General features: G+C 40.3%; 1 protein-coding gene across 6 annotated transcripts; it reads left to right on the plus strand.

Moving 5' to 3' along the window:
- Positions 1 to 11,098: 11,098 nt before the first annotated feature.
- LOC109638391 (polypyrimidine tract-binding protein 2-like) lies at positions 11,099 to 54,062 on the plus strand. Of its 6 annotated transcripts, none has more exons than XM_069512853.1 (14): positions 11,099 to 11,191; positions 37,530 to 37,557; positions 40,558 to 40,618; positions 44,078 to 44,250; positions 45,718 to 45,858; positions 46,452 to 46,607; positions 46,695 to 46,805; positions 46,900 to 47,098; positions 47,491 to 47,606; positions 49,603 to 49,636; positions 50,208 to 50,300; positions 50,826 to 51,042; positions 52,110 to 52,187; positions 52,354 to 54,062. In XM_069512853.1, exons 1-14 carry the CDS (start codon positions 11,115 to 11,117, stop codon positions 52,481 to 52,483), a joined length of 1,614 nt encoding a protein of 537 aa, XP_069368954.1. In that variant the 5' UTR covers positions 11,099 to 11,114; the 3' UTR covers positions 52,484 to 54,062. The 6 variants fall into 6 exon arrangements, with proteins under 6 accessions (XP_069368954.1, XP_069368952.1, XP_069368955.1 ...); XM_069512851.1 differs by having other exon boundaries at positions 11,100 to 11,191; positions 46,900 to 47,110; XM_069512854.1 differs by having other exon boundaries at positions 11,100 to 11,191; positions 40,558 to 40,576; positions 46,900 to 47,110.
- Positions 54,063 to 72,089: the final 18,027 nt, after the last annotated feature.

Here is a 72,089-nt window from a genome sequence, read left to right on the forward strand (position 1 = left end):
CAATCTGGGTGGAAAAGCCTATGTTTAGGAAAGGCTAAAGGCTAACATGTGCACACCATTGCTCCCTAGTCTGTTCCTGAGCGACTTGGTATTGTCTCAGCCGGGATGTTCCATTCAACTGCAAGAGGAAGGGGAAGTATGGATTTCCCATAAATGATGCAGTCCTTGTTTCATAGAGAGCTGTGGTGTCGCAGTGTTTTCTTGCTGTGAGTCCTGAACTCAGGACAACTTTTTTTTCCTACTTTCAAAACAAGTGCACATAATGTCTAGTTCTTAAACGTCCATTGTAGGGTTATTTTAAGTTTCAGTTTCAGAGTAAGTACTCTCACTGCACAGTGGGAAGTTTGCGTGACAGAAGTCTTTGATTGGTTGAACACATGCACCAATGCATCACGTCAACTAGGAACAATTGTCAACAAAGAAAAATTGTCAACAAAACCGTCAATTTGAGTGAATTTGCACATCTCTGTTTCAATATGTGAAAAAAAAAAAACACTGACTATAAAATCAGTACAAAAAACCCTGACTCTAGTTAATCATGGACACACAATGGCTTCACTGAAGCCAAGACCAACCATCTTTACATTCATGAAACCAGGTAGGATGAACATAAAGTTTCCTGACTTCACTCTAGTCTAGCATGCAAATATTTAAGGTGTTACAGTTTCCTGTAAAAAATCTTAAGTAGGCTAGCTGTGTCAAATGATTCTCATAATAAATTAGGCTGGAGTATATCAAAGAGGCAGTCTTTCTAAAAATTAAAAGACATTTTTACTTATTATTTCCATTCTCTCTCCATTCATTCTCCCATCCTCCATTCAAACAGTGAGCACAAACTCAGGTTTAAAAACTCAGTTACACCCCCAACTTTGATCACAAACTACATGGTGGATGTGCAAGCAAGGAGGCTAAAGTGTCTGTAGCATTTTAGGGAGAACCCTCTGATTATCGATACATCTGCATCTCAATGTGTATCTTATGACAGCTAGTATTGCAAATTGGAAACAAGAGCCAGATTATGTCACAGCGATTACAGACCTGGCTTTTATTGAAATCTAGATACTCGCTCGCATGTGTAGCCTTATACTATGGTCTGGCCTAGCATTCTTCCTGTATGTACTTAGTTTTCAAACTTGCTGCTAAAGACAAAACATTCTGAAACATCAGGATTGTTATGATGCGTGACAGATCCTGTGTGAGATGTCTATTACATGACATTTAACACACGTTACAAAGGGAAGTTGTGCATCACACTGTTGTTTTCCCCCTGTAGCCTCAGTGCTAGTGCATGTTTTAGTCAGCTTTTAAGTGGAGTTGCTTCAGCTTGTCTTGGCCCTTAAGTGGATCAAACAGAGCAGCGCATGGGCAGAAGCAAAAAGCTGCACAATAAACATTTTTCAGCGAAATCAATTGTCTGTGATGAAACAATAAAGGTTGAAAATACCTATAATTATTCTTCAAATGCTTCTCTGTCAACTGCCTTTCCTTTCAGACTTAAATTAAACAGTGTACTGACTGCCACTAGGGAAGTGGCACAATTGGTGACTAAAGCATGTGAAAATGAGTTGAAACCCAGAGGAGCCTCCGTGAGAGCGACAGCAGAGTTATCAGACCACCTCTGAGTGCGCTGAATAACAGGAGGCATTTGGGGCTGAAATTAAAACCGTGGTTGAGGAGGAGAATCACTGACATGATCATCCGACTGGATTCAAATTAGGAAATAGTAATTACAAATAATTAATCTTCAGTAATCCCCTCTGAGCTTTGGTTTACTTTAACCAACCTCACTGTGAGTGTTACACCACAAAGCTCCAGCTTAACATTTTGTCTCCCAGTGAATCCGAAAAAATCTTTTACAAAAGGTGATTTATATGAGCCAATAACAAACAAAACCATGTTATAAAATGCCCCTGAAAAGATAAAAGTATTTAACTGCGATTACATTTTGTCTCCTGCACTGGCAGTGACCTCAAACCCACCAGCCACTCATAAGAACCAAATATTAACAAGCCTTGTACTCGTTTCCTGACACATGACACGTATGGGACACATGATTCAAGCCTTAAATACACAATTCAAAAAAGAGGAGAGCTGTCTGATCAATACAAGCTGCACTCATCTCCAGGCCACTTACATGTGAAGAGGCGAGCCACAAAACAGGATGAGGAGTGTGAAAATAGTCGAAGCAATTCATCCATTAGTTTATGAAGTTCCTGTCCCTGAAGGTGTGAGGAATAGATCGTAGGTCTGACATTGATTTGTGTGTGTGTATCTCTGCGTGGTTTAAAACTGTTTTCACTCGTGTTTGTTACTTTGCTGACAACAAGCATAGTTCTATCAACTCAGTGGAAGAAATTCATAGGTTTTCAAATTCTGTTTTCACATTTGATATTTGATAGTAAGTATTTTCAATTAATAACGTAAAGTAAAATCTATGTTCATGAATTTCTGAATAGCCCAAATCTCTCTCTGTGTATCTGGCTGTGTACTGTAACCCACAGGAACAGGTATTTTTGTTTTCTGTGATGTGACATAAGATTAGATAACCTACAGGAAAGTTATACCTCCGGCATATTCCAAAAACCTTTTGTCTGTCTGAAGAACCATTAATCTTGTCAACGTCACACTTGGCTAGTGTATTGTTTAGGGCCAAAGGAAGTTCAGAGTCGAATTTGGTGCAATTTGGACACGTGACATGTTCAATAAATATATACTTAGAATAAACAGACAACCAGCGCTCTTGTAAGCAACGACAACTAATTCTCCAGTTCGGGGTTCTCGAGTTTTGCCTTATTTTAATAAAATCCCTCTTTGTGGAGCAGCGGTTGTGCAGCTGCGTGGTTCTGATGACCAACAGCAGGTTATTATTTGCCATGGCTCAATAACTGTGGGTTACTTTAAATATCAGCATCACCACAGGCCAAGCAAACAGCCCATCCCAAACAGGCATGTTCATAACAAGCACTGCTCAAGTCCACACAATGATTCAAACCCAAAGGTGCAGCATGTCCCAACAGAATGAACTGGTAGCCTACTTCTCCTCCGTCAGGGTGTAGTCCATTTGGTGCAAGTGTTGAACCCCAGAGAACCCAGAACACCTTTAGATTTGACAACTGCTTCAGTGTTGGTTTGATAGACTGCAGTGTTATTGTCTCTCCTGTTCAGATCGCAAATTTGGATTCATCAGACAAATTTGACTTTTTTTCCACCTATGCATATATATTTATATTTTTGCTAGTCTAGCATTCTTAATGTAGCAAAGTCTGTGTCTGTGATGCAGTTTCTTTTATATCTTTAAGTGAACTAAGCTTGATTTATTGATCCTCTGCTGGTGTGGTCACGTTCGGTCTGCCCGATCGTGCTTTGGATACAACTGATCCCGATTCTGCAGTTGTAGAGTTTCATGCACTGTCCCTTACAAACATTAAGACTAACCACGATTTGATGTGAGTTCGTCTTTACTTAGAATAACAATTGTTTTTTGAGACTTTCACTTGATGCATGTCACTCACAATCACATTGCTACTTAGCGAGCACTGGTCTGTTAGAAGCCTTATTTATAACAGGTGAACACTGGCTGCAAGTTGAGTTCCTCAAACGAGCCTCAGGAGCCCTATAGAACTCCACTGAGCTCCGAAAATGATTAAAAACACATCAATGAGCCACACTGTTGCACCGGGTGACATGTTCCTTCATTACCATGAACACACAAACTGTTTATTTTGACACAATTCCACGTACATGCTGCCAGAAAAACTCACTCAACCACTAAAAGTGTTTTACACATCGTCGTCCAACAAATACACAATTCCCTCCAGTTTGAATAACATTTATCAAGCTTGTGTCTGATTTACAATGATCGGCAGTGTTAAGAAATTGCATAGTCCTTTTAAAAAACAATGAAACAATGCACAGATTCATAGTCAAATTGACTTTTTATATGCTTTTATCAGAACAACCATCTGCAGACAAAGATGTGAATTGGGCAGCATTAATGCTCACCTTTGCCAGCACATCAACACCTCTGTGTGTTTTACCCGCATCACCCAGCAGCAGGATAATGGTTTTACTCCATGGCCACATCATTTAAGAGAGCTCTATTCCTTAATGCACTGCAGTCTGAATCACAGGCTCCTTACACCTGGTGTCAACATGTGGTGTTTCATTTCTGTTGATGAAGACCAAGTTATGTTGTTTTTACCCAGTCTGAGTACACAAGTGTGTCCAACGTCATTGTGTGTGTGTGTGTGAGTGAGGCAGAGAGATGAGTCAGGAGAGTCTGAGTGAATCTCATGCAGTGAAGAAAGATTTGACCAATTGAAGGAGCGCATTGACAGATTTGGTGAATCATGATTCACAGAATGAACCATGATTCTGGACTTTGAAATGCAGATTTAAAGTTTTAAAAACGTGAAAGTAAAGTTGTTAACTATCACTACCTGTGTTACATGAGCAACAAAATGAGCTGAGCTTAGCATGAAGACTGGAAGCAGGAGGGAACAGTTAGCCTGCCCAGAGTTCCCAAATACACCTACACCTCTAACGCTGATGAACCTCTACTCACTGACTGACACACTGTCTTTTTTGAAATCTGTGCAAAAGCAGAAATGTAACCTCCACAAGTTGAAGCTCTACAAGGAGTTTGATAAAACAATTTTTTGGGGGACCAGTGGTCAGAAACATGAAGGCTGATGCTAGGCAACAAGTACAGACTTGTTGCCTAGCATCCACATCCTTATGGTGACTACAAAGACACTTTCTGACATGCATCCCTTCACATTCATCCAGTGGCAATTTAACCTGCACCCTGGTCCCCTTTGCACAGATGTCACAAAAACAAGCTTGCTGTCAGAGCTGTACCTTTCCATTATTACTTTAAACACAATTAAATGTTGTCAGATCAATGCATAGACTGCAGCACCAGGTGCAACATGCACACATATATACTTATATACTTGTTTTACTGGGCAAAAACTCTATAAAAAGAATTTCAGTCTGACCAACTGGTGCTGCATGGACATTTACAGGAAGATTCAATCAACTCTTCATATACAGTGAGGAATGTGCTCGAATGTGCTGTCAGTTAATATAAAATGAAAAAACTGAGATGAGCTCGCACTGATGAGGGTCATTAATTAACACATAAACACATTAAACAGCAAAATAAGTTTGAAACTTGAACTTTTCAATCAGTGATGCTGCCTGAGAGAGAACACAAAACTGTACTCATCCCATCCATGACAAGTTCTATCATAGCGTTTTATGGTATTTGAACTAACAAATACCGTATTTATACTAACAGTATTGTGGCGCAGGACTTAAAGTAAGTTGTCCCCTACTCAGAGGGTGGTTCGATCCCTGTTTCCTTCTCTGTGTCACTTTGGCACCTAACAGCTGTTCTGAGATAGAAAAGCACAGCGTAAAGAAGCGCTGTTTAAATGGATGAGACTTGTAGTAAAAAGTATTGAACTGTATGTATTGCAATCTGGATGAACTGACTCTGATACTTTTTCCAGTTATATCAGTTCTCATCACCGCCGTTCCTGTCGTCTTAGTTCACAAATTCTGTACGTGCACATTCTGTGGCAATAAAGTGTGCTGCATCCTCATCTACCATTCCATTTTTTCCTTTCTTTCACTTCCCCTCCGCATGTGTGTGTTTCCTGAACATATGCGTCACTCTGATTCCTCTGCTGTAGCTGCTGTAGTGAAGAATTGCAGAATAAAGCAAGGCAGGTTTACTGTTGCCGGAGGCTGTGTGTCTCGTGGTGTGCCTCGGTGTGTTTAGGTAGGGGTGAATGTGCATGGGTGAATGATTCTGTTTGTGTGTGTGTGTGTGTGTGTTCATTTCCAAGAGATAACAGCTGTTTTGGCAGGAGAGAGATTGAGAGGGAGACAGAGAGAGGAGAACAGCAAGAGGGAGAGGGGGTAGATGTAGACAAGAGAGAGATGGGGTGGAGGAGGGCGAGGGTGGGGGACTCCCAGCGGTGCCTCTGGGTGCCTAATAGTCTGAGAGATTCTGCCACAAAATATTGCATCCACTGTTCTACAGGGGAGCTTTAGGGAAAATGAGAAAGCAACTGGCATCGTGCTGCCACGCCATGCGCTTGTAACTTGTACAGGAAAAGATGATGGAGACAGAACATTTCTATTGCATGTATTGAGTTTGAGGAAGGTTACAGTCTCGTCATTGTTCTGCACAGACCTGGTAGCTTCATCTTCAGTGACATTAGGTTATGTGCTTCATGCACATCATGATTTATTTATTTATTTTCTTTCCACTGGACTTTGCTTTTATCAGTATAACAACTTTTCCACTTTCTTTTAAAGGTCCAGTGTGTAAGATTTAGGTGAAAGGGATCTATTGGCAGAAATTTAATGTAGAATAATCCTCATGATGTTTTCACTAGTTAATTTCATCTAAATTGTATGAATTGTAGTTTTCTTTACCCCAGAAAAGGCCCTTTATATTCAAATACTTTATATTTACATGGAGGGGACCCTCTCTACGGAGGCCTCCATGTTTTTTACATTAGTCCAGACTGGACAAACTAAACACCTTTTGAGTTTATGACAACTGAAGCTACCACAGGTTCTTTTTTATGTTTAGAAGGGGAGGGTGAGGTGAGGGTTGTTTAGCTGCAGCATGCAACTTCAACACTAGATATCACAAAATTCGACACACTGTACCTTTAAAGCACCAACATGTTGACTGAGGAAGCCACAATGCAAAACATGGTTTATCCACAGTGACCAACTTTTTTACCTTAGCCAGGAGAAGAAGCTTTTGAGCCACAGGAGGAATTATATTAACACCTACAGGCAATTTATAATCTCCAATTAACCTAACCTGCACGACTTTGAATGTGGGAGGAAGACGGAGTACCAACAGATAACCCACGCAGACACAGGAAGAACAAACTCCACACAGATAGGCCCTGGTCTTCTGTCAGGTTTGAACTCAGAAGCACCTTCTTGCTATTCTTTCCACTGAACCACCGTGCCACACAGTTATTGCTGTGTTTTTTTCTATAAATAATTGTAGAAAAACAATCGAGAAATAATATTTTCAATCCCTTCTTATAATGTGGCTCGCTGCATATGAGTCAACCCCCTGTCTTGTACCTTGCATGGAGGATCCTTCTACACTGTGCTGAGATGGAGCATGTGTGTAGATAATGAAAAGCTCGACTGCTGCTGGCTTCCACCTGCATGCACACCTCCTTTTTCCTCTCTCAGTATTTCCCCCTCTCCCTCCCTCCAGCCCACAGACGGATCAATGAGTGAAAATGAGATGGACAAGAGCAATTTCCTTCCATCTAGCCGGGATAACATGTATCAATCACCCAGCAGGCAGCTCACCTCATATCTCGTCACACTGCATCCACAACGCGGCCCACTGATGCCCGTTAAGCTGCAGTGATCAGAATCAGTATCTACCCTCTAATGGAGACTGCAGCAGCTCTATGTTCAATGCTGTAAAATATTTATCAGCTGAATTACCCTCTAAACATAAAACATTAAATTAGCCATGTGGCTGAAGCTGGAAATGTCCCACAGCTCTTTGGCTTAAAAGTGGTTGCATTTAGAACATTAGAAATGATCCGAAAGTAAAGCTTAGTTTGGCCTTGTGAGTTTAAACTGCTTTTTTGTTTGTTTTCAGATTAATGTGATTTAATGAGCTATTAAGTTAAATACAAATAAATGGATTATTACTATCTGTTTGTCCCAGCTTTATACTTAAAACAATTTTGACATTTCTAATGAATAATCTGCAATAATTGTATTTTCATAAACTGAATCGTAACCAATAACTGTATTAATATATAGTTACTGAGCTGAGATAACTTTTCGAGTTTCCAGATTGTGAAACCCTCAGGCTGGTGTTTATCCACCTCCATAGTGGCATTTACTCTGTCTTTTAATATAGCCGTGCAGTTCATCAGAGAGCCAGCTCCTGGTTATTAGCTGCAGTGTATTTGGTATAAAAACTTTTTTCAGACATATTAAATAGTTGTAGACTTGTTGGTTACTGTTAGAAGAAAACCCTTAGTAATAACTGCTTTAACGTGCTTGCTCATGTGGGAACTGTTGGGCTTCTTTCTAATTTTTAAGCTCTTGACCTTTTATGTAAAATGCCTTGAGATAATGTATATTATGATTTTGCGCTATACAAATAAAATTGAATTAATTTTGGATGAGGGTGGAGGGGGGTAGAGCGGTGATCCTGGTCTTCACCATTCCGCAAGCGTCCTTAGGCAAGATACTGATCCCCAAAACTGCCCCTTCCCATAGAGAAAGTGCTGCACATAGAAGCACTCTTTGAATATGTGTGTAAATGTAAAACTGTAAATCAAGAATAGTAAAGCACTATATAAATACAGAACATTTACCGATGAATTAGTGCAAAGCAATTTTTGCACTGCAATATATACCATGTTTACATTTTAAAATACTGCATAAAGTTGAGTTATTAATATTCCTCATTCATCTGTCTTCTCTCAATATGGCACTTGAATATAACTGCAGTATTATTGAACAGAAAGGACAAACCTCAGCAAATGAACTTATAACAACTAATATGTTCTAAGAAAAATGACCAAATCTGTCATTTCAGCAAGTGTCCATGTCTCCAATGAGGTTTTGTAGATGGGTCAACAAAATGTCAGATTTGAGCATCTGTTCATTTATTGACTCCAAAGCACAAATCTGTATGAAGGAGATCGTTACCCTTACTGAAACCGTGTCTTTATTACTGTAACCATTCACCCTAGTGATGATCTTTCAGGTGACTCCCTCATGGCAACCAAAGCTAGTTGATTTGTGCCAGGCTTATGGAAAAATGATGCTCCTGTGAAAGGAAACAGTCCACACAGCCACAAGAGGTCACTTGTTAGCAAACTATAAACAGTGATGTTACTTTTGGGGTTAATCAGGTCTCTACCAGTTATCTCACTTTGTCTCAATATTTTTCATTAATTCAGAGGATTTATTGCAGCAAACCTGAAGAGGCATTTCTCCTAGTCTAGGAAACATTTTTAGCAGTTATCATACTAGACAAAAGCAGAAAAGACTGTAATGACTCGGAGCGATACTATCCCCCAAGCAGTCCTGCAGCTTTGTTAAAGTCACATCTGAACCTTCCTCTCTGTGCCTGCAGGGGATGTTAACAGTTGCCAGGATGAATGCATAGCGAATAGCAGCACAGAGCTGTGAGAGCAGTGGGAAATACTTTCTTATTCAACTCGAGCAAATGTTATTTCAAGGGTTTGAGTCAAAGGTGTGTTCAGATAGAACACAATGTAAAGTTTTCTTCTTTTTTTTTTTTTTTTTTAACTCCACGGATGGAGGGTTTTTACAGACAGATTTTATAACTTATCAGGAACCTCAGCTCAGTTTTTCTTTTCCCTCTCCTCTTTGAAGAGGAAGGGAAGAAAGACAGAGATGGAGAAAGGCACGCATGAAAAGTCCCTGAATAAATCTCCGTGCAAGTGAGCTACGTCTACATTTGACATTATTTTACACATTCATTCACTGGTAATGGTGATAATGGTAGAATGAAGCCTTTGTGTTACTATGTGGTAAATGGTCTTTATTAATAAAGCACTTCTCTAGTCTTGATGACCACTTAGAGCAATTTACAGTACAGTTCTACATTCACCCATTCACTTCATGTAGTGCATCGATGTGCAGCACTTTTCTCTATGGAAAGGGACATTTTTGGGCTTCAGTGTCTTGCCCACGGACACTTCGGCATGCAGAATTGGTAAGACCAGGATGGAGCTGCCAGCCTTCTGGTTAGAGGACGACCGCTCTACCCCTTGTGACACAGCCACTGCCACTATTTAAGGCTGGAGTTATTCATGTCTATATGAGAAGGCTGCTCTGACATGAAGCTTCAATGAACAAACAATGTGCTTTAAAAACAAGCTGACTGGTTTGTGTCAGCGCAAAATCATTCCACATTTCATTCAGAAAGGCAAAGGCTGAAAAGTTTCCCACAAACACACACAGTACTCCGAGAATATTGCTTAAAAAACAGTTTATGATGGCACACGTCCCAGATCTGGCTCCCGACCAAATGCGAATAAACTGATCTTCGAGAACTCTGCGATGTCCGCCACATATTAACCAAATGTTCGTAACTTTTTGATACATCTTGCTAATAAACACGCAGAAATACAGACAGATGGACAAACATATGAGCGAAAACACAAGCTCCTTCCAGCCTCACTGCTGAATTGAATAAATCTTTTGTAAGACTGCAGAGAAGTCATTGTTTCAGAGGGAGAGAAAACGCTGGCCTGGATGTGAGTTTTAATAAAACGCTAATATTGTTTTAGTATATCTTCAAACCACTGTATCTGTGTAACACTACATGACACTGGCTGTTCTTTCCTCCACCCCCCTGCAAACAGCTTTCAGTGGCAGAGTGGGTAGAGAGCAGTCTGTATGTATGTATGTATGAAAGATCACAGGCATTGGCTAAATAGGAAACAGAAGGCTCCATTTGGGGTTCACCCAAAGGTCTGCCGCTTCCCTCTGCCACAGACATGCATTTATTCTAAAATGGCTGCCGGTTATTTGTGCATTACAGGCCCACTTTGAGTGATACCATTCTCGGTTTAATGTGGAAAAGGCGGCAGGCGGCGAACCATTCGTCATAACCTCCTAAAAGTCACAGAGTGAGAAATGACAGAGTGCTCCCAGTACATTGTTCAAACCCCCCAAAAAGGCCAACCCCTCCATTACTGCTCTATAAAAAAAAAAAAGCGAGGCTGGTAACCCGTCTGTCTTTCTCTGCCTCTCTCTTTGTGACAGGAATTAGATGGTTAGATAAACAGCGCGCAGAAGAGAGCTGACATTTCAGAAAACGGGAAAAATATAAAAAAAGAAGGGCACTGAGTTCCCTGTAAAAGGCCACGCAGTTAAACTCAGCATTTGTTTATTTGCCGGTATGGAACCCTATTTGTATTCCCATCACAGTGAAATGGATGGAGGTCAGCATGTGCCACATCAACATGGTTCTCTTTACCACCCCTACAAGGTATTAATATCTTCAAGGCCCCAACAGCTCTGGTAGACTTAAAGTGAGAAGAAGCTCTCTGGACACCATGTATCGCTGCTCCACACCACGGATGGAGGCCGGCAGTGACTCAGGAGGCAGAGCAGGCCGTCCACTTAAACGAAGGTCAGTGGTTCGATCCCTTGCTTCTCCAGTCTACATGTCAGAATGGGCTTGGGAAAGACGCATGTCCCTGAAGGCTGCCAGTGTGTGAGGGGAAGAGTGTGAAGCAGACTGAGAAAACCTCCGTGTAAATGTTGTTTACTGTGTACCATATCTGTTAATGATATATTTTGAGATTATCAAGACAACAGGGAAGGTCCTCTCTTCAATTAAACCTTGAATGAAAAAATACAAATATGATAAATTGCTTTAGAGCCGGTTTAAAGCGGTTTCTGCTTGATGAAACACTGATAACCTGATCATGTCCCCATTCATTGTGAAGTAGTAAAACGACTACACTAGGAAGAAAGAAAACCAAACTCCTCTAACTTCAGTTTCCAGTGAATAAATCTTATTTTTAGGGACATTTAGATGAAACACTTGTTTTAAAGAACGTATGATATGTAAGGAGAAAGGACCTCCAGATGTATGCAGGCTAATGTTTTATCTGTGTGGATACACACCTGTCTCTGTAAACCTCACAGATTTAAATATCGTGCCGTTTGTGAGCTAACAACTATAAACATTATGTAAACAGATCTTCTCACACATGAAGTGAAGCTCTGCAGATGTCTGCCACTGTTGTGCTTCCCTGGGTCGTAATCAGTGGTATGGACAGCTTACCTACCCTGTGTGTGTGTGTGTGTGTGTGTGTGTGTGTGTGTGTGTGTGTAAACCACTAAGCTACAGGAAAACCAATCCAGTTTACTCAAGTGAACATAGTTTTATACCTCTTTTATGCAAAGCAAATATATCTCTCTCATTAGATGAGTTGATTTAACTGGAGGGCCAGGACAATACAATGAAGGCTAAACATGCAGCACACGAGTAAAAACTGAATGAATGCTCAAATCAATGTGGAGAGCACTGACCACTGTCATAGACTGACTCATTTTATAAATTACAGCACACTTGAAAGTCTAAGATACTTTTTAAAGCACAAACACAGTTACACAGTGATGAAAAAAATATATTTATACATATAGAATTCTTTGAGTTATCGAGATGCATTGATATAATCATATCATAGCCCTCTGAATCGAATTGTGAGGTGGCTCGAGATTCCCATCCTTAAATGGTTTGCATGGAAATTCTACAGTCATCAAATAAGTACTGTTCATACTTGACTTGTGTTATTATAGACACTTGTTTCATTTTTTCAATAAACATTTACCACTACTCTCATTGTATCACAACTTTCATAAATTACGATAATGTGTTACAGTGTGCAGAAAAGGTAGTTCCTTTATTCGTCCACTGTTTACATTACATCACAGACAACACACATTTCTCTCACTTTTCATTCAGAGCTTTTTGTTGTGAGACAGGAACCTGTTTAAGTACATGTGCTGAGTAGACTTCTCTGACAGCAAATGAAATTTTAAAAAAGGAGTGTGACAGTAAATTTCCTTTTAGTCTCACCAAAGAGATGCTGCAATCTGCTGTAATGTTTTGAACAGCTGAACAGGTGATGTCCCCCGTCTCACCGGCAGTCAGAGAGAGAGAGTGCGAGAAAAAGGGAGGAAGAGCCCCGATTGAAGAGCAATCACAGAGGAGAAATGTCATATTTGCATATCTCAAAAATACATCACAGGACAGCCATGAAGGCGCCTGTGAACACAGGTTTGCATATTGAGAGAAATTTCCACTGCTTCTCAGAGAGCACTGTTTATGTGCAATTTTAAGAGGGAGATAAAGGTTTTATTGGAAGGGAGGTAACATATCACTTCCACTTGTTTTTTTTTTCTTATTTTTTAATAAAACTCACTGCATGACAGTCACACACACAATCACACAGTGCCTGATGGGGCCTATCTGCTGTCTGTCTGGGGTGAGGCTGTCCTGTGTTGGACTCCATACAGACTGGTGTATTTTTGGAGCTGCCAAGTCATTTTCACTGGATGAACCCAAAATATGAAATATGCTGGACTGGAAATCTTCCTGTGTTGCCAGCGGAACCAGCAGAGTTGGATTAGAGTATATTAGTAGCCTCTGGTTAGCACTGCCACTCAGGCCTAACTTCCCCTGTTAGTGGAAATGTGTTAATGAAGAAGTCAGTCTGCCCGCTCTGTTTGGCACCAGTCATCTCTTACTTCTTTCAACCCATCTGGTTCAGTCAGACGCTGCCAATATCTCAATTAGAGCTTTCCAAGACAGGTCTCACACTGAAGCCCTGTAATTTCTCCCATCACCAGCAGACTCATTCCTCTCCAAACAATAGGACCTTGTTTTGATTTGATTAAAATAGATTAATTAATTACCGCACGCCAAAGCTGTTGTTTGTGATTAATGAGGCAGCAACACCTAATCAACTGGCAGAAGAAGGCGCCTGATTGGCTGTCCTCCCTGTCTCACCTCCCTCTTTATTGCTCAAGTCAACTAAACCTCATTGGACGATGCCAAGAAGCTGTTAACTGACTCCAGATACCGAGGATACCGAGGGCAGCTCGGCACGCTCTCGTACTTATGGCTGCCGAGAAAATAGTGATAGTTGCTGACCCAACAAAGCCAACTCTTCAAATTACAGTGACAAGTGTCCAAAGCAATTACATAGAGGAAACACAAGCTACACCGTTTTTACTTTCAAAGTTTTAATGCCAGGGAATGTTTTTTTTTATTAACTTTTTGTTAATAATACAAAAAAAGTGTTGTGCTGCATTTGTCCAACAAATACAGATAGCGATCTGTTACAGCAGATGACTGACAATCGACCTTTGTGTTGAGCATTTTCTTTGAGGTGCTAAAAACTTCATTCTTGCATCTCAAAGAAAATGGAAGACATGTATAAGTGAGTGATTTCATGACCCCTTCACTTGTTGCACTCTTTAGTGTTATAGATGTATGGTCAATGGTTGAAATTCAATCAATCTGCATCTAATGACAAAGTCAAAACATGTTCTAAATACATTTGCAAATTTCGATTTAGAATGTACCAAAGAAATTAAAAAGGTTAGATTTAGGACAAGATGACCTTTGTTCTGATTGCTGACTTGATTTTCCAATCACAAATCAATGTTTGTGGTAGAGGCAATATTTCATGGGTGGCAGTCGCATAGGGGGTAGTGCAGTTGTTCTCTAACCAGAAGATCAGCGGCTCAAATCCCAGCCCTAGGGCAAATACTGAGCCCCAAAAATGGCCCCTCATAGATGTTAATGGCACTAATTGTAAGTTGCTTTGGATAGACGCGTCAGCTAAATAACATGTCATTTCTTTAAAGAATTCTTTTTTTGAATTGATTTTATTTCACTCATGTTTATTTATTGTATTTGAGAAGATCATTTTCAAACAACTGCATTTATACTGTACAGCATTAAGTAAGTTTTTGTTATCAAATCAAACCAGTGCTTTAAAAGTAAGAAAGTGTTGTGCAGTCAAACATTGTTACCATTGAACTTTAATACAATAAATCTCCTAGTAAAAGCCATATTATGAATTTGCATTTATTCTTGGGGCCTAAAGATTGTTGTTTCACGGATATACATTTTACTGTCAGTGAAAAGAGCAGTGTACAAGAGTAGCACACTGACCACAGACAACTGACTTCAGTCTCCAGCCTTTGTCTTCAGCTCTCTTGCAGCCTTAATAAAGAGCAACATCTGGATGGCTGCTTGGCAGAGACAGAGAGGGAAGCAGAATGAGAAAATGAACAGATACATATAAGTTAGACACCAGGATGAAAGATTGGGAGAAGTGGAAAAACACTAGCCAAACAGCAGCGGCTGCACGGCTGTGTTCCGGCTCAGCTTCCTTCCTTCCGCTCTCTCACACACATAAATCACAGGCAGGACTGTCCTTGCATGATAGAGCCAAATTATTATGGCTAAACACACAAGAATACAGGATGATTAAAGTGTCTGGGGCCTTCTAAGAAGAGATGGAGACATGATTTATTACCCCCCACACAGCTGCAGACTGAAATGTAAAAAGACTGAATACTGAATATAGAGTATTTGCCTGGTGGCTTCCTCAGTGTTTCAGTGAAAACTGGTACAGTAGGTGGACAGTCAGATGAATAGATGCTGACTGTTTGTGAACACTGGTGGGATTTTAATACTATTCATATCATCCTTCCAATCTCCAGTTTTGTACAGGGGTGAAGTAAAAATACTATTACTTTTTTTCTCATTCTGTAAATGCTACAAGAAATAGTATTACGCTTTTACTTATTCGGAAATAGTTCAAGTCATCATAATCAAATAAACGTATTTCTCAAAATGTCAAATTATTCCTAAATGTGTTCTGACAAAATTCCTGTGGGTGCCCTGATAGCTGAATGACAGTGCAGCTGAAAATAGTAATTCTGCACAAAAATGTCCAACATAATAATTTTCATTTGAATAAATCAGAGAGAATGTTCATGTTCATGTTATATTTATCATGTTTTACCTTCCCTCTTTATCAAAATCCCCATAGAAATGACTCTCACAGATAAAGTGGAGCATCTTCAAGTATCAGCTGCCTTTACTTCAACCTGTCTACCACAACCTTGGTGATAGTCTGATAATATTCACGCATTCATACTGTACATCTCACAGATCAGACCAGTTTTCACAACTGGAAAATGATGTGGTCTGTTAAGCCTGTGCAGAGAACACTGTAAAACCGCAGCAAACAGCAAAACAATGAATCCCCCCTTCGTTCCATATAAATCTGTGTTCCCTGTCTGATACAGAGCTCTCAGTTCCTGATCACGTGGCCACTGAGCATTTTTCTTCTATCTATCCCACCTGTCTACTTGCACTAAGGCCATAAATTGTGTTTAGTCCTTGCACTGCTAATCTGAGCACAATGCTTCTTGCACATAAATGATCAATAAGTGAAATGTCACAGGACAATGAAGGAAATGGTGTCTGGTTATTGGATAAACACTCCCCGAGGGGTGAATCTGTGCATCGCTGCAGCCTGAGAAGATTTATTAAACATTACAACTGCATCACAGTGTCCTACATCATCTGCCTTTATATGCATTGTTTAAGTAAGGATAGTAGATAAAGGACAATAGACAAACACATGACTGGACAAAAAACTAAATAAAGATGGCCAGCATAATGTTACTGAAAAAGAAATATTTTAAAGCCTCTAAATTCAAAACTGGTAAAAAAAAAAAAGGGTTTCAGCAGATTTGCTCTGAGAAATAAATAAATGTGGTCAACAGCCTGTTTACAGAGAAACACTGAAGCTTTATCTACACAGGATCAGTATAAATAAAATTGCAAAGGTAACCTGTGTTCTTACGAAGCCACGTCAATTTCTGCTATGCCAGTTATTTGTAAAGATTCTACTTAAAGTTGTAACGGATAAGTACAAGAACTACTAGCACGACTCTGAGACAATGTCCAGTTTCCAAAACTAGTGGTCGTTTATTCCAGTCAGGGTTGGATACACAGAAGGCAAAAGACAAGGCAGAGGTATCCAAAAGAAGTGAGGCAAAGGCTAGGTCACTAAACACAAAAACATGGTCAGAAACACAAGACAGGACGTGGGCATAAGGCTGGAACTCTACATACAAGACAAGACAAACTGGCACAGGACAGGGGGAGACGCAGACCATTTATACTAAACTGAAATCAGGTTAACTACACACAGGTGAAACATATTAGGGGGGATGGTAATCCGTGAGACACATGAGGACAGGAGTTAAGTTACCTAAACCACACAGATTAACATGAGTATCAAAGTAAAACAGGAAGTGGCATAAAACATGAAACAGGAAACACTGAGTGTGTGTTTAACGTGACAAAGGTCCTTCTATGTGTCTGTACGTTTTTACATACACTTCAGTTTTTTCATTATTTTGCTTGCCAATCTATACTCAACAACTGATGGCAGTCAAAGCAGAACCTTTGTCAGCAATCGGATTTACTTGGATTCACATGGATTTAGACAGTTTATCTATTTTTCCCAGACAGATCCTTTTCCAGCCTTGTCACGCGAAGAAGCATCTGAACTGTTTCTTTCAGGTGCCGCTCAACACGTTCCCTATAAGGTTTAAAAGGATAGTTAACAGAAAAATCTACATTTGACTCACTCTACTCACCACAGTGCCGATGGAGGGGTGGTGAAGTGTTTGAGTCCACAAAACACTTCTGGAGTTTCAGGGGTAAATCCAATCCAATTGAAATAAATGGTGACCTCTTCTTCAGATGTAAGGAAACAACAGACAAAAACATAACATGCGTTCATACTGCTTGTGTGGTGTCATCCAAGTGTCTGACATTCAAATTTGGCTCGAAACAGCATTATTTACACCATGTTTTTTGCCTAAATGTCTCTGATAGCCTCCTCTGAGGTGGTTCACGTACCCTCGGGCACCTTACACTTGCTTACTTACATTTGCTACCATTAACTAGCATTACCATAGTGTTGTCAAGAAGATTGACAAACTCTGTTAGTTATTAGAAGATAGTTCTCACATTCAGTCCTTTTGTCTACGTGCACTCATCACATTGCTGACATACTCCTACTTTATTTTGAAAAGAAACTACGCAACCTACTGTGCAAAACTTGTAGATTTACTCTCTTTGTTTTTGTTGACTAGTCTGAGCCACTTGTCACAGGGGACAGCAGCTGGCTACCAAAACATGCAACAAAACACACACACTGCTAACATTAGATCAACGTATATAAGCAACAGTAGTTTTCCTATAAATTGCTTAGAAATAGTTCCAGAACATATCTGTGCCATACATTTTCATTGGAGTTCCCTCCAGTGTGTTTTCACAACTGTTACAGTACTTTCTGGCAGATATCAAATGCTGTGGGGTTTTTCTTTTTTTTTTTTTTTTGCGGAAATCACGGAGGTCAAATTACAAACAACATAAATTGTGACGTTTCATGATGCTCAGTCTCAGCACACAAGCCATGCAGCAACACGCACAACTTTACTCTGCTTGCAGAGCTTCCTGCTTTGATTTATTCTTGCCATAGACCTGATATGGATTTTTTCACCCCCAAACCATGCACTTATTGATGTCATTTGCAATGGTCTACGACAAATGATTAATGGTTCCACTAAAATTCCAAACATTTTGGCAGACTACTAGCATATCTGTGATCGGTGTTCATTCTTGATTATAAAGAAAGAGGGCCGCATGGAGCTCATGCGCAACAAAATGGCAGTGTGAAGCACTGGCAGTTGGGGTAAGTAGTACTGCCAAGAAATTCAATCTACTTTCAACCTTGCATAGAGATAGTAATATTGTCATTATATACTGCTTCAGGATGCAGCTTTTAGTAATTAACAAACTAGTTTTCAAGTGTTTAGTGTAGAATGTACACCTTGACTAACATAATGAGCCGAAGGTTTTGTGTTGGCCTTCGGTAGCTGTGAATGGAAGGAAGGAATGTAAGACTGTTCACAGTACAACAAAAGATTTGTTTTGTTAAGGGCGCTTAACGGCTCTAGCGAGAGAACAACACAAACAGCGCTGGTGGCATTGTGCCATGAGGGTGCTTCATATCCTTGTGCTGGGATTTAGATTTGCTTCCTCGAAATTCAAATGAAGCATCTATAACAGCACTGAATAACACAAAAAAGCATCACCCCTGGGTTGAGATGCAAATTGCACTTTAGAAAGTTTATATTGTGCAGGCTTACTTGCTTCTTAACAGATTGCCCTTATATCCTTGATTTTCTTTTGTGGAAAAAACATCAGAAGAGAGCACTACACAAACATCACTTTGGCTGCATGTGGAGCTATCATCCTTACAGCGTGTTCTCTATTAGAATTTACTACATTAAAGAGAAGCCAGTGGTACTGTTGGTGCTCAGAGTGATTTCCAGCACTGAGGGAAATGTTTATGCGTGACTGTTTTCCGTGCCTCCTTCCACGCTCTCTGTCAAATGCCTCAGGAATTATTTTTGGCGTTATTCGATTCTACACTTCACCCCTCATTAACGTAAAGAACCCTGTACACTGAGGAATTCAAACCTCCCGTTTGCAGTTGCACTCATGATTTCTCAATTGACATTTGGATGCATCTGCACAGAAAACATATGGAAATAAGCCTAATGATTATTAATTTGGTGTATGTGTGTGTTTGCACTGTGTGTGCACTGTGTCTGTGAGTGCGTCATCCCTGGTCTGATATGGTTACAGTAAGTGTTGGATTGAAGAAGCTAAGAGTCTCAGCGGATTGAGTGGAGGACCGTTTAGCGTTATCAAATTAAATTATGGAGGTATATTGGCTATCTCACTGTACAGCCAAGTCCTTTCTTTCAAGAAATCAAATAATGAAGAGTGTGTGAAAGTAAAAGTGCCACACAAGCCATTTGCTCAAGAGGAAAATCCACTCAAAGTAGATCATAAGCTAAAACACACAGAAAATGTCATTATCAGGTCTTCCCTGCAACTGTCTGTCAACCCAGCAGCTCAAAGACGGACTTAAGGTGCTGTGGTAAGTCAGGGAGAGGCAGGTTAAATACTGGATCGTCACTAAGCTTGGCTTATGATAAGAATCATAAAGTAAATGAGGGTTAGTGAGTCTTATACAGTGTGAGAGATATTTATTAAATCATTTGTCCATGCTTCATACTATTACCTACTGGCAATAAGCCTTTCATTTGCAGTAAAATAAGAATTTTCTTCTTTACTGATACAATAGTAATATAGTATTAATACAATAGCAAACTAGCAAGTCCAGATTGGACAAACTAAACACCTTTTGAGTTTTTATGACAACTGAAGCTACCACAGGTTCTTTTTCATGTTTGGAAGGAGAGGGTGAGGTGAGGGGTGTTCAGCTGCAACATGCAATTTCAACACTCGATATCACTAAATTCTACACACTGTACCTTTCAGCTAACATGAATGATATATGTGCAGTTACAGTGCATCAAATAGCAATGTGAAAATACTGTGAAGAAACGAAGAACTTGAAGTTACACTTAGGGATTTACGGTGTATTACACTTGCTCTCAGACATGTAATCACTGTGCAGGACTCTGTGATTGTAGCATGGTGTGGAGCATATGAAGGCCACTGGCCCCATAAAGCCTCTGTCAGTGCTTAGTGGCTCCTCTGCAGGCTCCCACACCAGATTCAAACCGTATAGTGTCAGACAGCGGTAATAACAGAGGGAAATTCATCAGTTGGCATGTAATACAGTAAATATTGCTGCTAACAGCTCGACAAACACGGCATAGGGAAACTTTTATGATGCAAAAATGTCAAAGCCATGATCAGACAACTTGTGTGAAAATACAGCCCTCTCATTCATTTCCATAGAAAACAACATGGTGGTGTATTTTTTTTTTTTTACAAATGCAGTGTCCTTTCTAAACTGATTAATCTGGGATGGGCTGTTTGTTTGGCCTGTGGTAAAGCAGTTTGCAGTTTTCTTTCTGAAACTCTAAAACTGACCTGCAGTAATTGAGCCACTGCAAGTTAAGACCGGCTGTGGAAACCACTGCAAACCTTTGATATTTTTGTAAAATATAAGACAGATTACATGCTCTTAATGACCTCAGTATTATCTCCCCTATCCATATTGTGATGAATACAAACCAGAGGTTACCTCAGAATTATTCCTTGGCATTAGTGCACCCTCCTTGAACAGACCTCCAAATAAAAGTTGTTTAGATAATCTGGATAAACTAAACCCAACCCTGACATGGCCAGATTCACCTCTAGATATTTCCACTGAAACAAACACATTTTCACTTCACTCACATTCACCACACATTGCAACACAGTGAACATTAGGGTTTTCGGGGTCCCTGGAATTCTTTGAACATTTGGCGGTTGAGCCTCAGCTGTGTGCTTGTAAAGTTACTTTTTTAAGTATTACCAGCTTTCTAGTTCTCAGCTGTCACTTTGGTTCATAGAAGCATGCTTGCAGTAAAAACTAGTAAATAGGACCCAAGTTGTAATAAATAAGGAAAATAAGATTAAGTGAAATCAAAAAACCAGGAAACGTTCCATTATACCCTGCGTTCTGGTCAGGCACGTTGAATTATCTTTACCTGCACACTGTTACCTGGCTCCTCTGGCTTATAAATAACTGTAGTGACCTGCTCTGCCCTTGAGGTCTTTACTTGAGAGATCCACTTCAAGAATCTGGGTTTTTACTCTGTTAATAAATACATAATAGTATTACATGTACTACAAAATGCTACTACAAATTAGGTGCAAATGAACATTGAAAAAGGGGGGTTGTTTGCTGTAGTGTACAAGTTTATTGAATTTAGGTTTACCTCAAAAGCTTTATTTTAGCACACACTGGAGGATTTTTAAATCCACAGATTTAATGATGGATAACCAGTGTTTAATATTGTAACTATAAGAACGCACGCACCAGATGCTTGGAGCGGCGACTCCAGGGATGTGGAATCTCACAGACACTTATTAAAAGTGACCTCAGAGCAAAACAAGTCAGCTGACTGAACGAATACTTTGCACTGAAACAGAAAATATGAGGAAAATAAACTCTGGATAAAGACTATGGCTGAGAGGATGGAATCAGTATGGCTTATAGAAAAACACATTTTTATTGAGAGTCTCAAACAGGGTGGATAAAGCTACTGCTACAAGCTAACGTTGTAACGGATTCAGGAGAGAGAGAAACCTGCGATCATTAGAGATGTCGTCGTTTTACACATGTTCTCTCCTTCTAGAGCCATAGGGATCCTGTTCCATTAAAATCACTGTCCTCTGGTTACTGTGAAGTGCTGGGTAGAAAAACATCACATGGTGTAACATTTCCCAGTCATTAGCTATTGTGTGTTTATGGTCACAATTCACTTTTTTTTTTTAAATAACGAATGAACACTTTATCAGACTGCATGTGACAAAACCAGGGTTTTAGAACATGATCAGTTATGAACAAATTATGTTTATTTTTCATTCTACTTATGTATTTTGCATTGCATGTGCACTTTATATTTTATATTTCGTATCTTATATATATTTCTTCTGTTTTTCTTTATATAAGTAAGCAGAGTTCTTTGGTCGCGCAGTTGCAAAGTAAGAATTTCATTACCCGATAATAAACCGCTGTGTCTGTTATTGTGTATATGACAAATAAACATCTTAAATCTTGAATTTTGAATGATCACAGTGGCAGTTCATTATATGAAGGCAGCTTAATCCTTTCTTACACTCCTCTGTTTGCTTCAGTAATGCAACAGACCTTGTGGACTAACACATGTCAGATTACACTCTGTCCAGTTCTGGTGTGACTGCTTGAAGCTGCTTTGGCCAACAACAGTCCATATGATGAACTATGAGTTTAAATCTGAGTCAGGCCACGTCGCAACGGGGGGTCACATGTTGTGGTTATCTGTCAAATCAAGCAAAAGAAGAAGCTGAAAATGCAATGAAAACAGACAACAACAAAAACACTGGTCGAAAAAAAGAGAGAATTAGGTAAAATAGTTTTGACAGAGAGAGGGGGGGGGGTGATGATGGGCCCCAGGGGACAGCAGACAGCTTGCAGCTCTCTGTTTCCCCTCATCTTCATAATCATAAGACACCCTGGGTAATGCGGCTGTGCCAATATTGTACGAATGGGCCCCACATCAATGTGTGCGCGCATGTGTGTGTGGGTAGCGGTCGGGTGGGGTGGGCGGAGGGTGATTATATTACTCTATAAGCCTTAGTGCCTGAGCGTCTCTGCCTGTCACAGACTGGAAAAGAGAGTGGGGGGACCTCTGAAAACAGGAGGCTCGAGAATTACGGAAATTGGATCAAATTTTGAAAAATGGCTCTCAATTCGAACACCGCGCACCCCAACTCACCTGCTCTCACTTTTCATTCACTGCCGCTGACTGCCTCGGTATTCAGCTCCGCTGGTAAACAACCTAATAAAAAAAGAGAGAGACAAGAGGAATATGAAATGCAGCAGCCGTCAGCACAGACACTCACAACACATGTTCACACACCGATCCTCAAATACTGTACGCTCTGAAAACCAGAGACTGCAGGTGGATTTCTTCTTCTTCCTGATGAGATTAGATATTTGGAATCATTTGCATATGACTTTGAGTGGCCTGATATGTGTATACATGCAAAACGTGCTTATCTGCCCATATTACATAGTGTCATATAAAAGGAAGCGGAATGAAAGCCAGTCTATTCAATTTTCTAATGTAACATGTACAGTGAGCCCTAATTAAACTTTAGTTTTATCAATTCAATTTAGTTGGGTTCAGACTTTCCTCTCTTTTGCAATAATAAATGCTAACAAATGAAAAAAATACCCAGGTTTGATATGATGACTGACTGCGCTGCAGAAGAACCAAAATGGCTGCTGTTGACGTAGAGACATAAAACTGCCGGTTAACTTTTTGGGGGATATTTTCTGCTGTTCTGCGTCACTTCACAGTTTGTGTTGCTCTTTTTGTTTGTCTATCCAAATGCGCCCTAAAGCATCTGCGTCAATCTCTCGTCATCTCTCTCACATTGGTTATTGTGGGTTTCTATTCCTTTGTTTGTCACACTAAAAGATTTAGTCAAAAACATCAAAGCTTTGTAATTCAATAAATGCACTTTAAAATGCTCATATAGACCGTGATCACAATGGCAGTGGATTCATTATGACAAAGCTTTCTTCATCTTTTCTTATTCCCTCGCTCCTCTGTTGTGTTACCGAGATGCAACAGACCTTATGTACTCAACAAAATGTCACATTACACAGGTTACTGGAAACACAGCTATAGAATGTAACCTGACGTCTCGACCATAGCAAGTGGCTCATCACAGCCACAACAGAAGCCGTGTGGTAAAAACAAACGATGTAGTTCCAGGCACCACTTTGAAAATGTGTGGCCCTTGCCTGAAGTTAAATACGGAGACTTAGAATGAACCGGTGGTCCAGAAGAACTGCAGTGAAGAGAGAAGTTTTTAAGTGATCCATCATTTTCATGTGCTTTCCATGTATCTGCCTCCAACATGCCTGTACATTTATAGTAGAACCAGAAATAAAATCATAAAACACAAATATGACATGCACAATATACACAAAATGTCCCCAGCGGATCGGCTCTGTGTAATGATGTAGGTTTGGCAAACAGTCTATTCCTTTTCTTTGATTCACAGGATTCATTTTGCTATGTAACATCTATGTCACACAAATATCCTGTGGAATTAGACAATTGAAATTTGAACATTTGGACTTCTCCATATTCTTGAACTTTTTTTATATTTGTTCCTGTACTTTCAACTCAACATGACTGAATCTATTTAAATGCTTGTTAAGGATACAACTTCATCCCCCTTTTCCTTCACACATCTTCACTTTAGTCTTCCATTCTTTCTTTCTCCCAGCAGTAGAAGCTGTGGGCAACATTTTATTTTAAGTGCACAGTGATGTCTTCCCAGTAGATTATAAAAGCATTAAAAGCAAAGATCAGCTTTCATCACACATCGGGGAGAACATCATCAGCAACATCAGAGAATGACTTTCACTTTAATATAGTGTCATTAACTAAACATTTCCCCCATAAACTGTTTAAGATTCTTACAGTTTTGCACATTTTGTTTATTATATCATATTGCACTAATCATCATTATGTAGCTATTATCCCATTATGAGCACTACTTTAAGTACACTGTTACATTTCTGTTGATGGCTTGTCTCTTAACCAGGAGTCCCACAAGCAGCTGCAAAATACTTAGGCCAACATTTCTGAGAAAGAATCCAAACACTAGGCATTTCAATAGAACCAGTAAAATCCGGCACCATTGAATTATTCACACTCAGCTGTTGTCGAAGCTCTCGCATCTTTTCAGCAACTAGGAGCAGTAGAACATCCTGGAAACACAGCACATTTATCATCTTATAAAGTTGTCATGGAAAACTCAAGTTACCCTCATATTCTTTCCCTAAATACCTGCAATCCCTGTTTTTTAGAATGCCATTCTCCCAGTAGTGGGTGGTTCTTTTAAATATGAAATTACATATTAACAATTGTATTATCTATGGCCATTTTCAAAGGAAAACCCTTTGTAAAGCATTGTCCTGGCAGAAGACATGCTCCTGGTGGGAACAACAGATGCGCACAAGACGCAGCAGATCATCAACACGGCCACCTTTAAATAAATGAATGTTTGTGTCCACCTGATGAATGTAAGTTCAACATGCAGTCTCTTTGTAGCTCTTGGTTTGGTCTCCATCAATTCTTTAAAAAAATATCTGGCTAAATGCTTAATGCTCCGCTGGGTGCACCAGCTGTGTCTACCTGCTGTCTGGTGCTAAGCAGGTCGCGTCCAGTGGGTTAATCACAGCCGATGAATGGTGCTGATGAAAGCTGTGCGAGTTTTGTGATGTAAAACCAAAACAATGAGCTAAAAGATGTGATGTCATAGAGAAAGAGGAATAACAGAAATGGGTGATAATGTTCAAATAATAATTGTGTGTGTAGATATACTGTATATATACTGTATATATATATATATATATATATATATATATAAACACTGCAGTCTGTGCATTCTGATGTAATTTGGCACAGTTGTATATTTCATTGATTTCTATCTTCATATTTTGAAGTAGAAATCAATTACTGTGTAGAGACAGAAGAAACTGTGAGGAAACATGAGGGCATGCAGCACTCCTCAGTACCCAGAGGCCCTGTATGCACTCACAATAAATGCAGCGCTGCCTCAACAGCCCACTGGCCAGTGGATAGACCTACGTCCCCACTGACAGCCGCTCTCTGTGAAGACAACTGAAGAATGATGTCTCCAATCGAGCACCAAATTGGAAACAGAGCAGGGGAGAATATTGAAGCTATTGCCTGGATAGAAACACATTGATTCAGTACAGCGAGGAGCTAAAAGAGACAGCTCTCTCTGAGTCTCTGTCCCCATGGAGAGACATGGAGACTTAAATGCAGTCACATTGGAAATCAATATGTGTTTATAATCACATGTGGAATGTGAGGTTGTTTTAATATCAAAGTCGGGACAGTAGGCTGGAGCCATGGGATGTAAGAGTGCGTTCATATGATGTTGTTTGTATAAATAAATGGTTATCTTATAACTGTATTGATGATGTCACGTGATCACGATATCTCATGAGCTTTTTCTGAATGAGATTAATCTGTTTTATGAACCTGAACTGAGTGGATAACACCCTTAATTAAAAGGATACATAATGTTCTTTTATTTGGGTATCCTGCTATAGTAGGTTTACATGCTTTTATGTTAAAAGACACATACACACATTTTCCTGGTCTACTCCCAGCCTGTTTAAGACCCCACCCCCTCCCTCAAAGCCCAGTCTGTTCTGTTTGGTTCACAGCCACAGGCCTAAGCAGGAACCGCCTATCTTTTCCAGGTAACAGTATATATATAAGAAATCAGTTTAGCTTAATGACATAAAGATGGACAACATGATAGATTCCCCAAAGCGAAAAACTCAAAACATCTTAATTATCGCCCCCTGGTGGCTGGCTGTAGTAGGCATATAGATCATAAACCCCACCTCTCCATTATAGAAGTACAAGTATACACCAATGGTTTCCGTCATTTTCGAGAGTTCTTCTCGCTGGTTTACGTTTATGATAAGTTTGGTTTATTAGATATTTGATTACCTGGGTGAAACATCGTGATTGAGAGTTGTGATTGGTCGGACAGATCGGCCTTCAAAATAGTTCACTCCATGTTCACTACTGAACAGACTCTGGCTCAAACTGATTGGACCAGCATCAGGAATCTTTTGGATTTGTGGACATGTGTTGTCCATGTTTATATACAGTGGCTGGTTTTGCTACTTCCACTGTGAAAATCAACACAATTACTTCCTACAAACTAAAAGCTTCACCGCAGTGCATAATGGAGCAGGAATCTGATCCAAGATTGGGGAGAAATGAACATCTGCAATCAAGATCATTTTTCCCATGATGAGTTTTCTCAGGTAACATTGCTTATATCCAAGGTAAAATTATCTACGTTTATCTCAGAGTTAACTCAATTGACCTAAACTAAACCGCTAAAAATCTAAACTATACCATAAAGTGGCCATGTGCAAATAAATAACTGTCAGAAGGAGGTTGCATCTCATCCACTTTGGAGAGAAATAAACATCAGAGAATGGATCTGAATGTCTTAGAAGAAAAAACATGAGACACTTCATGCCTTTCAGTGAAGCCTTTAGCCAATCAGATAAGAGTTGTGTTGTCACAGAGCTAGTTCCCAGTGCTGCAGCTGGAGGAGAACATTGTGGTCTGACTGCAGCCCCCTCACTCCTGCTATTTTTTAAGGTCATGTTACATGATGATGTTTTGCAGAGCTGGAAAATGTCTTACCAGCATGCATTATGTTAAGACCAGCATGCATCACATTAAGTCAGCACTGTGCAGAGCCACATGAAGTCATACACACCTGTTACAATTTCACTCTGTTACAATGTGTGCTCTAAAATGTCTACATTTGGAACCAAATCAATCTACAACACTTCAAAATCTCCATTCAAAGATGACTGAATTTCTAATTGGTAAATAAAAGATTTAACTGGACAAGCCTCAGTTGTCCTTACATACATATATGAGTTCCCTACCTACAACATAGCTCTGTCAACAGAGTCCAGTGTGCCTGTGAACAATCAGACCAAACAGCCTGAAGAGCAATAGAAACATCTCAGTATTACTCTACCCAGATAATGAATCTAGCTCACTAGAGGTCATGTCAGGATTGTTATTATTCTCTTCAGAATGGAGACTGTCTCCAGGTATGTCTTATTCAATTCAATTCAGTTTAATCTTATTGCTATTTGTATAGCACCAAATCATAACATACATTATCTCAAGGCACTTCACATAGAAGGTTAAGACATTAAAATCTCATTTAATATAGAGAAACCCAACAGTTCCCAGAATGAGCAGCACTTTGGTGACTGTGGAGAGAAATCTCCCTTGTTAACAGGGAGAAACCTCCTGAACCAGGCTCAATGTGGGCGGTCATCTGCCTCAAAGGTTGGGGTGAACAGAGAAAAATGGGGAGGGGAGGGGAGATGGGTGGAAAAGAGGGGAGAGAGGAGACATAGTGGGGAAGGGGAGGAGGGGGAGAGAGAGGTGAAAGAGACCGGGAACACTTGAGAAGGTATCAGGTAGTTAAAATGAAAACAACAACAGAGTAAAGAGTTATTGATTATTAATGATAGCAGCAACAATTGTTATAATAATTAATTACTGAAGTATTGTTGTTAATAATAATAATAATAATGATGATAGAGAAAGGGAGAAGAGCTCAATGCATGCTGGGAGTTCCCTCAGCAGTCTAGACCTATAAGCAGCATAACTAAGTGATGGTTCAGGACTCACCTGATCCAGAACTAACTATAGGCTCTATCAAAAGGTTCAAAAACGTTTTTAGTTTAACTTTAAATGCAGAGATGATAAAAGGATACAAATAAAAAAATAAATATTAAAAAGACTATTATGTAAGAATGACATGAAACAACAGATGATGTGAATTGGCCAATACATAATTTCTTGTAGAAATATAACTTATTAACAGAGCTAATGACAGTAATAAAACAAATATAGTGATTAAAATGATTATTATCCCAATCCTGTTCCAGATCCGCACTAAAAGATCTTCCCTCTCCTTTACAAAATTTCATGGAAATCTGTGTAGCTTTTGTGTAATCCTGCCTTTAAATCAACAAACATAACCTCTTAAAAAGATAGGTAGGTAAAAAGAACAAGATAAACACCTGAATCAGGCACACTGCTGCCTGAAATCCTGAAAGGCCAAATAGTTGGTGACCAGCTTTGTGAGATTATTGTCCAGAATCATCACTATAGGGTGAAGCCCACCACCAGATATTGCCTCTACCCTGTCAGAATGAATGAGTTTGCTGTGACAGTAACTTGATCAAATAAAGTGGGGATGTCTGCAGCTTTTCTCATTCTGCAGCAGAAAGTACATTTTTGTTGTGACAGGCATTCAAGCAAACCGGTCAGTCCCACACCATTAGTTATTCAGCACAGTGTCACAGCACGCAGGATTCCGCAACGCACCGCAATCCATGAATGTTTGCGATATTCCACCGAATACATTTGCATAATATCAAATTGACACTACTTCTCCAGTTGCTGACGGCAAATGATGGATCGCTCAAATGCATGTAGACATGGAGAAATGCACTTTGAAAAGAGCATTTTGGAGTTGATGTATCCCCCATCTCTCTTGTGGCATCAGCCAGAAGTCTCTGCTTCAAACTCTCCACCGTGAAGCAGTGAGAAAGGAGGTCAAACATGGAAGGGGAGTCTTCGATGGTAGTAGGGACATGTTCTTTTAAGGATGCCTGGCACGTCAGCCAGTCCCCTGTGTCACCGGTGGCATCCTGACATTTCTGACATTCACAGCGTCTTGCCTTTTTAGGATGGCCATCTTTTTAGGCACATTTAAACACACATACGCGCATGCACGCACAGGCATTCATGATGTCACTCTGAGAGAAAATTGGAAAGGACAAAATGAGAGAAATCAAAATGTCAAGCTGGAGGGTCACTGTGAAACATGACAGGGAATACTGTCTCTTTAGTAAAGAGGGGCGCCGGCACCATGATTTTAATAAATGGGTTCTCCAACCCTGCAGAAATATTCGTTCTCAAACAAGATGACATTTTATCTTCCTGCTGGTTGCCATGACACAAATGACATTTGGTGACATTACTGCTCTCTGTTTAAATGTTTCAATTTCAAGCGTGCAGGGTGAAATTACCAACCTGAATACCAACTGTGCATCAGCAGTGATGGCTTACTCAGGAGTCGTCACTGTAGCCGACTTTGTCTGCGTGTGTTTGGATGTGAGTTCCCTGTCCTGTGGAAGCAACAGCGTGCGGATCAACTCACACTCAAAACTAATGTGGCTGATTAAAAGTGAGGGAGATATTGGAGGCGACACCCACTGACATACACCTCGCACCTCCAGCAACACATCCAGTCCCTCGACCCGGCACCAACAGAGACGGCACGATGGGATCGCAGTGCCCTTATCCTCACAGGACGCACCGTGATGACATCACCTCTGCCTGAGCCTGTCACAATCCTCCTGGTGACACATCTGTCAACGAGAGATGAAAGCTGTGTGTTTGCACAGTGCTGTGAAATAGAGACACACACACAAAGAGTCAGTATGCGTAGATTACACGCTATTTATAACCAGTAAGATGATTTAATAGTTTGGTTATAAAGATCCAAGTACTGGGTTCTGGGCCTTTATTTTCAAATTCTTACGACTTTATTTTCCCTAATTTGCAGGTCAAGTGCGATCATCTTGAATATATAGCCACACAAAAAATGGCACATTAGTCTTGGAGCAAAGAAAAGCTTAAAGAATAATTTTCTTGATTATAAAAGTACACAAATTATTTTTATTCAAAAAACGTTTTCATTGTAGTTTTTCTGTGCTAGAATATGCAAATGAACCAATTGCGTTTAAACTTGGTGGGATATGGGCCAAGCAGATTTGATCAAGGGTCACAATCACAAGTGGTCAGCAATAAGAACAGGTCTGAATGCACCCAAAGACCTCCTCAATGTGTCCTGAGATCTGATCACCAGATTGGGAGGTCACATTCTTTTTGCTGTGTGAATGAAATGTCTGGCTACAGTTTCATATACATTATTTTAGTCTTGGTCTGTATATCTGTGCTTTATAGAACACTTTTCTAGTCTTAATGACCACTCAAGCACTTTACAGTACAGTTTTAGCCATGCACACACACGGTGCATACAGTACTGGGAAAGGGCAATTTGGGGCCTCTCCAGACTCGGCACGCTCTCTCCCTCTCGTGTCGATACAGGCACACAAACATTGTCATCAGATACAGCGGCTCTGTTTTCTCAGACTGGGTTAAAACAACCTAATTTGTTTTTTGCGCACACAAATGACACATGTATATTTGCATATAGAGCTGGGAGGTGAGATCCAATCACAGGAGAGACATTTAGGACACATTTGAATGCCAGGCGTGTCTACTTGTGACCGGATCTCTCAGAATGGATATTAATACCCAGCCTGAACAGGGTCTAGATGTAGTTGGATTCTGGTGGCTTAATTCCATAGCCCTAGCTACTTTTCTAGAGGCTTTGTCTTGCGTCAGTCTTGAAAAACCCTGACCTATTGGTGTTTGATTATACAGTAGATTTTGGAACATCAAATACTTGAGCTATGACCTTAAATAATACTACTTGAACAAGTCAGGAAAAAAAATCAGAAGCTCCCTGTGGTCTCCCCAGCCATGTGCTCAGTCTAGGAGGAGTGTAAAAATGAAGACGGTTGGTTTGAGATCCTCATTTTCATACAGAAACATCATCTGTGAGATCTCAACAATAATTTTGAGGTAACAAAAGTAACCATAGTAACATAAAAACTATTAAATCACCATTCTTTCTTGCAGAGCCACCACTGGAATCATTGGGTCAAGTAAAACAACCCTTGACCTCTGGTATCATGTAGGGATTGAAACGATGATATAAGTGAGTACTGCAGTCATACTAGTACTTGCCCAGAGTTGTCACAATAACAAGTGAAACAGTGTATAAGCAGCTTCATTTCATTTCATTTAACGACAACTAGTGCAGTGTCTGTGCATTTGGAATGGGTTGTTTGGCCTGTGGTAATGCTGGTTGTATTTTTCTTTCTGAAACTGTAAAAGTGACCTGAAGTAATTGAGCTGCAGTATAGGGGCCAGCTGCTGGACTCCACAGAACCCTGAAACTGCACTACCACTGCAGCATAAAGAGATGGTCACCTTTATTAAAAGTATTATGAAGCTCGACACAGAACCCTGAACTGGAGCATTAATTGTCTTTTGCTTTTGTCTTGATCAGAAGTGTCACATGTATGTTGCTGAGTCCCAGCAGCTGCTGCTACAAAATCCTGGTTTATTAAAAGTTTATGATTTTTAATGATTTTTTTAATTGCGATTCCTTGAGACCTAGCAATATAAATGCAAGACCTGAGGGACCTTCTGCCAGGGCCTGAGAACTTACTCAGACAAAAGTGCATTTAGGAGGGAAGGATTTATTGTGGAGTAATGAACGACATCAATAACAAATTTGTTTTATTCAATGAAATTGATGATGTGTTAACATCTGCCATCAGTCATGCAGAGGCATGTATGAGCATTTCTAACAATATGATAGTAATGAGAATAAAGATTTTGCTTTTGGTCCAGTGATTCTGTTTTGAAAAGTATCAATCATGATAAGGAACTTTTTTTAAAGTCAAATTTGGTCTTAGAATCAATATCAATCAATACTAATTATTACTCAACTTCTTTAGTGACAAAGCAACACATACACACACATACACTGCTATTTACACAGATGCCGAAGCAAACCCACCAGTGGTAGTAGGTGGCAGGCTGCTAGGTTAGCTTCAAGGTTCGATAAATTGAAGAGATTAGATGACCAAATAATTGCAAAAGGTTTTGGAATGGATGATGACAGTGAGGGGTCTTCTTGCCACAGAGGGCAAAGGGGAAAATGGTATTACGGTGCTGAACAATGAGCGTGAAGGAGCTGGCAGGTGGGGCAGGGGCTTGAGGGAGACTGGAGGCCGGTGGAGATGGGCAGACTTTTGGATGATGAGCTTAGTGGTGAACATAGCAGGCAGAGGGCCAAGCTGGCTGATAGATAAGCATGGGGTATTCCTGAAGAACCGGAAAACAAGACAATTGTTCAAGCAAAAACACAGGGAGATTAACTCATGCTGTGTCTCAGATCAAATACTTTAGTCAGTATACTCACATGTAGTACACTGCGGTGGTGTGGTGTGTGAATTTTGACAGGGAAGTGGCGTCCCAAATTGCTGCTCAGCGCAAATGATGGTCCACGAATGATGTGACCACGACTGTCAGCTGCAAAACTGTCTGCTATTTATGACACTGACTATAGTCACTGTATACCCTGAGATATATTAAGTGCTTACATTGTTGAAACCTTTAAAATGTTTAACTCATCAACATAGGATTACTAGTTATTCTGACACAATGAGTGTGCATGCTTTTTTATTCATTAAATTAAGTAAATTTCTACATCTTGAAGGGTAATTTTACACTTCATCTATATTGTGGCAGATTATTTGTGTTTGGTGCTACCATTTTCACTTATTTGAAAATATTCCATTACATATCCAAGTCTTTTGCCTTCCACTTAACTTTTTTGCACCATCGAGATACTTATAGTGCACTGCTTGTGTCCATATTTGTCATTGTGAACATAATGTACATTCAAATTGCAAGTGTTAGTGTATGCAAACGGAGATACTTTATACTACAATGTAAAATATATCATGTTGACTTTACTTTAAATAAATGTATGAAAAATCACTGCCTCCGAAATGTGCCACTGATGGCACATGAATGCTATAAGACTATAATAACACTGAGAGTAACAGGGGATTCTTCTTGGTCATTATTTGTTCTATAAGGCTTGAAATAAGAAATTCTGACTTTGACAAAGCAGTTTGTACAATGCTGATCAAACATTTTTATAATTGTAGTTTCAAGCCTGCTAGTTTAAAACAAAGAAAATACAAAATACATGCTAATATTACTTAGATATTACTTTTTGATGCTGACAAAACTGAGAATTTCTGCAAAAGTAAATACAGTTGGACTAAACACATAATCGTACACTGCTTGAAATTAAACAACTTCTCAAATGTTGTGAGTACTGTTTGGCTGTTTTGTGTTTATTTCCAGCACATGTGCTGTCAAACTGATGAAGATGTTTTCTTTCATTTGTACTTGACTGCTTGCATGTGTTTTCTTATGTTACAGTGTATTGAGCTCTCAGGGCCACGGTTAGTATTCCTTTGTCAGAGGTAAAATATGTCTGTGCTGAGTCAAGAGGTAATTTCAGCAAACTATTCCCACATTTAGCCCAAACACATTGTTTGTCTCCATATCACATTTGACAGACTTGTTTTTTTCGTCCCCTTCCCTCTTGTTAATAACATTATGACTTGTATCAGTGGTGCAGTGGGCACCGTGCAGGATGTCAGTCCACTGTTATTTCCTGAGCAGCGAGCAGGACTGATAAACGGCGGTGATTTGCTGAGTGTTTGACAGTTTGCTTATTTCCCTTTGGCTCAGAGGGCCCCTCATCAGCTAATTTCAACATGGCAGCTTTAGAAGCGCAAGTCTTTGGGGAAATGTCATTTTTAATTAAATCCCAGGTCCTTTAAGATAAGCAGTTAGGCGTTAATTTCACCCAGGGTGTGACGTTGTCAGGAGCCCAGGAGCATGACGTATGTCTGTCAAGATTAATCATTATGCAAACACCGTCCTGTTTTTCTCTTTTCCTTTCCTCTTGCTTCAAGGAGTCTCTAACTGCCCAGTGAAAAAGTCATCTGAATGGACAAAATTAATAGTCCCCCGTGTTATTCTGTTATTGTGAATGGTTCTCTTGATATTCTGGGATTGTTTTTCATGATGTTAATTGACATGTTTGTAACAATCTAAATGACCAGGAGACATTCAGTGAATCAAAGTGAATTAAATGATGACATACAGGTAAATATGTTGCAGTGTAGAATGCCATTGATATCCTGAGAACACCTATGACCTTAGTTCATTCAGACACTTTAAAGCTGCAATAATCATCCAGTATTAATCCAGTAATAATCCAGCAATAATCATCATATCTATATTAAGATAGACATCATGACAGCTTCCAAAAGTGAAGCCAAAACAAACGAATCGCCCTCTGGTGGTTGACTGCTGTATAGGTCATAAACCCTACTCCCTCTGTACTGTATAAGCAGATGGGAACAGACTAATACATAAATAAATCATTATTTTTGAAAGATGGTTTCTGTCATCTAGTCCTTAAAGGTCCAGTGTGTAAGATTTAGGTGAACAGGAACCATTGGCAGAAATTTAATGTAGAATAATCCTCATGATGTTTTCACTAGTTCATTTCATCTAAATTGTATGAATTGTAGTTTTCTTTACCCCAGAAAAGGTCCTTTATATGTAAATACTTTATATTTACATCGAGGGGACCCTCTCTACAGAGGCCTCCATGTTTTTTACATTAGTCCAGACTGAACAAACTAAACACCTTTTGAGTTTTTATGACAACTGAAGCTACCACAGGTTCTTTTTCATGTTTGGAAGGAGAGGGTGAGGTGAGGGGTGTTCAGCTGCAACATGCAACTTCACCACTAGATATCAATAAATTCTACACACTGTACCTTTAAGACTAACTAAGACCTCAATTTCATTGATTTTAATTTAAGACTTTAAGGGGCTGCAGGAACACTGGGTAAGGTTCCTGAGACATTCCTAGTCGAAATTCCAACTCGAGGGGCCATTGCAGTTGCAACTTCCGGGGTTCCATCTTTTATTCTAGGTGTTTATCAATCCTTTCATTTCTGAAGCGTGTTTTTTTTTTTTTTAAATGTTCCTTTGATATCACATTTGTATTAAACTCCTGCCATGCTGTTATTCTGACAGCTTAATACTAGATTGACTTCATTTGTAACAGGAGATGGTGTTGGTTATGGACGGATTGGACGCTTGTGTCTCATTGTCTGCCTGTGACACAGTATGTGTCATGTTACATTGTCATAATAATCCCATCACACACCAACACAGCGGTTCCAGATGTGAACATCTACTCAACATCAGCTGATCCTGCTGACACGTGTCGATCGGTCGCTGCTGCTCCATCACCCCCGCGTTCATTCAATGGCTTCGGAACTTTTCGGTCAGTTCCGACACTGCATCGTCTTGCCTCCATTTTGCTCTCGCGTGTATGTGTGCGTGTGTGTGTGGTGCGCGCGCAGTGTAGGTGTAAACTGGAGAGAACGCAGGACGGGAGGCGGACGCGCTGTGAAAGCTCTACAGAAATGGACGGGTAATGTTTCTTTCAGCGCTGTTACCTTCCTGTCGTTACGCGCGGAGGGAGCACATAGTCCGCGTGTGTGTGTCGGTCCAGTGGGAGCCAGTGTGCTGGTGCGAGGTTTCCGTAGCCACGCGCTCTCTTCAAGGAACTGCTTAGCATGCTAGCACAACTTAGCTAACGCCCCGTGTTTGCGTCGGTAATAGCGCAGTAACGCATCCTTAATAATGCTTCGCGCACGGAGTGACGTCGGAGGGAGATAGTCGCCACTATGCCTCCATTCGCCGCAATCGTGTCCGACAGCTGCGTGCTCGCGAAGCGGCTAGCGGAGTTTTTTAAGCTAGCTGTCATGCTAACGAATATACAGTGTTGTTGACCCTTTGTGTTTGTAGCTAACTCAGCTCGAGCTCTCCGAGCGGATCCTGTAGCTGGAACCAGTCATTTCAGTCTCTTATGGCGTATTTGATCTAAGAACTGATGGAATGCAATGATGCATCTGTTTTATTTTTTATTTTTTATTATCAATGTGTGAACAAACACTTCTCCAACATTACGGTAGCGCAACACTACAGGCACCATTTGTAATGAATGACACTGATCGGGCCACAGCAGATGTTGTGATGAGTACTCCAGGGTGTGTCAGTCCAAAGAATGAAGGATGGGCATGCATTGGTGTTGATTGAAGAATGACTTCAACATTATTTGACTGTGTGCCCCCTGGGAATGTTTTGATGGAACCCAATAATATCACAAACCCACTCAGAACCCTCTGACAAGCTCCACTTTCATAATGAATCCAAAATAGTTTTACAATTGTCAGTGTTTCGCATAGATGGATTTATTTATGGCCACCACCACAATATTGTCATTATAAAGATTGATCATTATTCATTTATCTTGTTGCGTTGTAGAGCTGCACCCCCGATCTTTCCCTCTCTCTCACATACAAACACACACAGCCAGATTAACAACAGTCATCTGTTATAGCGTGTTTGGACTGTTGAAACAGCAATGATGAACGTGTTCATTTGCAAACAGCAGAGAGGCAATTCCCATGATCACTCGTGACTGTTGGCAGATTCTAATGTCAGGTGTGAAGTAACTATTAAGAGCTATTCACTCATGTTTGGGTCACTCAAAATTAATGTGAATGCAGATTATGAATAGGCCTTGTGGAAAATAAATGATACAATTGAGAAACACCTTGGGTTCTCAGTGGGAATGATAATGTTAAGGGGCTTGTATGGGCGCTTACAAAACTGGTAGTTGTCAGTTTTTATTTAACATTTCTGTGTTGTCTGACAAAAATCTGTTAAAATGCTTAAAATCTGTTAAAATGCTTTTCAGTTGACACCCAATGATTTAAACCTGGTGACAGAGACATTTTTATTGTGTTGACTGGCGATGTCTTATTATCTTAAGTTTGTGTATTTTATAGTTCTCCCATTTAAAATCCATTCATTGTGAATAATCTAAACCTTTTGTCTTACAGCATCAGTGATGTTGCAGTTGGCGTGAAGGTGAGTCCTCACATTTGCTTATTTTTTCCAGTGTTCAAATCCCATGCTTTTACTTGCATTCTCCATCAGTTAAACAAAAATAGCTTGGGATTAGATGACACATTTCTTGCATTCAGCAGTATCAGTAAAGGTCTCGAATAGGGCAGCAGTGTCTGGTCAAATAGCTGTACCTCTGACTCCAAGAAATACATTTTTACTCAGCTTTATTTCCATAACCATTTTAGATCCTCAGCTGTGTGGCTTTTTTTGTCTTACATAATATTTGCTTTGGTAACAACAGACTCAAATGGTGGTAGCCCAAAAAATATATTTTTTAAACGTTAATTGAACAGTAACTCTACATCACATTTTGCGCTGCTTACTTCTATACGTTGAATTTATAGGACACCTACTGACATCAATGATATAAGGCAAGTTCAAGAAAAACTAAAATCAATCAGAGCAGCAATGGTGCCAAATGTGAGAGCTTACGTGCATTCGGTGCCCAATATCTAACAGAAACAGAGTATTGTAACTCAACAGTTATTGATTAAGAAAATCAGCATATCAGCCTTTTCTGGTCGAACGTTTGATGCTACTGGACAATTGGTGACATATAGTGTCTCCATCAGCTCGCTGTCCCTGGCTTTACCAGAGGCAAGACTGGGGGTGCTTGCGGTGTGCTTTTGCTGGCTGAGCAGGCTGACACTCTGGCACTCGGAGACCGCAGAACATCAATCAGTGTACATTGCTCCAAATCAATGCCATGCTGCCTTAAAGGCTAGATTCGAGGTCCAACCCAACTAGGAGCTAATAAACACCCTGTATTACTGCACTTTGCCATGTTGTTGCTTTTTCTTTCAAAATACTGCCGGTCTTTTGATCATTAGTGGCGGTCTGTCTGTCACACTGCTGCTCTGGCATTAAAGGGATAGTTCACCAAAAATTAAATCATTATCTACTTGCCACTGTGCCGATGGAGGGGTGGGTGAAGTGTTTGAGTCCACGAAACACTTCTGGAGTCTCAGGGGTAAACAGCTTTGCAGCCAAATCCAATACAATTGAAGTAACTTGTGACTCCTTCAAACGTAAAAAAAAATGAAAAGGCCTCAATAGTGCTCCTGTGGTGTCATCCAAGTGTCTGTTAGCCACAACATTCAAATTCCACTCGAAACTGCATTATTTACACCATGTTTTAAACCTAAATGTCCGCGACCAGAGGTAGCGATGCTAGCGGAAGTATCAAGGCTAATACGCACCCTGCACATCCCCTTGGGCGAGAGCTGCTCCGAGGAGGCTATCATAGGACATTTAGGCTAAATGACACCTTTTCAAGTCAAATTTGAATGATCACCAGTTACTTCAATTGTACTGCATTTGGTGGTGAATAGATAATGAGTCAATATAAATTTTTCGGTAAACTACCCTTTAATTTTGCATGCTAAGTGCTTGTTGTTATCAAAACACAGGCGCTGTTATATTGATGTGTGACATAGACTCACAGGTCCTGGCAGATGAGTAAAAAGCTCTTGGCAGGTAGCCACATCCTTTGTGGACATATGTAGCCTTTGTTTGCACCAAAAAAGTATATATATTTTAGGAACCGAAAAATCTGTACATTTTAAAAATCCCACGGCATTTGGGACTTGAATTTGGAACCAAGTTTCGGTTCTCAACCCGACCGTTCACAGACTCACTTGCGACGTGTGCAGATCACAGAATGACAGTGCTCTTAGAATTCTCTGAGCACTAAACTGCATTTGTTCCCACCACCAGTAACTACAGCTGTCGCCAAATCAGTCAAGACTGAAATTTTAGATATTGAAACTTAACTCGATTTAATTAAGAAAATAATTAATAAATACATAAATTACAAATTAAAATCACGTTAGACTAAAAACATTTTTTTTCCCTGAACATTTCTAGAGCATTTGAAAAGCAGTCGACTTTATTTTACTTCTACATCATGCCTTCTCTCTTTCCTACAGACCTTTTGAAACACGGCTAACGTCCATGAAATAAATATGTAGAGACAAGCCATGAAGATTAGACCACATTTCTATTTAAATTCCTTTCCTGAACATTGTAACCTTGTGTTAACACCAGAGCAATCAGATTTCTTGTACATATTTGTTTTGAGCTTTCATAGCATTAGAATGGCTTTAATGAAATGGGTAGGTCTTATGTCCCTTCTGATCACTGAACAAACCTGTTTCCTTGTGTTAATGCATTGTTCTGGCTACATAACCAGATTTGTTGAGTTCCAGTTGCATTTTAGTCAGTACAGAACAAAGTTAAATCCCCTCTCAAAGGGAAACGGAACAGCAATAAAATATTGATTCCTGATTTGGTGGTATTTGCTGGCCCTTTTATTTTCTCAGTATTTCAGTGTCAGAAACCAAACAGAGAGTGTTACCAGCTGCTGGGTGAGAAATCATGTCTAGGTTCCTTGTAGCTCATGCACTGCATGCTCACATTTTGACCTAAGTCAGACAACTTTATTACCCTTTCAATTTATTTGTGTCATGCCGCTGTAGCAGGAGCCTACAACCTCTAGTTTATCGTAACCATAAAGAATGTTAGTGACAGAAGAACAATTGGTTCAAATTCAGTCAGACAGAAACAAGGAGAGGGTGTATGGAGCTATTATAAAGTTGTGTGGGTAATGGGTCCCTAGCCAGGTTCCTCGTCATCCCATCAGTCAGGTTTAAGACCACAAGGCGCCCGTCAGGTCCAGCGAGCCTTCTGGGACCTGGTATAGCTCAGGATGAAATGACACGTCTTGACATCTTAAATTCAGCAAGATTAAACCCACACCAGTAGAGGAGGAGCCAGTCCACTCTTCTACTGCTTTATGTCCCTTTCCACCTACTCTCCTAGCCTCCTTTTGTTCATTTAAACTGTCTTTAGAGAGCTCTGTTTTATTGTTGTCTTTGAGGGCCTGTCTGGAAAATTGAAATAGTTTTCCCCATTATTTCACATTGTGTCTGACTGTCCGTCTTTGTCATTTTTCTTCCACAGAGAGGATCAGACGAGCTGAGTATGTACAACAGTCCCAACTCTGGCATGAGCAGTATCAGCGGTGAGTTCGTTCCGACCACCCATGAATAGGGAGGGGATGACAGAATTCTCATGAAGCCATTTGATCAGTAGCGACGGATGGCATTAAGAGGAATCAAAGGATTAATAGTTGTTTGAAAAGTGAAACAGGCTGCGTCAGTTCAACTGTTCTCTCATGGGAGCTTTTTAGCTTGTGAATAACATCACGCTCCTTAGTAGGTGGGCACCCACACACACCACATCACGTGACTAGAACAGACTCGGTGGATACCACTGCATTTTAATGTCTCCTCACGGTTCAGATTATATCAGAAGCATCTCAAAGGAAACAGCAGAATTAAAGATGACTGAAAGAGCTGTTCACGTCGCTACAAAGAGAAGACGTGTAAAGTTAGAATATTAAACACTCTGCTATCAAAATAGAGTGTTAAAGGCATACACAGGGGTTTTGGGAGATTGTCTCTTTAATCAAATTCCCAGTCTACCAATGCTACTCCCTTCCACAACCAAACTAATGTCCCCCCAGAGAACTGCCTGATAAAGTGAGATAAAGATGTTCAGGACGCCTGTTTGGAAGCTTTAGAATACCAACCCTCGTCTTAGATGGATGCCACATCTTTCATTTAATCCTTTAATGACAGTTTTCAAAAAAAGAACATGAGTAGGTCAGGTGTCTGCATGGAGAGTGTTAATAGTAGCTAATAGTGAAATTGTTAACATGTCATTATGTTGTGTTGAGGCTCGGTAAAGTTGGTCTAATCCATTACTCATTACTAGATACATTCATTAAGCTCCAACCATCTTTACTCTGACACCAAACAGCCATATTTTTCTTTTACGTTTCTGTCTAAAACCATAACAAACCATGATTGTCACTCGTATCTTACTAATTTGACCAATAGCTTATCTTCCGTACATGAGCATCAACATCAAATTACGTTAGTATTGTATCTCACACTGACAGTCTGTGCCCTTAACGTTATGGATGATCTTGACAGTGGTTCCACTCCAGACATGTATTGTTACCTTTAATGACACAGTTCACAAAGTTTTGCCACATGAGTGTGCATCATACATTCAAGGTGCCTTTTGTAGTTATCAATTAACATCTTAATCTGTTGGTGTGACCAGAACTTGCCTTTAAAACAGCACAAATCCTGGGAAATCTCCACAGTTGGCCTGTGGATTTAGTCTGTCACAGTGTCTTATTCCTCTTGGTTTAAGACCAGATTGACTTGATGATGTTGAGATCAAGGCTCTGTAATGGCCACACCATCTTGTTCTTTTATCACTGAAAATATATTTTTTAATGACTTTGGCATTATGTCTTGTGTGGATATAGAGTATTATATGAACAGTATGTGAGCAGTCAACATCTGCCACTATACACTCAGGGAAAAACGCGTTAAAATGACGAAGCCCTGTTGTGCAGTTAGGTGCTTAAACAGATTGAGAATAATTCAGTCTCCAGGTTTATTAGGCTACCCAGGTTTATTTATTATTATTGCACTTAGAGTGGTGAGCATAGATGTCTTCACCCGGAGTTATCTTCACATCACTTTCTCTGTTACCACCACAGCCTCTCTGCTACGCTTGGGCTACGTGTGTCGCATGTACTGCAGCCCTGCGCCGGATGGGAAAAATACATTTTGTATTAGAATATGACCAATTACACCAATCAAGCACAGGGAATTTGAAATAGGCCTTTTTCTTCTTCTGCAGTAAGGTAAATGGTAGTCTTGAAATACAGAAATAAAGTGGTCAGCTCTGTTTATTTAACTCCACTGTTAAGACAAGTTGCAAATGTTTTACAATGAACTGTCTGAGGGCTGGTTTATGGTCTCTTAGAAGAGATGTGCTGTCCCACCATGTCAGTCATCAAATGCGTTTATGGTGCAAAGTGCAATGGGAAGCTGGCAATGTGAAAAGCCAGCCGTCATGGAGAGGGGGGGACTTCATATAGTTAATAAATGGGTTAAAATTTCAGACAGTCTGTCAGAAGAGATTTTCATGGAATGGCACTTGGTTGTTAAAAAAAAACAACCAAGTGCCAAAAACACCACAAATTTGTTGTGGAGCAAATTTAAAAAGAAAAACAGAGCTTGTGTCAATTCCTTATAGCAAGTCTCAACATATCAACTATCTTGGCAACACCCTGGACAGTTGTTTAGGGCTAACAAGACCTGGCTCCTATCTAAATGAATAGGAAGAAAGCTCAGCAACTACTACTTTTAATGGTCGCTGGTAAATTAATATAAAGGATTATATCTTCTTTTGGCAGTTGGCTGAGTCCTTTGTCAGTTGTTTTGCAATTGTTTAAGCGATTGGTCATTTTATTATGCTGATATAATGGTCTACCTCCTCCACAATTCATTCTTCTGTGCAAATAAACCTACAAACTGGCACTTATGTATTATATGAAACAATATTCAGGTCATCCTGACTCCACTTGCTCTCTCTCACTAATACACAGACATGCACCAACTCAGCTAATGTCTCTGACCTGCTACTGTTTAAATGTTAATTTATTTGTAACCACTGCCAGACTATTGACACTGATCACTAAATAATGATCAATACTTTTCTTAAATGAAATATTATTATTCACCCCCTCCTGATGCCTCCCGCTCGCTTCCCCTCTCTCTCTCGTTGACACACACACACACACACACACACACACACACACACACACACACACACACACACACACACACACACACAGACTGGGTAAAAACAACAGCGGCGAAGTGAGATCCCATCACAGGTGGTCACAGCTCTTCCATAATTGCATTTGCTAATGCTAGCGCACGCATCTTATCTCAAAACACTTAACATGGCAAGATCAAGACCTCACCATATTATAGTTAAACCCAACAGTTCCTACAACCAGACACATGATGGGAGGGCATCTCCCTGGACGAGTTGGGTTGAGAGGAGAAACCTGCTGATACACGCTTGACAAGTCAGTCAAAAATATGCCTCAGCTCTCAATCATGACGTGTAACTGTCTGAAAACAAATTTTCGGTGATAATTTGTGACAATTACAAAACATATTTGACAAGTTTATTTGTTGTGTATTTTGACTCTTCAGTTTGGTCCATGTTTATGACCTGTACTGCAGCCAAGTGAAGCCAATAAAGACTTTGGAGAGCCATCATGTCATCCATCTTCATATGAAGTCTATAGGCTGAACCAAATGTTTGGAAGCTTATGCCTTTGCAATGGAAGCTGTCGTCCAAATCAGTTTTCAAATGCTGAGATTTTTTAAAATCCCACTGCCGCTGAAATAAGAGGTTTGACTGTCTGCGTGGATTGACAGCGTGAGCATGCTGCAAATAGCCGACAATTTTCTTACCTAAGTTAGCTGAACCTAACGTCACCCAGCGGGATATTGTTTGCATGTGTGGAGAACCATGTTTAACTGGCTATCATGGTGTGAAGTAGTGTTGTTAATCTGTGCTCATTTAAATTGAATTGTAGATGGTGCTTCAAATGGCAGTGACAGTAAAAAGCTCAGGGTGGAGGAGGCCCCTCCATCTCGTGTGCTCCACATCAGGAAGCTTCCCAACGAGGCCTCAGAGACGGAAGTCATTGCCCTCGGCTTGCCTTTTGGCAAAGTCACCAACATCCTCACACTCAAGGGAAAGAACCAGGTGAGTGGGAGACATGGATAACAAGATGCACCCTCCACTTTTCTAGCTCTTGTATGTTATATCTGTGTTTCTGAATTTAGAAAAATTATCTTGACACGTTAAAAATTAGGAATCCTGGAAATCTCTTGAAACTAAGTTCAGTCTAAATGTTTGAATCCTTCAGCGGCTGAACACACATTCAAGGATTTAAAGTTCAAAGGTTTTCCCACCATTTTTCTAGAAGTTCCCACAAATGTGCTGCACTTTAAGTTTGCCTTTCTTTCTGCTTCTGTCTGCTTCTTGACACTGCTCATGTGAAGCAGCTGTCTCGTTCTCTTTTTCTCATGTTTTAGCTCATTACCCTGTTGCAAGATGAGCTTCTGACCAACCAGTTTGCCTTTCTATGTTACTTGTGCCTATTTCTCATCATTTTGATAGAAACATACAGCACTACTGCAGTACAGTACTGTCCTAATAGTGCATCAGAGGATGTTGCTGGCTAAAAATGATATAATAGTATGATTTTAAGCATGAAGAGTAATTCACTTTATCAAGTTAACCAATTTCACATTTCCCTTGTTCCTAGTTGTTTAGCTTTTCATTAATTGTTGAGCATCAGTTCAGCATCACAGATAAATTCATTGAGGCTGAGCCAAGACAAGTGGTGTACAAGGTTTAGAAATCTCTCTCTCTATATATGATAGTATTGTCTGAAGGACAGTGGTCATATTTTTGTCATCTTGACCTGACGAGAACCATGTGACATCTTGCTGTACCACACAAGTACTTTGGACACAGTCTGTTTATCTGAAACGGCATCTGAAGCATGCACACAGCTCTAACAAAGGCCGGCCTACAGCCTATTGTCAGCCTGCAGAGGTGGCCAGTAGGACACACTTGGCATTTGTCCCCTAGTTATCTGTCAGATACACCTACTTTGTTCTCATAGAACGTGTGCTACTCCTGATCGATTGATCGACACAGGCCCCATCACTGCGTTTGAGACTGTTTCATCTGTGTTGGTCTGATAACATTTCTGTTGCCACCACAGTGGTGAATAACAATGCACTAGGGGTGGGAATCTCTTGGCATCTTTTGATTCTGATTCAAAGATTCAAAGACAATTCGATCATAAAACGATAATGACCGGACTTGTGCGTCTGTCCTGAATCAGCTGTGATTATAATTATGCAGTGGCTTGATAGCTTTAAAAAAAAATCCACGTCCGCATCGCGGTGCATCGAAGAAACGATACATTTCCTCTCCTCTCTAATTCACCCAGTGAACACTTTGCTTTGCTGACCTCTGGTACAGTAGTTACATATTAGGTGTTAAGTCTGTGTATGTCTTCTTATCTCAGTTACTTGACAAATATCAATAACAAGGGTGTATTGGTTTTTAGGTGATCACTGTTACTGATCATATACGGATAAGTTACTTGTTTATTGGTTACTATGTTGGTGAATTTCTTGTTTTCTCTACTTCCAGGCATTCTTGGAGATGGGGACAGAGGAGGCAGCCATCACTATGATTAACTACTACACCACAGTAACTCCTCATATCCGCAATATCCCCATCTTTATTCAGTACTCCAATCACAAGGAACTCAAAACTGATGCTGGAAATCAGGTAGGGCTGCAACTAATGATTATTTTCTTGATTCATTCATCTGCTAAACATTATTCGATGAGTTATTACGTCTGTGTGATAGTGAAAAATGTACATATTCATTTTTCAGAATCCAAAGTGATGTCTTCACATAGCAAAATAAAAGTCAAAGATATTCAGCTAACCATAATGTAATCGCTATGAAAATTATAGCCATAGTATGGGGCTTTTGCTTGAAAGCTGAACATGTACATAGTTGCATAGGAGCCCAATAATATTCTTTTGATTGACTTATCGATGAATTGACTAATAATTGCTAATTAATAGAAACTGACTAACTGACCATTGTGTTCAGGAAATTCTGCAGTTTAAATTTTAACCAAACACTACAGCCTTTAATCAGAACACAGTCAGTGGCAGAAAATCGAATACTTGGCTGTTACTCGTGCCTTGTTATTGTGTGGCTAAGAACTACTGTTTTTGATCTGCTGCCTTCCTAGTTACTTACCCGAAATTCTGAGGTCTAGAACTCAAATGATAGTGACGATATATATGTCTGATAATCAGTGTGGACATAGTTGTCAGTGCTTGTTATGTTGTCTGTGCATAAACAGCGGACCCAGGCAGTGCTGCAGGCGGTGTCAGCAGTCCAGTCTGGTGGCTCACCAAGCTCAGACGTTCAGGATGCCCTCGCAGCAGCCTCCAGTCCTGTGCTGCGTATCATCATCGACAACATGTTCTACCCAGTAACGCTGGATGTGCTGCAACAGGTAAGCAACTCTTGTTTGACCTTTCTCGAATATTAAAGAATATTCATAGTGAAAGTTTGTATTTTTATTTTTTTTGTGTGTCTGCAGATTTTCTCCAAGTTTGGCACAGTTATGAAGATAATCACATTTACAAAGAACAATCAGTTCCAGGCCCTTCTACAGTTCAGTGATCCTGTTAATGCACAGCAGGCAAAACTGGTGAGACATTATATGCATTCCCACTGGGTATGTTATGCAGCAGTTAAATGTAACGGGTAAAGATTTGGAAAATGATTTTCTTTTTCCCTGCCAGGCATTGGATGGTCAAAACATATACAACTCGTGCTGCACACTGCGTATAGACTTCTCCAAGTTGGTTAACCTAAATGTCAAGTACAACAATGATAAGAGTCGTGACTACACACGACCTGAGCTTCCTGCTGGTGACGGACAGCCCAGCCTCGACACCACGGTGGCAGCTGCCTTCAGTAAAGATTCCAATTCTCTCCTCGGTAAGATCCCAGGTAGATTACACTTTTATATTTTTTCTTTATTTTCTATTATTATTTGTTTTTATCCATTAGCTAAATGTTTTAACGTATGGTCATAACCATAACGCTCGCTATTATAGGAAAATGTGATTAGATTTGGCATGGTATGAATTTTAGTCATTTGGTCAGTCAATGGCCAGGTTTGAATAATTTGTAAACAGTATAGCTTTTGAATACTTGACTGAATGGAATTATTACACACTGAGTAGTGGCTGCAGTTGGAGTTCAATCCTAATTGAAAATAATAATAATAATAAATTGTCAGGTCTTATTGTTGAGTTTGTGATGAAATTTAGCGGTTTAGTGGAAGTGCTGCTCTCCATTCCATGATTGTTGTGTCTGTGTCCTGTCAGGAGCCCTGAGCCCTCTGAGCGCAGCAGCAGCGGCAGCTGCTGCTGCAGGGAGGGTGGCCCTAGCTGGACAGACAGGGTCCAGCGGGGTCCTGCTGGTCAGCAACCTCAACGAGGAGGTCAGTAACACACATCCAAACAAACCAGTCAGATGGAACATCTAAGGCTTGAACTCCACCACTCCTTCCCCCCACCTTCATTCCTCTGTTTTGATTTATTTATTTGCTGGCTACAGCCAGTGCTCTTCTGTTCTACCGTTTCCATTTTCATTGTCTTGTGTCTGCCATTCAGTTTATTAAGAATGGTGGGATTTGTACTTATTTGACCTGCAAACTCAACTTGGATCTGTTAAACTAAACGGCATATTTCGGCACCTTTTGTGCAGTTCCATCTTTAGGTTTAGTTTTAAATAAGTTGAGCATAAAGAAATAAATCAGAGAGCAACATCTCTTCATTGAGATTATGTGAGAATGAGAGGGTGGTTTTGTTCACCCACTTCCAAAAGGTCCCTGGAAAACCCTATGTTCTGTCATTGATCGGGAAATATTTTTGAAAGAGCTGTGAGTTTGTGTGCTGTTGTATTTATGGTCTCAGCTCTGATAGTCACCAATCACTGAACTGTCCTGGCTTACGTTCCACTCCTTTTAACAAAGAGATGGACTGCACCTCTAGTTACTCCAGTTAGTTTATATATGAAGCAAGAAGTTTTGTCTAACCTTTTCTTTGCTGTATTTTCTAGTGTCCTTTACACGACCAGGGCCTTCCTGTTGCTTTTTTTCCTTTTTGGTCAGGACTCTTTATGTCCTCATAAGAGAGGGGGATTTGTTGTTTCTGTCACAACACCCAAAGCCCTCCCCTCTTTCCTCCTCTGATGTTCTGCCTTTCCCATCTCTTGTCAAACTGTATCTAACTCGGCTAACTGTCTCTCTTCTCTTTTTCTCTCTAAGCTCTCTTCACCTCTCCTCAGCTCATATGAAAGCTCATATGAAATCATTTTGTGATCTCTTAACCCGTGTCTCACTTTTGGGAACAAATACCTGCCTCTCTGAAATGCTTGCTCACTGTCTTTCCTCCCTTTTCCTATGCGTTTTCTTTTTTTCTTTCTTAGAACTGTAATTTAAATAGCATCTAATCTGTCTCCTAATGTCTCTGTCTCTTTTCCTCATCAGTCTATTCTCTGGCTGTTAATGAATGTGTCATCCTGGAGCCTTTGACAGTATCTCAAACATTCAAACTCAACCTGCGACCTGTGTTAAGATACTGTGCTTAAGCTTTGTTTTAGCTTCTCTGACTTGTGTGAACACCACCTTTAACTCAAGTGGCCTTCACATCAACTCTTGCATGCCCAATTTTCCTGCAGAGCAAAAATGAAACTGCATGGTCTCTAAACTAATTTTCCCCCTTCAGCTTCTCATGTTCTAGTACCATTCTCCCTCGCTGAAAGATTGTAGATCTTCAGATTTCTTACCTGCTGCATGTTGTTTTTATCCCATGGTTATGACTTTATTGCTGATTTTTATTATGATTTTGACTGAATGTACCTTTACCCCATGCTTGTCCAGGGTGACCTACGTTTTGGCGCAAGTTATTTGCTGTATTTTGACTAAAGAAAACATTGATCCAAGCCATTATCTCTGACCAAACTACCTGCATTATTCCAGTGTACTGACCTATATTTTATTTTTTGTCCCTCCCCCCTCCTCACTTTTAATTTATTTTTTATTTTTACCCCAATTTGCATATGCCTTCCTATCCATCTCCCCTTCCTCTCTCCTCTTTCCTCCCCCCTTCTCCCCTCCATTCATCCTGCCCCCCCTCCCTCCCTGTGCTGGGGGTGGGGTGTAATTGTTTAACCCCTCAAATCACACCCTCTACCTCCCACGGTATCCCCCCCCCCCCTCCAAAACCCCCCAACATGACTCCTCTTCTGCCCGCCTGCTCCCCTCCTCCATGACCCACCACTTCCATCACTCTCCGGGGGGAAAACAAAAACCACCATTCCTCCTACCTACCTCCGTTCTGGATCGATCTGTCCATATCTACCTCCGCTCCGCTCCGACTCTTCTACCTCTCTACCTGTCTCACGCTGCTTGTTGCTCTTCTCTCCCTCTAAAGATGGTTACGCCCCAAAGTCTGTTTACCCTCTTCGGTATGTTATCGTTAGCTCTCTCTCTCTCTCTCACTCTCTCTCTCTCCTCTCTCTCGTTCTCTCACTCTCATCTACCACCTCTTTTTTGCTCTATTTCCATTCTATCTTTGACACATTTGTCATTATTATTATTATTATTATTATTCTGATTATTGTTACAATCCTATTTACATTTATTTGCACACAGTAGCCTGGTAACTTGTAATACCTTGTTGCCCCCTGTTTGTTGGTTTGGGTTAATGTTAATTTCTTTGCCCTAAACTTCATGATGTAGTAATCTGTCAATGCACGGTTAAGTCATTATTTTTGCATGATGTTGTTATTTTAAGCCATCTGATACAGCTTGATAACTTATCTGTTTAGAGGGTGTCTCTTCTCCTTCTTTACCTGTTCTTTCTACACACCTCTCACTCTGAAGTCTTCTTTAAATTTCTTGTGTGTATTCTATTCTCTCTTCTTTGCTTCTAGTCTTGAAATGTCCTTGTCTCCAGTGTAAAACGTTTTTAATAGTCTAACTGTTTGCTCTCTCTCCACCTCACCTCCTCTACTCCTGCCTGCGGCTTTAATGCAGGAGTGTACGGTGATGTCCAGAGGGTGAAAATACTCTACAATAAGAAGGACAGCGCTCTCATTCAGATGTCAGACGCCAACCAGGCCCAGCTGGGTAAGAGGATGTCATCTCCAACCAAATTCACTCATTCACATCTAAATAGTCTCTGATACAAATATCTTTATTTTGAGTATATTTTTCTGGGCCATGATCTAAACAAAACTTTGCAACTCATCAATTGAACTTGGGTCGCATGATAACAGAATACTGTAGTGAGGCATTATCATGCCCGCATCATAATCTATTCCTCCAACCATCAGAGTCACCATAAAGCAACTTAAGAGCTACTTTATGGCAACTGTTGGTTACTTGAGTGTAAGAAGGTTTTAGTTATAAAGAGTTGTCATCACCCAGTGGAACCAGCTGAGTGAATGTGTACAAAGCTTTTCACTGGGACAGCACAAGTTGTAGCTTTAAGGCCAGTGGGCCTTTCTCTAACAGCAGGACTGTTTGGAAGTGGTTTCATTTCATTATTCCAGAATCGAATACAAACGCTGTTTCTCATTTGAATATTGGTCTAGTTTCATATGTGTATTTAATTACATATTAACAGCATCCTTTTCTTTAACACGGGTAAAGCAATGAGCCACCTGAATGGTCAAAAGGTGTATGGGAAGATCATCCGAGTGACCCTGTCGAAGCATCAGACGGTGGCACTGCCCCGTGACGGCCTGGATGACCAGGGCCTGACCAAGGACTTTGCCAATTCTCCACTCCATCGCTTTAAGAAACCGGGATCCAAAAACTTTCAGAACATCTTCCCGCCCTCTGCCACCCTCCACCTCTCCAACATCCCGTAAGTACCACAGCAGTCAGCACAGAATCAGTCAGATCTGTAGAGAGGTGGCTGGAGGAGACGATGCCTCAATTCTCCCTCATAACACACAGAGGTGGAGGGTGTTGTTAATATAGGTCTACTAGGGAACTACAGTATTTTTGAATTGCACAATGGCAAAATAGAGGAATAAAGGAACAGAGGAAAAGATCTGGCTCTCTTCAAAGAGCTGTAATTCCCATCACTACTCCATATCCTTCTGGAAAGCCCTGCAGGCTCCTTGTACACAGGAATGTGATGAAACAACACCAGACAAAGCATTTGACAATAGTGGCTTAGTTTTTGTTTGTAATGAAAAATGGATTTTGGAGAGAAAACCTGTTTAAACATAGCAAAACATGAATGGCACTCAGTAAAAAGCACATCCCTCGGCCAACCAAATGAAATTCAATCAAGCTACACCAAATTGTCTCCTAATTGTGCCAGATTTAAAAAAAATCAAGATCCATGAATGATCCCTGAATCAATGAAAATGCACGAAAACAAACAAAAACGACCTGATCGGCCCTTTAGTTGAGAACTGCATCACCAAACTGCACTGGGTTCTGTCTCGGCCCATCTGTTCACCAAGTGTCATTGAATTCTGTTACGTATTTGTTGAGAATGAATGAATGAATGCGCAGCTGTGAAGGACTTTACTTTGAAAAAAAAGTACTGATCATCATGTGGTGGTCAGTGTTGATAGTGTAGCAGGTCAGAGATGTCAGCTGAGTAGGTGTTGTGTGTGTGTCAGCATGCAGGACAGAGAGAGAGAAAAGAGAGCCAGTGAGCATTTGATGAATAGATGTATATATATATATATCAAATTTAATATATAATATAGTAAGTGCCAGTTCGTTGGTTCATTTATCCATTTGAGGCGTCCCATAGAAAAGTGGTTCTTAAAAGGTTTGCAGGTTGAACCAGCTCTGAACCCGCACAAACACCAGCCCAGCACCAGCACTCAGTTCACTTTGATGGAAAATGGGTACGAGTGTGTCACGAACTTCCTCCTAACTGGAATCTGAATGGAATCTTCGTTTTAACAGACAAGATGTGACGGAGGATGACCTGCGACTGCTCTTCTCCAACGCTGGAGGCACCGTGAAAGCATTCAAGTTTTTCCAGTACGTAGAACTCGCAAAATGCATCACCATCCCTTTACCGACTCCACATGACGGGAGTGTTACTGTTGATTCTGTCTTGATTCTAGCTTGAGTTTGAAAAAAATCTGTTCTCCCCTCACAAGGCTTGTTTCCTGTCGTTCTCAATCATTCTGTCACATTTTTCCAGGGATCGTAAAATGGCTTTGATTCAGATGTCAACAGTGGAGGAGGCCATCCAGGCTTTGATTGACCTTCACAACTACAACATGGGAGGCAACCAGCACCTGAGAGTGTCCTTCTCCAAATCCACCATTTGAGAGAGGGACCCACAAACTCCTGAAAGTAGAGTGGTTCACTGTCTCGGAGCCAGAAATCTTTCAGACTGTCTGGACACTGGGGGGAGGGGTACGTTATTGAAATCGTTTTGTTGTTGGGGTTTTGTTGATCATGTCATTCCTCGAGACACTGGAACCTCTACAATGCATCCTTTTTTAAAAAGAGAACAATTAAGTGTGTTGCAAATACTGGATCCTCCCAGCTTTTAACTGTACCTCTGTATTTTTATGTCAGAATATTGACATGATTGATTGTCCCCCTGTTTGATAGTTTGGTGTAGATCAATGTTTAATTCTTGATTTAGTTAAAAGATTCAGTACTTATGTGCCTTACTTGACATTATCAGCTGTTTGATGGACATCTTCATTAACACCCTCCTTTGCTTTTGAGGCACATTGGTATTGCATATTATTTGGGGGGGGGGGGGGGGTTGGTGAGAATGCGAGCTGTTTTTTATGTAGACATTATTACAGTTTTTTAAAGCTATGCTACCAACAGGCCATGCTTGTTTGTTTTGTGTCAGAGTTTTAGAATTATAACATTTTTGTTTTAGTTTAGGAGCAGAAGAAGGAATGTACCTGAGGCAACACTTCAGAGTTTTTACAGCAGCCTGCTACAGGCATTTTATCTTGAATTCCATTATTCCAGGGATTTTCAAAGTCAAAGAGAGTGAGTCTCCGCTCAGTCATACCACACGTACGTTTACCGGCTTAAGTTTCTCCCAAACAACTTTGTAACTATCTCACTAAGGATATTGCACATATTAATGATCTCCTTTTAGTGTCATAACTTATATCATGTATTTCCACTTCCATTCAAATATCCTCCCCCATGGGATGGCCCACCTCCAACTTTGAAAACCCCTGCATTATTCCACAAGTATGTGCGGTCTGAGATATTTTTCCTGCAGTTTGGACTCCACAGCTCATACTCCGGATTAACCATTTTAATGTAGCTCATGGCTGCGTATTTCTTTATCTGTGTTTTTGAAGCCTATCATGCTTTTTCCACATCAGTGAGGTGTAATTGTCAGTGAAAATGGTTTTCTAAGCATGTATATTGACAATAGGATCTGGCCTCAGAAAGTGTTGCATGCTGTGGAAGCAGATAGAAGCTGAGTCCACTGTGATTTCATTATCATGTGACAGTTTGCTAGAGAGGGCTACTCGGTTGGACCAAAGTTTCCGTGCCTTTAGTGTTCCTTTAAATCATTAGAAAACAAGCATTTTAAAACAATGAAATGTTGCATTTTAGGAAGAAAAAAAAATCAAGTGTCAAGATAAATCCCACTTTTTTTCTTTTGATACAATAAGACCTCCAGACTTGAGATGTTTTCTCAGAAATAATAGTCATGTATATTTTTTCCTCCAAGTCTGATTTTATACAGTTCTTCATGTAATATTTGGTATAGTTCTGAGGCACAATTAAAGGATGAATTATTTTCTAACAAGGGGAGGTGCGACTTGGTTTCCTGCTTTTTGAGTTTTCCCTCTCATGGTCTCTTGTGTACACTGCATTTTCTCTGTAGCATGTCTAATAAAACTCTTCTGTAGCTCTGCATTCACCTCTTCTGTCTCTCCTCTCTTCTGTCCGTTCCGCTCACTCCTGAAACTAGCTCAGTCCCAGGGTGGGAAGGAAGCCAAGCTCCATTTTGGAGCCACTTGACAAACACGCTCTAATAAGCCAGATTGAGCCCTCTGATGGTTCTAATTCACAGGACAAAGAGGTGCGTTTTCTTGATGCATTTCCCACCCTGCCAACTGACACAATCTATTCCTCTGATGTCTTTGCTCTTCTCTCCGCTGCTAGGTGCCTATTTTCCAATCAGTGTCTAAGGGCCTCTGCTCTCCTGACAATCTCTCTCTGATCTATCTACTTGCTCTCACACCTTTAGCAAATACTTAAATGGCCTCATTTGTCAGTTTACGAAACCTGCTTGTTGCGCTGATGGCGGCTTTATAGTAACCTAGCTACAGACGTGAGCGTTGATGATAAAATTAGTTAGGTCAGTGAATGCCTGCTTGTTTTGCTGGAGAATCCCAAAGAGCAACAGGACGTGTTCTGGATGCACCTTTGATTTGTAACAGGGGCTGCACATGTACCAGCCAGTCAAATCACACAAATGCTAACTCCAGTGCTAACGTTGCTCGATGTCTACTGCATGTTCAAATTGACACATTTATTAAAGACGCCATGTCACTTTCACAAAGTAATATAACGTCAGTGCTGCCCACAGATGGTAAAATAGTAAATGGTCTGTATTTATACAGCGCTTTTCTCGTCGATGACCAGTCAAAGCGCTTTACAGATTTACATTCACCTATTGCCTTATATGTGCACCAGAATTTTTCATTATTGCCGTATGGAAAAGTTTTTAAAATGACATTACATCCTCATGCTGGGAGGAAAAAAGAAGTGTAGACAAGTTAACTGAATAATACAATAAGAAAGATTAGATATTTTCTGGTGTTTCTTGGAGAATTATTCCTGCTTGGACTCATGACTTCAGTATTTCTTAAACCTGGCTTCACAGCTGTTTCACAAGACTTGCATCAAAAGAAGCCCCAATATGCAGAAACCAAATATAAATAAAATAACTGCACGGCTTCAACCATGTCTTCATCTGATTTACATTATGCACAATGCCCAAGTTCTACTGGAATGTTGTATCAAGGTTTCAACATGTGGTGCATGGACTGAGCACGGTATCGACACTGTACCTTTACTTCAGGGTGTGTGCCAAATATAGAATATCAGCTCATACAGAGTACTGCAAATCTCACCAGGTTTATTAACTTAAGTCTACAGCAATAGATACTGCCCAGACACTAGGATAGGATTATATGGGATGTAGAGATGGTGTGGGTGTAGCTAATACATGGAAACACTGAATTTGCAAGATTTCTTTAAAGCTTTTGAGAAAATATGGGGATCCTGTCGGGTCCGTGGAGTTAAATAAAGCCCACTACTTGATACAGTGAGAAGATCAACAATGTGGATTCCTATCAGTTTATATGGTAAGTAAGTATGCTGTAGAACATTTGGCACAATGGTAGTCCAGAGGGCTGTCATGGTGTACAACTGAAAGTAACATCTAGCATAGATGTGAATCTAAAATGTCATTAACTTCAAACTTTAACCTTCCTCATGGCTGTTGTCCTTGACTTGCCATTGGTGATAAAACTAGTTGATTGTCACATTAGTGCAAACTAACTTGCAAATGATTGTTATGCCCCACGATTATGTTGCCCCCCGTGGGGCACACAACATGTGTCACTGACCACCACTGACACGAATCAACAGAAAACCTTTAAAACAGCAGAACCATGGGAATTATTAACATCAAGCAACACAATACACACAATGTTCAAATCCCCAGGCTGAGGCCCAGCAGTCCCCACACTGGAAGCCTCCCTTCTGATCCTGACACAGGAGTTTTTAAAAGGTCCTCAATCCACTGGCCAGGTGCACCTCATTGATGACTGATGGGTTGATCAGGGTGGAGCTAGAGGAGAGACAAGAGAAAATCAGGGACACAGTACAGCAGTAACAATGATCTTTATTTATGCAACTAGTCTTGGTGACCACTCAAAGCACTTTACATCACAGTTTTGCCATCCACCCATACAGTTCTTTCTCTGTCAAACATCAGGGGAAACTTGGGGGTATCTATCATTCTGACATTCGAAATAAAGGAGATGGGGATTAAACCGCTGATCCTGTGGTTAGTGGAAGACCCACACTATACTTCTTGAGCTGGTGCAGTAGGCCATTTGGAATTGTAGGATATACTGAAGATGTGTCCTTGTTCATGAAACACAGATCTAACTTAAAAACATTTTAAGAAGGCACTTTTTACCATAAATTTAGCTGACTAATCCACACATGCAGAATCAAGTCGATTTCACTCTGGCGTAGAAAGTTGTTACTTCCATTTACAAAGCTGTCCAAGAAGATGTTGTAATACTTTGCTGAAATTTGTTCTATCACTCAAAGTTTCAGTGATTTTCTAAAATTAAATGAAACAGTGTGAAGGAGGGATTGGATGACTGTACAGCCTCCATGTACACTCCATATGAAATGTAATAATATGCATTTCCTGATCTTTCATCATGCATGCTTCTCAGAATGAGGTTGACAGGAGGCAATATACAATAATACACTCATATGTAAACAGCAGTTAGGCCTGAACCCCTGATGATTACAGTCAACCACTGAGGTTCAATTTGTGTCTGTACATGACTGGAAATGATAAAGTTGCTGCCGATGTGTTGATGTAAACTGGCATTGCTTTAGGGACCAGGCCCATCGGCAGGACTTTGCGATGATGGACGTCCTGTCAGGCATTGTCTGATGAAGATGACGCTCCACAGTCAGGCCCTGGGACCAAGCAGATGACCTGATCCATCATCACGCAGACACGCCGCTCCTCACTACCAATGCAAGGTGCTTTTATCTTGCAAGCTTTCAATGGAAGTGCAACGTGTCCTGGATCCTACTCTCTAAACAAAGATGAGATGATGTATCAAGGCAGAAGGGCAGAGCCAATCAATAAATAGTCTGGCCAATATATCACCAGGGCAGGACACTGTGGTCCTGCTCTCCATCACTCTGGTCACAGACGATGGGACAAAGGCTATTCTCATGTCTAACTCCCTCATGGATTTCCTCTGGCTTCCTCACTGTTAACACGTTTGACTATGACTAGCTTTTTGTTTGCACTTTGACCCACTGTGAGTTTCCACTTCCTATCTCTCATAGCATTTACATATGAGTGTGTTGTTCTTGGGAATGGCCTGCTGATGTAAACTATGATTCATTTCTATTCTTCAATAAACAGTTCACAGCCTTTCCTGACAGATTATACCCAGAACCAGGACAGTGACTCCCTCTGTAAAAGTGCTGTGAGCCTCCTCTTACCACTCAGCTCGTCCAACCCTGTCAGTCCACATCCACATTAATACTGTTGTTTCTGACATCCAGTGGGGTGAAGTAACTACGGTAAGTACAATTTACATTTCATACAAAACCAACCTGCTCTACCTGTCTACTTATTTTTATACCATGTTACATAAGTAATCTGGTGAGAAAATGTTAAGTGTGGACATCGCTAAATGTCTGAAACCTAAATTACCTCCAGGCTGTAATCCTATAGCCCAAAAGTTCTTGTTCACACGCTTCCAGTCTAATACCAAAAATAGTCTTATGTGATAATTATTAAACATGCTCTCCAGTTAAAGCAGCACATTTTTTGGGTTTTCTCAACAGTTTATGGACATCTGTCCTCAATGGACATAAGAGATGACACCACCATAGAGTGAATTATGCTAATTACAGTAAGAAGTGTATCTAAAACTACTGTGCATATCTGAATAATGTGTTTATACAATGTGTTGGTATATGTTACTATTACATTGTTCTATTATTTGGTGCTTTTACTAAACCAAAGAATCAGAAGACCTCAGGAAGCATTCAGATTCTTTTTCCATCGGATAAGAACAAACAAACTTGCAGAGCTTTAGAAGCGGTGGTATGCAAACTGTGTTGCCTTTGGAAGGACCCACCCTGGCTGTTTCCCTGGTTTCTAGTCTTTATGCCAAGCTACACTTACTAAAGTAGCTGGTAGCTCCATATGCAGAGTAATGTATAAACTTGAGTGGAATTGATCTTAGCACTGGACAAATCAGTATGCAGCTGCAATGTCAAAAAAAGCATGCAGTAAATTAAATCTGCAGTCACTTGACAGATAGTGGAATTTTACTGCAAGACTAAATGAGAACTTCCAATGAGCAGGCCCACGTACAACAGCAAGTGTCAGCCTCACAACCAGGCAGGCAGGTGTGAAATTACAGGATGCATTCCTAAAATCTTCATTCTGCGTAGATTGGAGATAAAAGTGCTGGTGACTCGTTTTCAAAAGTTTAGTAAGAGGACAACAAATTGGATTGTAAATGGTAAAAGTAAACACATTGAATGCAGTCAGTACATTTGGGCTCATGGGCTTCATGCTACAGTATGTTGAGTGGATGTGACTTTCTTTTGATTTCAGTTCACATAAAAGGAAAATGTCCCTCAAGGAATGAATCAAATCCGCCAACAGTTTCCTGTCAGTGTCTGACATCCTGAAATATGAAAGGCAACACTGAAAATACAGGGAATTTTTCTTCTTTTGAAACTGCTCTGTGTTAGCACATAGATACTTTATTTTCAGTGTTTGCATACCGTTCTCTCTTCTCCCAAATCATACAGAAGGCACGAAGCTCCTTGAGGCAGAACTGTGTGTTGAAGGCAGATGATACCTGTTTTTTTTTCTATTATTCATTTTATTAAAAGACCGAGATGTAACAGTGCCGGAACCAATTTAATTATTTTACTTTGATTAAATAGCATTCTGCCATTTGTTTGAAGTGATTGCACCAATGTATCTGTTAATTTCAAAATGAGATGTTAATAAGAAAAGAATGAGACACAAAGAAACAAGTGTCCTTGCAACCAGAACACCTTAAGCCTAAAAGCATTGATTGGGGGAAGCCCAATTAAAAAAATTAAAACATTAAAAACTTAAAAACAACCCAGCCCTTGGTTACCAGAGACACAACTAGAGAAACAGGTTAATATATATATATATATATTTTAAATGACCATCTAGGTTTTTCAAGCATCACTGCTAAATTATTGTATAAAGAAATTAATGACCAATCGCAAGGCAGTCTTAGCATCAGTCATGATGCTCCACCCTGTGCTCATAGCATAGGAAAACAAATTAAACTTACCAGTATAACCAGTGTTCCTAAAGTGACAGGAACCATAATTGCCAAAAATATATTTGTGTACTTTGGGTCTTTAGTTTATCTGCTAGTATGGAGGAAGTTGGGTTTAGGACCTATACTCTAGCCACCCAGTGGCAATCCAGATGTTTTGGCTCCACTTTTGTGAGCTGTCATCTTGTCTATCTTTATAAACTCATTGTGAAAATCTCTGAAGACCTTTCCTGATGAACTTCATGTTGTCCTATTCTATTTATTGTCAGTCAAACACTGGCAACACTGGTGTGGCTCAAGAGAAGAATGTGTTGGGTTATTAAAGGACTGAACTGTGAACCTCCTCACACGTCCAGAGCCCTTTTCTCAAAAAACTAATTAAACCCAAATATCCCTCATGCTTCATACACCCAGCAGGGAGGGTTGAATTCTCTATAGTCTATAAAACCACAACTCCAGAATGAAAGGAAGTAAGCACAGTGTGGGCACACAAAAGCTGCTCTGTGGATCATCATGACATTTTAACAGAAAATTCAATGGAGTTTTAAGCCTACTACATAGGTGCTCATCATCCTGGGGGATATGAACCCTACGTCTGGGTCTCAGAAGTTTTGCCATTTACAGAGCTAACTTTTATCATCAGTTTATTAACCCTGTTCCATTCATTGGTGTTGGGAGTGCTACTACACACTTCAAATACCACCCAGCAGAGTGGATTATTATCTGCTCTGGCCTCAGCTGGAAGGAAATTACTCAGTGTCCAAAATATCATTTGCCACCTCTACAGATGAAAAGCGGTGACTTTATAGATTCAGATGACCTGTTAACTGGACATAAACAATTACTTGTATCACATTAACAGATCAATGAGCGTTAAATTAAAAACAATTTGCATTTATTAAAGTTGGATTTGATTCTTTGGCATGACAAATGGAATATCTGTTGCGATTAGGTCAGCCCACCACACTCACACTAAAGGAGCCAAACTTAAGACTGATTGCTCTCTTTTATGTTCCCATCGATCTCCATTATCAAATCAAGAGAATAAGATGTCCACTAGACATAACATCAGTGCATTTAAATCAGTACCACATTACTAATAGGATTTGTCACAGATGGAAAAATATAATGGTCTTTCTTCACACATTCTGGCACCATTAAACTGCCAATGCAATTTTTGTGTGAGACACCCCACCTTCTGAGGTAAAAATTTTATTACATGGTAATTTAAGACATGGTTCGTTCATCTCAAGTGTCGCCTCTGGACATACAAATCAAAAAGAGGCCCACTGATATTTTCACTCCTCATCTTCCAAAGCCCACACATTATCCTTTTTTATAATCTTTATTTTATTTGCATTTTTCACCCCTGAGGTGAGGAGAGAAATCCAGCAATAGCCTCGGAAACCCACAGCCGCCTGCTTTTATGTGTCTTGCTTCACTGAGGACCTGGGAGATTTATCACTTCTTTATGTCACAGTGCTTTTTATGACTTACATTGATCATCAAGGTGTTCCACCATTATCGTGAGGAGTACATTATTACCAGGACATCTTCACCCTCCCCCCACTGCCATAGGACATGGATAGGAAGACATCTGATTCACATCTCCGTCTCTGTCTGATTCCAGCTGCTCCACTCTGAACATCTCTGATAAAGACAGACAACAGTCTTAAGTCATGTGGTGAAATAAAATCTCACTCTTCAAGATTGAAGGTTCGTGTATTTTCTTAAGGGTCATTGCAACCGAGTTTGATTTTTCAAGGTAACTTTGATTTTTCATCACAAGTTAGGATGATTCAGACAGAATTTCCAGAACATTGACAAAAGATGTTTCCATCCTCTTGTGCATGGATTACTGAATGGGACAAAGCCCTTTTCAGACATGACCTGCAGGTAAAGTTTTGTGTCTGTTGGGACTTTACTCGGACTTTGCTTTTCACACATGACCAAAGCAGTGGAAGATTCTCCCTCCTTCCTTCCCATCATAATAGAAAGTAAATGTCATTTTGGGGCATTTGCTGGAAATACTGATGCTTGTTTTGTCCCAATTTAGGAGATGCATCCTTTTGAGAACTCAGTCAACTAAGGCATGACTTTCGCAAAGGCTTGAACTGAAATAAGACACAGAGGATTTCCTATTTGTGCCACCAATTTGTCTCTCCCTTTCCATCACATCGTTAGCCACTCTTAGCCCATGCACTTACTGTGCCCGCATTGTGAGCTTGTTACCTTTGTCACTGGCACACGATAAATCCTTGGATATATCCAAGAAGGATCCACTCATTGGATCCTTAATTGCTAGGTGATTGGGAGGACACATTTCTCGGACACATTTAAAGGCCCCTTAGAAATGGGACAGCTTAGTGGTGCCACTGTGACACCTTCAGTCTTCAAATTTAGCCTTAAATATGCGGCACCTGATTTGGGACACAGCTTTTGCCATACACGACCACCACATGCTGCTTATGGGTCGTAATGAGCTGCTTACATGACATTTGTTTTTTTTTGATGAGAGGACAGTGTCAGTATGTTTATTGTATTGATGTCTCCTCAATGCTCCACATAGATCTAGTGTAGTAGAAACCTTCCTGAATGTTTAAGTTGCATGCTTCCATACATTGGGATATAATCACCAAATCTGTTTCCTCACCACTTTGTCGCTTTTTCTTTTTAACCATACACCAAGTTCTCCACATAATTTTTTATATATCAACTATTAATTTTATTGATATCTGGAGTTTCAGATATTTGCATAGAAACAAGTGGATGGAAATGCACATAAAGATTAAAGTGTAGAGAAGGTGAGATGGATCTGTATAAAATCCCACACTGAATTTCAATTTAAGGTTCAGTAGTGTTAAAGAGGAACCATGTCAAAGCACCTAAACCTAGTGTTCAGGATTCAAGACCAAATGGTATGTGGTGATTCCATGTTATGGAAGAGGCTGCGGTATCCGAAGATGGCATTTAAGGCAGAACACTGTGGCTGGAGGGAATTGGTTCACCCTGTATAGGTTGGCTGCAGAAGTTTTTTTACAATTTCCACCATCAGATTGCTCAGAGATCTGGGAATCAGTGGTCAATTCATATGTGTTGCGATGTTCAGTTGTTCACACTTCATCTGTGGTTCATCCGCAGTTCTGCAGCGAAGCTGCTTCTGCTGTTTTTACACAAGGGTTGGCTTTGAAATTGGCCATAAATGTGTGAGAGAGAGAGAGAGAGAGAGAGAGAGACCACTGCCCATCGCATGAAGGTCTTTACATAAACTTTTAAAATAACTACAGCCTCTCTCAGGTTGCTGGTATAAATAATGCATCTCCTTGTTTAAACGTAGTCATACGTGCTAGGATAAATACCAGTACTATACAGTATGAAGAAGTGCACCATCCGCTTCTGCAAATACTTCACAATAAAAACCTTTTAAAAACAAATATATTGATTCAGTCACCAAAGTGCTTTTATTTTGAAACAGGTAGCCTACAGGAAGTGTTGCAAACATTTATGTTCATGAGATATCTGACAGATAAACATTGAAACTGTTGCTGATTCGCAGCCGGTATGGCATCTCTATTCTGTTAACATAGGCGGGGCAATGAAAAGCAAGCTGGTCCGTCGCCACAGAGACACTCAGGACAGAGACACACACAGACATGACAGACAGAAACTGAACTGCAAAGCTCAGGAAGTTTAAGTTGGACTTTTGATTTATGTTTGCTCACGTGTGTATGTGTGGTGGAAGACGTTAATAAAGATGATGCAAAGATACACCCTTGTCTCTGGCTGTGTGTGGGAGAGCTCCGTGGCATGGTCAACTGCCACAGTGACCTGCAGGAAATGACCGGGTCAAGTAAAGACCGGCTGCAGGACACTGCTGCTGCCCAACGAGCTGTTCACCTGATTATTCAAAAGTTAGTGAAGCTTGACTCAGTACACAGAACCTGAAATGGACAATCAGTTCAATCAGATCACCAGGGTCTTAAAACCAAAGGAAAATAGGTAATAGATATTTATCCAATTGAAGAAACAACCTATGCCTTCAACAGGCTGTTCCACTCCAGTCCACCAGGGGGCTGTAATTTAGTATATATAACAAAGATGACGCTATATACCTATATAACTAAGCTGCTGTTGATCAGAAAATTAGTTGAGCAAAAGTTACAAAGCTAATTTAAAAAACATTTGAAATGCTGGACTGGAAGTAAGGAACATGAGAAACATGAGCTTCTGTGGAGACTGACCAGCTGAAATAAAACCCTGGGGTAGTACACAACAAAACTACAAGGTAGTTCTGCATAGCAAGCCCCACGCCAGACATAAACATAGCTGAAGTGATGCTTTCATTGGTGTGGACTTAACCTAACATGTCAAAATGTAATCTGCGAAAAAGGCCTATTACGTCAGAACTGCTTGTCAGATGTTTCAATAACTATAACTTTCTGTCCTTTTTAAAAAAATGTATTTTGTAGCTAACGCTGTAAAGCAACTTTGACTACCTTGAAAGGTGTCATTTGAATCCAATCTATTGTTATTATTATTATTCAGGGATTCGAGCAAAGACAGGGATTGTGCTTTATAAGCAACTTGACCAACTGACCATTTGCACTGAAGGAGTTGTGAACGTTAACTGACAGTAGATCAACAGCAACCTAAAAAATGTATGAGAAATTCAATCCCCACCAAATTTTGTTTCTAACCCTTGTAAGGCACCAGCTTTTTTTGGTGGCATTGTTTACACTGAGCCATTATTTCAATACCAGACTTTATATTTGGAAATGTACAAGTGTTTAAGACTCAACACACCTCCTCATCAAAGCTCACAAATGTACCCTTCCTCCACTTTTACTCCCCAATCCTCTGTTCTCCAAACCTATTCATCACCAAACCCCACATGCTTTTGTCTGATATATATACGTGTTTGTGTGTGTGTGTGTGTGTGTGTGTGTGTGTGTGTGTGTGTGTTCGAGGTTGCCGGGCAGCGGAAAGAGAGAGGTCATGATGGTAATGGGAAGCTCAGAGGGAGAATGACGGGAGTGTGCATGTATACATAATCTATTAATTAAAGGCGAGGCAGCAAAACGAATGAGGAACCTTTTCCTGTGTGCTATCTCCACCCCCACAAGCCCACCCCCACCTCTCACCCTTCCCCCCACCCGTACTGCTCCTCACCCACTCGCACTCACCAGGTACGAAGAAAAAAAAAAAAAACACACAGCCAGACATTTATTGAGAGATTAAAACCAAATCTTCCAGATTGCCATATAAAAAGGTAATTTACAATATTAAACTGACTTTTATCTACATGCAAATTGCTCCCCCTCCCACAACCTATTTGAATAATCTATATGAGGTTTTTTTTTTGGGAGGGGGGAAGGAAGTGAAGTGAGTGTTTCTTCCCCACATCTAAAATAACTCAGTTATGCTGTAAAGGGGACTATTAACTTCATCTTCACCGTTTGCCTTCATCTTTCATTTCATTTTTTTCTCGGGTTTTCTATCTTTCAGTAACACCAATAGCTTTGCCTCCAGGTAGTGCAGTGCAGGGAGCTAACATTCACAGTTTATTGCACTGTTTCCTGATTTTTCTTCTCACCCCATGGGCGTTTCCCTCGTCCTTTCTCTCCTTTTTGCTGTCAAGTGTAGTGACGATCACGTGCAGCAGGATCCTCCAGGCTCTGTCCCACTGTATGTCATATATTGAGACATCAGGCGGCTGTTGGTAATTTCATCTCCCCCACTGTCTCTGTTTGTTGTCATTTCTTGCTTCTTATCAGCTATGACTAGCATCTTCAATACCTGCGCTGTCAGTCAGCTGTTAGCTGATTTGAATGAGAGCAGCTCCAGTGTCTGCTGACTCTCATCCAGCCTCATCACATCCTCGTCCTCGCGGCTAATACATTGCTCTCTGCTCCTGAAGGGTCCCCGACTCCCAACCATCCTGTACAATCTGTCTGTGGAGATTATAAATTGAACGTGGGTCATAACATTTACTGTGTTTACTTTATGTTCACATTTTTAAAAGACACCTGCCAGTCATGAAAAAACAAAGTCTATATATTCATGATCCTGGTTTAAGAAAAGAACACTGCCAATAGAGTATGGATTCATTGGTATCAAGTCCAAGTCCCCTACAGAATCAACAGTAATTGTATAATTATATATATATATATCTGTATAATTAAAGTATGATGGAAGCGAGGGACAAAAACGCATTACCTTATCATTTCTCTGTTCTTTATAGAACACAATTTTAGACTCACCACAAGCGACAGAAACAAGCGACCAGGTGATGCTGTCCATCACAACAGCTTGTTCAATGGTTGCGTTCACAGCCACTGGTTTTCCAGTTGGTGGTTCTGTACTGAGTCCATCTTCACTGAACTTTGAATAAGCAGGTGAACAGCTGACACACACATGCACGCTTGCACACACCAAAACATTCAATTTAGCTGGAAAGAGATTTTCTAAGAGCAGGTGGGTATACAGTATATTGTGACTACAGTACCACATTAAACAACCCCATATGTTTAGTCCTATATCTCACAATGATAAATTATATTAGTAAGTGCGTGTGTTTGACCTCAAGACCTTCATTCAACAAGAAGAAGGAGAATATTGTTTTTTATTTGATAGCTGAAGCCTTGAGTAGTTTTTCGCTCCAGCCCTTTCTGCCATGAAAAAAAAACGACCTTCCACAGAAGACAGGGAACATATGTAGGATGAGGAGAATGTGGCAGAGCAGAAGAACAAACTCCCTGCCTGAAGCAACAGCAGAGCTGGATAAAAAAAGATAAGGTCATAATGCAGGAGACTATATCATTCACGTTTACTGACCATTAACGTTCAAGCCATCACACTCACTGACGTTCTCCAGCATTTAGAGAGTCCAGGAGCTCTCAAATGAGGGCAGCTTCGATTCCACTTGTCAAGCAAAGAAAGAGCTATAGAATAAAATATTGCTGCTCGGTACAAAATAAGAATTTTCCTGCCACTAAACACTGGTACTTTAAAGTAGCCGTGGTTAAATATAATGATCACATTTCACTTCTCTACAAATGAAAGCATGTCTCTGGTGAACAGGTAATTTGACCGGACCCAATGTCTCTGGGCAAGCTTGAAGCTCCGTCAACATCAAATGATCAACCATATATGAACTTAGCTACTGCATATTCACAGAATGTGAAAATTTCTGGATTTAGGGTTTGGGGTGATGTCACTATTTTTTTTGTTAAAAATAAGTCTTGCTGAACCCCTCATCACTTGATTATGGTCTTGGTGACGTGACATCGGGCGGTCCAACTAGTGTTTAGATGTGTGTTGACTTTACTTAATCACGAATTTGGGTCCCATAGATCCCACTGCTACTTCATGTAATAAATAAATAGTTAAATATTCACTGATGTAACTAAACTCAATATGTTGAAATGCAAAACCTTTCCTTTGTCACATACCGAACATTTGATGAAGGTACAAACGAGCATAAATGATCAAAAATCCCTGTTACCATGTAAGGAAGCATTTCATTTTTAAAATCTCACATGACCCCAGAAGTGCAGTCCGGTCAGGCGGTGCTATGAAAAGAAAACATCGGACTGGATCATCTATCTTTTGAACCAATCGGCTCAAAACTCCAAAATCCATAAAGTATCAACGTGAGAGTCCCCAGAACACCAAAAGGCACCGTTGTGATTATATTTACAGGCCTGAAGAAGTGTTTTAAAGTAAATTACAAGAAAAGAAAATCGCCTAAAATACCATTATTACAATACACGGCTTTGGTATGGTTAGGACTTCATTGTGTGGAGTAAAAGCTGCATATCAGCAGTGCAGCAGCAGCAGCTGTCTTCTGTCATTGTGTACAATGACTGCATTCAGCCACATTACTGCTGTGTCCTAACAGTGCGTACCAGTGGTGGAGCTGAAGCCAGTGCTCACTGTGTGAAGGCACAGAAACTTGCCTCTTCTTCAATCTTTCTCTACAGGGCAGGGAAACAGCTGTCAGGCAAAAGTGAGCATGATCCTATCTCATCGCCAGAATTAATATATTTCACCATTGTACCCATGACCGCTCTATGAAAAGACATTAGTTAATATAGGCATAGCAAGCTGTAACATATTCTTCATCACATGCATTCATGTAACAGCTCAAACAATATGAGATTCCACTGCCAGGAGAGACTGGTTTTATTCCTCTCAGACTAAAAGAAGCAAGAAAGCGGGAAGAGCAGTACAACCAGATGGTTACACAGCCAACATGGTGGATGGTTCTGGTCTCTCTTTCTTCTCTCCCCCCTTTCCACCCACTTCTCCTCTCGCCACCTTTCCCTCCTCGCCAAACAGTCAAGGCAGATGCCCTCACTCATATATACACGAACACACAGACACACTTTCTTTTTTTTCTCTCCACAGTGGGAACTGTTGTGTTTCTCTATAATTTTCTACGGTCTAAACCTTACTGTGTAAAGTACCTATAGAGATAATGTGTGTGTTGTAATTTGGCGCTTTGCAGATAAAATATTAATATAGTTATTTGTTTATATTATGCCCCACCCCTGGGAGTGGCAATCTCAAACGTTTTCTTACTGTTAAGTCACTGTTATCAAATCAAATAACACATACTGGTAATTTGGCCTGTGGACCACTAATGAAAGTATTGCAATATGTTTAAATTTGCAGTATTAAAAACGGTGTTAAAAATTGGTGTGTTGAGTTGCTGATAATGAAAAATAAAGATTTCTTATGTTTGCCGTTTAATTGGCAAAAGACAGGTTGAGTCACAGGAAATGCAATGCGTTTGTCGGTTAGATCAGCAGTTATTGCTTGTCATCAAAACTGTGTCTACAGAACAAGATCTTCCAACATGACAGTGATCCCAAACAGACTGCAAAAAAACACACAAGTCTTCTCAAAGAAGAAGAAAGTGGAAACTATGACCTGAGCATATTTGTCCCTGTCTTGAATCCAATAGAAAATGGAGTATTTCAAAGCAGCAGGCAGAGCAACAGAACCCTTCCAGCAAAGAGCATCTGAAAAGACTCATCTGTGCAGACTGGCTGAACAACTCAGATTTGTGCAAAAGTGGAATCATCTATGCCCAGGAGGTTTCAATCTGTCCTCAAGAATAAAGGCGGAGAAACAACATATTCAGAATAATAGTGATAAAAGAATGGAACCTCGCTAATGAAAGGTATTCTGATGTCTGTTGCTGTTCGCTTCATTGTTCTTGGGCTTTTACTAAAAGCAATTCAATTGTATTAAATGCAGGGGATTTTTAATTATTCAACATCTCTGTGATACTGACTCAGTTTCACTGTGTACTGTAGACTTGATTATTCAAGTTTATTTCCCATCTTAGTCACATGTGGGAAGCACAAGTCAGGGTACCGACAGTACTGCGATAAAACCTGAAGCTGATGATGAAGAACGTGTGTGAAGACAGGGTCTCCATGCACGGAATTAAAACAGATTTATAGCAGACATATTGTCTCTGTCTGTCTTTTCACCTCGACCTTGGTTTTCTAATTGAATCATTAAAAAAGACACCAAATCTAACCAAGCCTCCTCTCACTGAGATGATCAAGCAGGGAGAAGATGCTGCGCACAGTTCATTTCATTGCTCTGTGTGAGACTCATGAACACCAAGCTGATGTTTCAATTCCCATTATTGCCCAGAGACTGGCTGTGATCATGTGTGAGTCACACTCCCCGTAATGAGGCTCCAGCAGACTCTTAGAGGTTAGCTGAGGTGCCATCTCGACGCCAGTGGCTAATTGACGATTATGTACAGTACAAGGTCTGGGCAATATCATTCATTTTAATGGGGTGATTATTGGCAGGAAAGACGTGCGGCCGAGAGGCCCTCACTGTGGCCTCTGAGGGACAGTCTGAGGGGTTTACATCAGTGAGTGAGGTGAGTTCGCCATGGTGATCTAATCTCCTGGCAGGAACTATCAGGGGAATGAAAACAAGTTTAATTTCCTGTGTCTTAGAGCCAGGATATGTACCTTGCTGTAGAGAGGTGTTCCTGAGGCCAACAGGGGGAAAAAAAAGAAAGAAACAGCAGCCACACAGGCAGACACTGCTGATATTATCACATTTTAATATTTCTCTCCATCTAACCGCACTGCTGTTCTAATTGGATCCATAGCTACAATGTGGAGGATATCTGCTGCTTTATTATCTATCTGTTGAGCGTCGCATGCACAGCGCCGCGTGCTCCAGGCTGATATCTTATTATTCTGTGAACATGCGACAAACAAAAGATGTGATTTCACAGCATTAGCAGGATTGAAAATACCAGTTTCCCCATACACATCTGACCATTAAAGAGGTGTGAAACATTCCCCATGTCTATCCTCATTAGAGCATTACATTCTGTTAAACCAGCTCAGTTGACAGGGTTCAGACTTCTGGACGACCAACACCAGTCAGTTAAAATGAAATCTGATTCTACATATTCAGGTGTTGTGTCAAATCAACATAAAAACAGTCTCATTAAAATAGTCAAGGCTGAAATGTCACTTAATGGACCAATGTATTCAAACATTCAAAAAGTTGAGTTTTAGTAAAGACTGATTTTTAATGTGCATTCTTTGCCTTTTTTAAGAAAAAATAAATGAATGGTGTCCTGAAGACTGAAAACAGGGAATGCCATTTTTACTTTGTACTAGTTGTAGTCGAAAACACATTGTTTATACTGTTGATAAATATTAAAGAGTAAATCTTGAAGATTGTTACTGAAATAAATGTCTGTTAAGTTATGAAATATGAAGAGATAACAGTGCTGATGGATCCTGTTGTCCCCTGATATTTATATATTAGCAGTATTATTATGAACTGGCTGTTTGTTCTGTAAGAAAAATACTCCAAACCAAACATGTCCTACTGCTGCATCTTGACATTAAAAGCATTTAACTGGCAAAACATAAGTTGGCTTTTATCACGCAGCAGGAGATACAATGTGTTTGTCAGTGATCTCAGCATATACTGCCATCGTTTATCAGAAAAGAATCTACACAACAAGACAACCGACATTTTAGATCAAGGCTCCGTGTTCTGACAGCGGAGCTGTTTGAAATGTTGCAGAGAATAATGAAACAAGAAGCAGCTGTTTGATGAAGAGCTGCAGGCGACAGGCTGCACACCTCCAACTTTTCACAGAGGTAACCAACTCACTGAGTCCTTTCACGCGTCTCAGACTCATACAGTGTACGGCATCGAATCAGATCATAGTCTGAGCGCTGAAAATCAGGTCTGGACTGACTGAAGCGCTGCAACATTGAACTGTAGAATAAAAATACATTTGCTGCCACCACCAGTGGCTATTGGGGCTGAAATCTACCAGATTGTCTCTTTAAACACAAATCTGTCTCACATCAATTTCATCATTTGCCAAAGTCCCGCGGGTTCACCTGAATCTTAAGAATTCCATCCAAAAAGTGTCACTGCTGGGATCGAACACAGCGACAAACAAATGCATGAACACTTCTGTGTCTGTAGCATGTACTTTCACGTCCACAGTCATTTGTAACTATAGCCTGCTCCTTACAGAGTTTTCTCTCCACCTTGGTGGTTCAAAGATGTCTGCACCACTGGCTAAATGAGTGCTGTAATGATTTCACCATTACCTCCTTCTAGCCTCTAGCAACCCCTGGTCTGGCCTCATGAACCTCTTCATCGCTTCACCCTGTTTGGAATGGTGTCCCTGAAGCTAAGTGTTCACAATGGTACCTTTTATTTGCTCTCCCCCGGTAAACTAATCCACTGCATTTGCATTACAGTTCCACTCTCACACAGGTGTGCCTGGTCTCAGCAGGGACACAAGTCAAAGCGGCCCTGCTTTGCAAGGTAAGGCTCCTAACATTGTCCTTTTATTTCCAAAAGACAATCGTTGATTGTAACAATCAGACTCAGTTTGCAGAATCATCAATTGAACAAGTATACCTAGGATTAGAGATGAACACATCTTGACAATGCTTTCTTGTTTTTAGGAATTTCTGTCTCACACAATATGTGTATAAACATCATGTGTTTTCACTGAATGGAATCAGTTATTGTTACATTTCCCTGTTTGCAGAAACAATAACGCTGACAATCAACAGAGAAAGAACTCAGAGTGGACGTGAGGCAGTCAAAGAAAAAAGGTTTATTTCCAATTTAAATGACGGTAAACAACAAACATAGGTTTGAAACATGTGGGGGAAGGAGGAACTGTGGGGGTTGTGCCAAACAGAATAAACAAAGAACAAAATAGGGCCTAGCTCAACTCTATCTGTGAGAAAGAAAAATAACACAAAAGGCCTGACTATCTTATCTAAAAAAGTGTCTGAAACTAATAAAAGTACATCAGTGGCAACAACCCATAACCTAGTGTAAACAACAATTTCTTCCTACGTGTGAGAATGTTTAGGGAACCCCAGCCCTACCTCAGTTCAACCTCCCCACCACAAACCTTCCTTGGTAGAAAGCAACCGAGGGAGAACAATGCAAAAGAGAGGCTTTTAAAATGGTGCCCTCTGTCTCTGATTGGCTACTTGGCTGGAGTGTGAGCCAATCCACAGATCTTCTGGAGCTCACAGGTGGCAGCCAATCTTCCACTTCTCACCTGCAGGACAAAGGGTGGAGAGAGCAAAGGAGAGAGAGAGACATCCGCACACACACACACACTCAATACACGTAACAGTTATCTAAAGTAGAGTGACTGTCGAACAGGAATGTGGATATTGACCTGTATAATTTGCCAGTGGCTCCTGTTATAAAGCTTTCGAACTGGTATCAACACTATTTCCATGTTTTCAACACACTTAACCTCACATCATCAGTCAAA

The sequence above is a fragment of the Paralichthys olivaceus genome, chromosome 17 (genome assembly GCF_024713975.1).
Source record: "Paralichthys olivaceus isolate ysfri-2021 chromosome 17, ASM2471397v2, whole genome shotgun sequence".
In the NCBI taxonomy this organism is placed as follows: domain Eukaryota; kingdom Metazoa; phylum Chordata; class Actinopteri; order Pleuronectiformes; family Paralichthyidae; genus Paralichthys; species Paralichthys olivaceus.

Excerpts from the sequence above, each read along its gene's own strand:
- LOC109638391 (XM_069512851.1), top strand. The coding sequence starts at position 11,115 with ATGTATCGCTGCTCCACACCACGGATGGAGGCCGGCAGTGACTCAGGA. Across the intron at positions 37,558-40,557 it reads ATGTTGCAGTTGGCGTGAAG|AGAGGATCAGACGAGCTGAG; the intron begins GTGAGTCCTCAC and ends TTTCTTCCACAG. Across the intron at positions 51,043-52,109 it reads CTCCACCTCTCCAACATCCC|ACAAGATGTGACGGAGGATG; the intron begins GTAAGTACCACA and ends TCGTTTTAACAG.